Source organism: Taudactylus pleione, unplaced genomic scaffold (genome assembly GCF_031769625.1).
Source record: "Taudactylus pleione unplaced genomic scaffold, aTauple2 ptg000897l, whole genome shotgun sequence".
Lineage (NCBI taxonomy): Eukaryota > Metazoa > Chordata > Amphibia > Anura > Myobatrachidae > Taudactylus > Taudactylus pleione.
In genome coordinates, this window is record NW_028285298.1 from 2,802,099 (window position 1) to 2,874,187 (window position 72,089).

Here is a 72,089-nt window from a genome sequence, read left to right on the forward strand (position 1 = left end):
ACCCACATTGTGCTCCCCTTCCCTTATCCCACCCACACTGTGCTCCCCTTTCTTTATCTCACCAACACTCTGCACCACATCCAACATATTTCTTCCCCCCATCCTACATAAAGCTTTCCCCTCTCCCACATAGTGCATTCCCCTACCCCCCATCCCACATAATGTTTCCCCCTGCCCTCCACCCCACATAGTGCTTTCCCCTCTCCCACATAGTGCCTTTCCCCTGCCCCCCATCCCACATAGTGCATTCCCCTGCCCCCCATCCCATATAATGTTTCCCCCTGCCCTCCATCCCACATAGTGCTTTCCCCTCTCCCACATAGTACCTTTCCCCTGCCCCCCATCCCACATAGTGCCTTCCCCACCCCAACATCCCACATAGTGTTTCCCCTCTCCCACATAGTGCTTTCCCCTGTCCCCATTCCACAAAGTACTTTCCCTAACCCCCCATCCAACATATTGCTTTTCCCATCAAACAAGTTGTTTTCCCCATCCCATATAGTGCTTTTACCTCCCAACATTCCACATAGAGTGTCCCCTTATCCTACAAAGTGCTTTCCCCTGCCTGTACTCCCACACCCCAGGATCCTCCCAGGCAGGCTAAACTTACCTATAACACTGGCAGGAACTGATAGGCATCACCCAGACCGGAGCTGTCTTCTGGCTGTTACGTCCTGTCTCTTCATGTCGCTGTTGGGGACTGCACACAGTGCACAGGCTGAGCCCTAGAGTGGGGGTGGGGCTGCCTGATGACTGAAACAGAAAGTGACTGAGAGATCCGATGAGTCATAAGGCAGCCCCGCCCTCATCCCAGTGCTCACTCCTGTCCAGTCCCCGGCAGCAGACTACTTCTGATGCTGGCTGGATCCCCAGTGAGTGCTAGCCCTGCATGTAGCTGAAGCCCCTTCCCCTTAAAGGCTAAATTGTATCGGCCCAGGCTCCGATAGCAGTGAGAACCTGCACCTGGCCCAGCCCGCCCCTTTCTGTTCACTTTCCCATCCATCCGCGGATTCCAGCGCCCTTCACAGGACGGTGCCCTACTCGCCCGCATACCCGGCGTTATGGTCGGGCCGACCCTGGTTAAGACCCTACCAACAAAAGCAGATATCCAAAACACTCTTCGACAGGAACTGGCTTCTGTTAAACAGGCTCTCTCCTTACTTTTGGACCACCTCTCGTCCCTAGAAGATAGTCGGGAACACACAGACACCACTTTGTCTAAGTTGATGACTATAGTATCTCAACAATCTATTGAACTACTCTCGCTTAAAACTAGGATGGAAGACTTGGACAATCGTGGTCCTAGAAACAACATATGCGTATGGGGTGTGCCCGAGGATGTCCTCCCTTCAAACTTAATCGATGCTTTAACAAAGATTTTCAACGAGATACTTGGCAATGACCCAAACGACAAGCTACAATTTGACTGAGCCCATCGAGCTCTGCGGCCTCTTGGCTCCTCCTCCGATCGCCCAAGAGATGTAATCTGCCGATTACACTACTTTGCCAAAAAAGAGGAAATTATGTGGATAGTCAGGCAGCTAGATGGAGTGGATTTTAATGGCGATGTCATCCACATGGATTTATCTTGGCACACTCTGCCGAGCTCTACGTCCACTGACTGAGGAATTGCATAAATGCCAGTTAAAGTACAGATGGAGTTTTCTTTTCCAGTTGCAAGTAACTTTCTCGGGCAAAACACACTCACTCCACAATCCATCCGATTTACCATCCTTCTGCTCTTCTCTGGGCCTCCGTAAAATTGAGACTCCTGACTGGAAAGAACCATTAGCACAATAGGACTTGCCCTCAACTACGCCCCGCCCCTTCATCTTGACAGACGGTCCGGAATACCCGACGTCAACTCAGGTCTTCCGCAGCTCAATCTGAAGCGCATGTTACCTGATTGTTTAACTCTTTCTTCTTCTAGGTTATTGTTAACTATAGTGCGCTACTTTATACTTAATATTACTATTATTACATTTCCCACAATGTAATGATTGCTACTTTTACTGTGTTTTGATGTTTCTGGCTATATTTTATACCTTGCTAAATGTTTGAGGTTAAAGTTGACATCACCCCCCTATGCCCCCACACTCACGTGATGTGTATTACTACTGAGACCTCGGACCATAATTTTTGTTCCGTGATCTCAGTCGCGGGTTTTCCATTATTGTCTATCTTATATATCTTGTTAATGTTTGTATTTTACTGTTTCTTTACCCCCTTTTTCTTTTTTCTACTTCCTCTCTTCCCCCCTAGGGTCTTTGATTGCTACTATTCCTCAGCCCCCCCTAATGTCTCTACCTACTAAGCTTTTAGTCTCCTCCATAAATGCCCGAGGACTAAACTCTCCCTAAAAACGAACTCAACTGTTACGTTCCCACTGGTTCAACCGGGTAGATGTAGCATTGGTTCAGGAAACTACGCTCATCTCCAGTCTCTGTGTGATAGGCATTATTCAACTGCCTTCTATAATAATAACCTTGATGGGAAATATAAAGGTGTCGCAAATCTTTTCTCACGAAAACTCCCCATTTCTGATGTAACCATACACAGATTTATTCTAGGTAGACTCCTCTTACATGCCACATATATAATCAGACATTCACATTCATCAATATGTATGCCCCCAACCAAGGCCAATATAACTTCCTTCGATCTGCCCTGGACATGTTTGATGGTATCATACTTTTGGGAGGTGATCTCAACTGGTCATTGGACCCCTCACTAGATATATCCATTAGTGCACCTAGATATCCTACCACTAAACACAAACAAATCAAGACATTGCTTCACAACTACCAGTTGGCAGACTCCTGGAGAACTTTATATCCCACAGGTCGCAACTATTCCTTTTACTCCCATCCACATAACACCTACCTATTCATCAGTCATAGACATCTCCACATGCTCTCTGAAGCTGACATTGGGCCAATAACCTGGTTGGATCATGCTCCAGTCTCCCTGACTTTGATTCTCCCACACTTTTGCTCTAAGCAATGGACATGGCGACTTAATGAGTCCCTTCTACAAGACGCACACTGTAAAGCTGAACTTGATTCCGCTATATTTTACTACATTACCCATAATGTCATCCCAGAAATTTCCCCAATTTCAGTTTGGGAAGCACATAAATGCATAATCCGAGGTAAACATTCAATTGGGCTCATATTTTAAAAAACAAAAATCTGCACAGATTGTGGCTCTCTTACCACAGATTAAGTCGCTGGAGGTGTCTCATAAGTGGACCATGTCCAAAGATGACTATCATTAGCTTTTGGAACCTCGAATACTCTTAGTAAATTACTTTCAGACAACATCCAAGCGTCTTTCAAAAAGTGTAGAAGTCGCTATTACCAATGGGGTAACAAGCCGGGAAGACTTTTGGCTAGAGCGCTGAGAGCCCAGCGAGCATCTGGATTCATGCACACACTTAAGGATAACTGGGGAACATCCCATGTTGAGACCTCCAAACTTGCATTTTATTTTCAACAATATTATTCTACCCTCTATAACCTACCTGATCTTAATCCTACCTCATCTAATCCCCTTACTTCACAAAATGTTCTAGACTATCTTGCCTCTATTTGCTTCCCTACTATCTCACCTTCAGATAAGCTTGCTTTGGAGAGTACATTTTCCATGTGAGAACTAGAGCTAGCTATAGCTTCCTCGCCTGCGGGTAAAAGCCCTGGGCCTGACTGCCTAACTGTAGGCTACTACAAGATGTTTCAAGATAAACTAGCCCCTATGATGTTAAATGCTTTCAACAATGTCTCGGTGGTATCTCAATTCTCTAAACAGTTCCTGGAGCCACACATCTCAGTCATCCCAAAAGCAGGTAAGGACCCCTCCCTGTGCTCGAGCTACAGACACATCTCGTTATTAAACGTGGACCTTAAATTATATGCCAAATTAATAGCCAATAGGCTAAATCCCCTTATTCCTCAGTTGATTCACAGTGACCGAGTTGGATTTGTTAAGGGTCGTGAGGCATGCGATAATACCACGAAAATCCTGAACCTGGTACATTTTGCTACTTCGCAATCAAAGATCCCAATTATCTTACTTTCCACCAATGCTGAAAAAACATTTGATAGAATCAGTTGGTCTTTTATGAGGTCTGTGCTTGTCCACATGGGATTGGGTCCTTTAGCCCTTCATAGGATCCTGTCCCTTTATTCCTCTCCTTCAGCGAGGGTGAGGATCAATGGTGAATTATCTGGATCTCTTTCCATACACAATGGCACGCGGCAAGGCTGCCCTCTTTCACCATTGATTTTCATCCTTTGCATGGAGAGCCAACCCCCATATTTTTGGGATTCTAGCAGGTGGGCAGGAGCACAAACTAGCCTTATTTGCTGATGACCTACTAGCTATTGTTTCACATCTGGTGACATCTTTGCCCCATTTAATGCATGAATTTGAACGTTTAGGACAGTTGTCCAACTTCAAGGTTAATTTCTCAAAATATTGGTCTTGAAATCTGTCCGCACACACATCTGTAATCTCAGGTCTACAGTCCACATTCCCTTTCCCTTGGCATCCTTCCTATATCACTTATCTAGGGGTTAAAATTACTAAAAACTTCTTGCAGCTTTTTGCCACCAATTTCTCCCCCCTCTTCCCCTCCATTCGAACGGATTACTCCCACTGGCACTTGAAACCTCTCTTGGTTGGGGAGAATTAATGTGGTAAAGATGAATACGCTTCCTAAATTGTTTTACCTCTTTCAGTCTCTACCCATTCAGATTACAGATTCTTGGTTTTGTTCACTAAATGTCTTAATACAGCAATTTATTTGGTCCAGGAATAAACCTTGGATTAAACGTAATCTTCTGTTTAGGACAAAACAATTGGGTGGTCTCCAAATTCCAGACATCAAATTATACTACCACACTATTCATCTTAATAGAATCCTTGAATGGGCCAGATATAGAGAGGTAAAGCAATGGGTCGCTCTCGAAGGGTGCTTCATGAAACTCCCCCCTGAAATTACACCATGGATACCTTCTATTCCTAAATTATACATCCCTCATCTGACAATCTCTCCTTCTCTCTCTATTTGGAAATCTTTAAGAAACCTACCCCACATTTCTTCACGCTGTGGCCCTCTTATTTCATTTCTGGCTAATCCTGACTTTCCCCCTGGTATTAATTTTACTAATTTCCCTAATTGTGTGCGGGAAGGCCTTTTTCGGACTGGCCAGCTGGTGACTACGTTAGGTGTTGAAGCATTTATTGAACTCCAGGAAAAGTGGTCAATACCTCGGTCCGACTTCTGGAAGCATCTACAGGTTCGCCACTTTTTGTCCTCCACGGGTAGACTGAAAATCTCTAGCAGAGATCTCACTGCATTTGAAAAACTTTGTATCTCACCAACTCATCCCTCCCACACAATTTCTGTGATTTACCAGATACTCCTGACTAACCCTTCCTCTTCTATACCTCCTTGGGCTAAAAAAAGGGAATTAGATTTGGGTATTTCCCTCACAGAGCAAGAGTGGCAAACTATATTTCTCAAGACACACTGTAGCTCGGCTTGCTCGAGTATCAAGGAAACCCACTATAAGGTTTTAATAAGATGGTATAGGCATCCTACTCTACTCCATGCCATGTTCCCAACAAAATCCAGCCCTTGCTGGAGATGCCTCAAAGCCCCAGGTTCATTGTGGCATATATGGTGGGATTGTCTCCGGTTATCTAAATTCTGGTCAGAGGTCATCTTCACCTCACAACAAATTTTAGGCACCCCTGTCCCTATTGATCCAGCATTCTGGCTACTTAATCACTCATATTCTTCATTGGCAGAAATCCTTGCTGCCCCATTTAAGTAATGCAGCAAGGGCCGTCATTCCAACTTTTTGGAATTCCTGTAACCCACCCACCCGTAAGGACTGGTTCCAGAGACTCGATTATTATATAGCAATGGAGGACCTTCTAATCCTTTCCACCAATAAACCTTCTACTTTCACTAATACCTGGTCCCCATGGCTAGAATACAAAACCTCGGTGGAGTATAAAAACTCCAACAGTCTCTATCCCATAATATATTTTGGCTTCCTTACATTTGGCTAAACTTACTCTTTTAATACAAAAAGACCCTCTCCTATCCCCCCTACTTGATAATCCCTCTATATATTTTTTCTTTTTTCTTTTATTTACCTATTGTTATTCAAGATAATTATTGTTTTTTATATAATTTCGTAAAACTGGTTTCCAATTTGTATACATTTTGAAACGTATATGTTGACGTTTTCATGCTTCTGTATATCTGTACGTTTTCTCTTTGGAACCTTGAATAAAAACAGATCGCACAAAAAAAAGTTTTACTAGGCACGGTGTGTGTGTTGTGTCTTTTTTTAACTATTGACAGTGGGGGTATGGGTGCCGGCCACCTGCTGGCACTTGTAGTTCCACAAGTTGCAAAGTGCAGGCATGCTGGCACCTGTAGTCCCACTGTAAAATACAATAGTTTACATCAATTTATCACATTATTACCCTCATACCCACAGTCCAGGGGTGCGGGCAAGAGCCCTGGGCTTCAGACCAAGCCTGGAGTTTTGGCAGGGCCGGCAACAGAAATCTTGGGGGCCCCAGCTTCTCACAATCACCCCAATCCCGCACATCCCTCCCCTGCATGTGTGATATGTGAAGCATGATACTGTAAACTGAATGATATACCGGCCTTTAAATAATGTAAAAATACACTATAACTTATCACACTGTCCCTCTGTCATGGACAATGCAGGCTGTAGTTCATGTCTTCCGTCTCTTGCAAGGTTCTCTTGATGACAGTGCTGTGGATGCCTCAGGGGCAGAAGGGATGGTATCTGCAGCCAGCCATCCTCAGTCATCAGCCCCTCATCACCTTCCTCAAATTCAGCCTCTCATCACCATCAGCTCAGAATCCCCCATCACCTTTCTCCATCCCCATCTTCAGTCCCCAGCCCCTATCACCTTCTGCCCTCAGCCCCCTATCATCTTCCTCCATCCCCACCCCCCATCACCTTCCTCTGCATCCAGCCCCTGTCACCTGCCCCCAGCCCCCATCACCTTCATCTGGCCCCAGCCACCTCCATCTTCATCTGCCCTATTCACCTTCATCCGTCCCCAGGCACCATCACCTTCTGCTCCTAGCCCCTGTCACCTTCTGCCCCCAGCACCTATAACCTTCATCTGCCCCTAGCCTCCTTCATCTCCTCTGCCCCCTTCACCTTGTTCTGTCCTCAGGCACCATCACCTTCTTCTGCCCCCAGCCCCCTTCTGCCCACAGCCCCTATAAACTTCATCTGCCCCCAGCCTCCTTCATCTCCTCTGCCCTTAAGGACTTACAGAAATAGTGTCCACTACTCTGAAACCTTACTATATTGCATCCCACTATCTGGATTTATCCTGCTGTTTTTGGACTTCATCTGCTCCATTCGGCTCCCGTTACTATTGGGCTTGCAATATACTCCACGGCACCTCCCAGCCATGGCTCTCTCTGTTCATTCAGTCTGACGCTGCACCATGAGCCTGGAGAGGGAAACACTGCAGCCGGGGGGCAGACAGCCACAGTGGTGACCTGGCTATCAGGAGCAGCGATCCCACTGCGGACCTGCTGATAGCTACATACCCGAGATACGGTTGGTGATATATCACTCATTTATTATTCACCATATTATTTGCCATTCATCGGAGCTCCATCTTATGGGAATCAATCTACACCGCTATATAGTGGTTTCAATCAAACATTGACCTGTGATTGACGTTTTACCCTGGATACTACAGGTTGAGTCTCCCATATCCAAAATGCTTGGGACCAGGGGTATTATGGATAACGGAATATTCCGTATTTTGGAATATTTGCATAAAATAATGAAATATCTTGGGAATGGGACCCACATTTAAACACAGAATGCATTTATGTGTTATATACATCTTATACACATAGCCTGAAGGTCATTTTATATTTATACTATATTTTTAATAATTTTGTGCATCAAAAAAAGTGTGCATAAATACATGAAATTCATTTATGTTTCATATACACCTTATAAACACAGCCTGAAGGTTATGTTATACACTATTTTTAATAATTTGTGCTTTAAACAAAGTTTGTGTACATTAAACCATCAGAAAACAAAGGTTTCACTTTCTCAGTCATGCTAAAAATATTCCGTATTTCGGAATATTGCGTATATCGGAATATTTGGATGTGGGAGACTCAACCTGTATTTATCACCAGCATTCTCTGGAGTGAGACATTTTCTCATCGAGTAGATACTGTTACAACTTTGTATCTCTACCCACCTGCATTACTTGTGGATGTTCAGTACACATTACTCCTGATTTAGACAATAGCCTTTACAGATTGCTATTACATGTTTTGTGCAATTGTCACCTATTTTATATCTTTAGTATACTTACCTACATTAAATACAATATTTTTAAAATTTTTATGATTATCAGTGTCATTTTGTGTATACAGCGCCTTTCCACCTATCTATTTGCTTTCCGGCACTTTTTGTGCTGTTTGGGAGTGGTGGCTTTACTCCCAGGTGGTGAGCAGCTATTTGCACAACTGGATATTTGCCTATTTGTCTGTTGAGGTATACTTCTTTCTGGCACTTGGTTTTTTCTCCCTTTTGTTCCTTCATCTCCTCTGCCTCCTTCACCTTTCTCCGTCCACACCATCACCTTCTTCTGCCCCCAGCCCCTGTCACCTTCATTTGCCCAAGGCCTCCTTCATCTCCTCTGCCCCTTCAGCTTTCTCTGCTTCCAGCCCTTGATACCTTCTGCCTCAGCCCCCATCATGTTCCTCTGCCCCCAGCCTCCTTCACTATCCTGTGTCCAGCCCATCACCTTCTGCACCAGCCCCTGTCACCTATCTCTGCTCCCTTCACCCTCTTCCAGCCCCAGCCCCATCCCTGACGGCAGCCTCAACTCCACTACTTACTACTTCAGCTACGTGCCTACACTACTGCAGCAGCTCAGCCTGCCTGACGGCTGCCTGGGCTGGGAACATGTGCAGCGATGTGACCTATGATGTCACGTCCCCGCGTTGCAGGGTTAAAGGTCATGCCTGGCCCAGGCTGCAGCTGAGCCACCTGGAATCGCCCAGCGATGCCCAGGCCAGGCTACAGGAGGGCTGGGGCTGGGCGGTTATATGTCCCGGCAGCTGAGACTGGAACAGTAAGTCCACCTCCCTGTTTTGTGCCCATTTGTACCTCGGGGCCCCTCTGGACCTCGGGGCCCAGTACTGTTGTCCCCTTAGTCCCCCGCTTTCACCGGGCCTGGGTTTGGTAGGTGACCCCTTCTTGGGGGGTCCCCACCTCCCCTGAGATCCCTGGCTTGTCCTGACCGGCTTGGGCTGATAATGCTTTGGCCAAGGAGTCCCGGTGAAAGGGTCTCCAGGCTGTGGCATTACAGCCCGGTCGGTCTAGGTTCAGAGCTGGTTTTAAATATAGGGGGAAGCCTACACATTTTTTTCCCCCCTGTATTTAAAACCAGGACTGGCCCTGCAGCCTGGTGTGGTTCTTAAATTACGGTGGAACCCTACTCATTTTGTTTCTCATAATTTAAGGAACCAGGACTGGCTGGCAAGTCTGCGGCTGGTTATGCTTTTGGGGGGACCCTATGTGGTTTTTAAAAAAAAAAAATGAACCCTAACAACACACTTTCCATTAAGATTTGTGTATGTTTGATGGTAACTCGAAGCTGTGGAGGTGGTGCATTGGAAATTTCTACTGACTCCCCGATTTGACAGAAAAATTGCCGAATTAAGCAAAACAAATAATGGTAAATTCCCGATTTAGGCAGAAATGAATGAAAACTACTTCCAATTTGAGCCGATGGTGAATTCATTTCTAGCGCAAAAAAAGGCCAAATTTGCTGCATTAAACTACCTAATTTCAACCCCAAAAGATGAACAAATTCTCCGAGCTTAATGATAGTAAATTCCCAATTTGAAAAAAAGTGATATTTTCACCCGGGACCAACACGATTCTTAGTAAATTTACCCCTAAATGTGCAATATTTAATTTGTATTTATTTATACAAAAATGTTGGTATATACATATTACTATAAGTTTTTCTATTTTTCCATTGGATCTTTAGAGTGCAGACTCTTTAGTTGTAAACTGCATAACTGTATCATCACATAAATATGGTTTAGTAGTGTCGGCATTTACAGCTTAATGTACAAATGGAATTATCCCTTCCTATAGTGCAGGGAGCCACCACCAATAACCTTTCATAAAAATTATTAATGCAGAGGTCACATATTACTAATACATTGTGTTACACTTTACATGATAAGGGGCCGCGAAAGTACATAACAGACAAAGTTACATTGCTGTGGTTTTAAGAGCTTTAATGCATCCGAATACTTGAATAAGTTTGAGGATAGATAAGCACCCTGTTTGATATGTAATTTTGTTAGGTAAGTTAAGGGTTAAAAGCTGGAGGGGGATGTGGTTAGTATACGTCACTTGAGAGGTATAAGCCTATGGTAGGATTTAAGGGAGGGCTTAGAGGTTCCATATAAATAGCCTGGTGAGGGGAGCCATCTTCCTCTTTCCAGTTTATTTCAACCAGGCTGGCTAAGTGACATATGTATTGTATTTTATATGTCTGTCTTTCTCTTCTTCTTTCACATTTCACACCCCATTTATTTCCCCTGGTCTATCACCCTCTCTGTCTCCTGTTAATTTTATCTTTTACTACCTTCCTATTTCTAATTTCCCCCCTGTCCTTTCCTTTCTGCACATGTTCCATACTTTTCCTCCCCCTTCCCCTGCTTGTGTTTCCATATAGTCCCTGTTACCTGCCAGTGCCCTCCCTCCCTGTCATTTCCAGATACACAGGCCCCGTGTCCCCCCCCCGCCCCTGGCTGCCAGGCCTCTCACCTCCGTGGCTGCTTCCCCAGCCAGGCGAGGGGCATGGTCCGCTCAGGCGCAAGGCTCCACCTGCCTGCACTCCCGCTGCCGGCTCTCGATTGCCGCCCCCCCACATCGACCACCCCTTCCCCGCGGCCGCCTGCTCTCAAGCAGCAGCAATATTAGCTAGACGGCCCCCACTCCCCGTCTCCCCTCACGCTAAGCGCGGCCACCCCGCTCCCTGCACCGGTGGCTAGCTCCACCCACAGGGTTGCGGCGGCCATCTTGTGCAGCCAGGCGCCGCATGGTGCTCTGCTGCACCCCTCCGACCCCCCCATGCCCCCACTACTTAAGAACAGGGGGACACCTCCCTGCACAGCCCCCCCCCTGCTCTGCCAGCACCAGAGACCCCCTTGGTGCGGTGTCCCCTAGCGCGCCACCCACCAACTTGTCCCCTTTCCCCCCCCGCACCCTGGGGTGGGGGTTACACCCCCCCTTGCATTTAGGGGCGGCTGGTGCACAGCACAATAATCCTGCCCCATTCAAGCCTACAATGACGCTCCGCCGGGCTGCCCCCCCCCCTTATTTCCCTGCCACCGGGATGCTGCACATAAGCCCAATGCATTTTTCAGCCCCTTATCATCCGCCCCGTTTATGCACTGCCAGCCACTGCCCCCCACTCTCCTCCAGTTCGCCCCCCTCCACTGCTAACGCGGCCCCCCCCTTTTTTCCCAGGGATTGGCGCCTCACTACAAGGCGCAATAGCTATGCCCATCCAGCCGCATGCTACTACAGCTGTTTTCCTGAACCCATACATGTTTCCACACCCTCCTCACACCCCTCCCCCCCAAAACCTGATCCCGTACCCCCGCTGGCTACAGCATCTCCTGCTCTTTCTTCTGCGGAGGGACTTTGTTGCGTGGGTTTCACCGGATATTTTTTCGAGCCCCCAGGTCACAGTTTTTTGAGCGTCTAGGACCATTGTAGAAGTCCAGCGGACAGATGGTGCTGATGTAGAATCAAGTCGTGGTGGGCGCACCGCGCAATGAGGGACTGTTGGCGAACACAAAGGAGCCAGTGGCTGGGCCTTCCACGTCAGGATCAAGTGAGCATGGTGTTAACCCATTTGCGCAGCACACATTCCCCTTCCACTGATGATTCTAGCGATTCTTCCAGTTCATTTGTAAATCCGCGCAAGCTTAGGCGTTACTTAGTGCAAATTTAATGGGTAGCAAGGGTGCCCTTAGAGATTTAACACAGTGTCAGCAATTGAGGTACCGGATGAAGCGCGGGTTATGGTTCACTGAGCGAATACAGCTATCCTTAAAGATTTAAAGTTTTAAAGTAGGGAGCGGTTAGTGAAGAGTAAATTTGTGGATATGTTTGTGATTACGGCTGACGCACGTAGGTTTAGTTCAGGCTAAGTCAGCAGGAGTAATGGCGGGGGCCTTCGGGTATGTTATGTTTTTTGCGGCGTGCTACCTTGAGTCCAGACACAACAGGAGGGACAGGCAGTGTTTTCAATTAGGTTTCAAGGATGTTGAGGTTTGGCTTGCTCAACCAACTGCCTAGCTTGCCTGCGGAATCCTCGGTTGGTCGGAAGCAGCCCTTTCTGGCCTGCCCAGATCTGTGGGCATCAGCCGCTGGTAGTGCTACGCGTGTAATAACACGCAGGGTCATATGGGGCAGGCTGTGGATACAGTCATATCTGCATGCTCTGTGGGAGCATTCATCCAGCCAAGGTGTGCGCGTTGGTCTGCCGCACAGGGTCAAGGAGAATATTGCAGCAGCAGCGCAGAGGTGTTCAGAAAAGCACCGTCATTGATTAATTTGGGGGGTTTTGGTGTGGGTTTGCATTTATCTTTGACACAGGAATATCCGTGCTTTCTGAGAGGTATCTGAAAGCGGAAGTCGGGTGGGGGCCCATGCGTGGCCCCTTTTGCTCCACCCACTTTTGGTAGGGTTTAGGTGCACCGCCTTCAAGGGGGTGTCGTAGAAGGAATTGGGTAAATTGGGGTTGTTACAGAGTCTCTTACATAAATGGAAAGGTTCGGCAATCACACAAAATATCTGTCAGATCACTGCGCCGTTTAACAAACGGGGGGAGGGCTCTACTAGCTAAGGCAGATATCGCATCTGCTTTTTGACTGCTGCCCATTTCACCCCGAGTCCTTTAAATATTTGGGGTTTGGAGTTGCAGGGCTCAATTACGTTACACAGAGGGAAAGCCCTTATGGCCTTGTGGCTAAGATGACTGTTTTTACATGCCGGCCGATTGGCTTTTTCATTTCGTGTACTTTAGTTGAAGGTTTTAGTTACTTTTTGCAGTAGTTGTCCATGCGGATATTGGGACATACTGTTGTGTCCCGCTACCTGGATGTTTTCATGTTATGGGGTTAGTAGATACCAGAGTGCCAGTATTCAATTAATTTCCTTAGTTTAGTCGTTATGGGAGCCCCGATGGCTCGTGACAGGTAAGAAGGTTCAGTTATGTGCATTATCTTATTTGCGGATAGAAATCGATACCTTGATAGTATTATGCCGCTTGCCTAGGGCGAAGGCGTGGCGTTTTGGGGAGTTGCTAGTAGCATTTCATTTTGGCAAAAAAAAGTTTCGCTAGTACAGTTGCAGTCGCTATTGGGCCCCCTCAGTTTGGCATTTAGAGTCATACATAGGGGTCGTTTTTTCAGTAGACGGCTAGAAGGAGCCACAGCAGGGGTTAGGAAGCCTCGTCACCTCATATGTGTCCCTCTGGAGCGGAGTGGACATGCTGCGCATTTGTTTGTTTTTTATGCGCAAATTCAACGGAGTACAGTTCTGCACACGTCACCCGTAGCCAAGTCCGAACTTAGACCGTTACGTATGCATCCTGTTCATTAAGTGGTGCATTTGAAGGGGAGTGTGGCAGGGAGCCTTGGCCGGTTTCCTGTGGGGTTCAGGGCCTAGACAGGAACATCCTTATTCTTGAGAATTTTTCAATTGTAGTGGCGGTCGAACTGCGGTCCAGCAAGCCTTGCATTAGGCAAATCCTGTTTGGTGATAACTTAGGTGTGGTATAAGAAGGCTCTAATCTAGGACGGACTTGGATCCGGCCTCGCAGTGGTTAGGCATCTATGTGTTTAAGGAATATTGAGTTTAGGGCATGGCATGTTTCGGGCGTTGCTACCAAGATAGTGGACATCTTATATCGTTCAGTAGGACATGTTTCATTCGCTCGCGCCTCCTGCTAATTTACATGGTTTCTCCTTCCCCTTCCATGCCTGGCGGATCGTCACGCCGGCATCCAGGGACTAGCACGGAAGTCATGGGCACCAAGTACTTTAAGACCTACACGCTAGTTTTGTGCGATTGGCAAGGTGTTTAGCTTCCAAGAGCGGGCGGTTTCAGATGGTTAATGATTGTATGGCAGAGTTTGTCTGTAGCTGCTATGACAGGGGTCGTTCCAAGGCGGCTTGTCTCCAGTGTTACCCAGTATAATTTTCCAAGTTGCACGTTTGGCGGATCCTGACAAATTATTTGTATCAAACAAGGCATTTAATAGGGTGGGCAAGAGAGTATTAACAAAGGTATTTAATAGGGTGGGCAAGGCAGTGTCCTAACAAAGGCGTTGCGCGGAGCCCCATCAACGCAGCCCTATTACAGGATTTGATTGGGCCAGTAAAGGAGTGGCTTCGGTCAAGTGCTAGGCGCCTTCCCCCCCCCCCCCCTTTTTGATTAGCATTTTCATTAGCTTACTTTAGGGCTTTTAGAATGGGTGAGCTAGTTGCTGCTACTAAGATTTCTGCGCTATCAGGTTTAATGTTAAAATAAGGTGGTTATCAAACCGGTATTGAGCTTGTGCTGAATAGATGGGTCTAAGACAGATTAACTGGCAGGGAGCGAAGGATTTCTATTCAGATGCATGCAGATCCAGTGATTTGGCCAGTTGCTCTTTGGGGTACTTTAATAGGGTTTGCCCTCCAGGTGGCGGGCAGTGGTTATCCATGTTAATCTAACTCCCTTTTGTCCAGGTCGTACTTTACGAGGGTGTTTCAGATTTATATTATAGCTAGGGCAGTGGAAGTCGTATTTGAAACAAGTAGCATTAAGTAGTTGCGCTCCTTGCGAGTTTGTTGGGAAACCCAGGGGCCTTATGCCTACTGCCGCTAGGGATTCTGAAAGGATTTTCAGCTTTTGCCCTCAAGGAGGTTTTGCTGTTTTTCATCTTCAGATGGGTCACCCAACTATTTGTTTCCCTTTCCTTGTGGTTAGATTATTGTTGTTATTATACATAGCAATTTCTGTTTGTATTAAATACCAATATCTGTCTGTATAAATGCCAATTCTGTCTAGGTGAACTTTCGGACAGGGTTGTCCGTGAGTGCTAACTGTCGGGTGTGGGAAAATTCCTTTATTTACTGGGCTAGCCAGCACCCTTTGGAGTTACATGCCCAATTTTGGTTGTGAGTGCGTAAGTGGCATTGCTTAGGATTACGAGAAATGCACTGTAAGTGTCTGCTAGATGCCCCATGGGCAGCAGAGGAAAAGTTTGGGGCCAGACTTGGGAGGCAATGATTTGGTCGCGTTCGTGGGTATTGAACAGATATGGCCATTGCACGCTTGTCATTTAGCGTTTGGTGGACGCGTCATACAATACCCAAGTTTATGTCACGGGGCAGAGAGCTTGCATAGGCCCGACGGGGTACATCTCACGAGCGCGCGGCTAGAGCGGTTGACCGATGACCTCTGCAGTTTTCAATTTCATTAAGAAGGTCACAGTTTTGGTGGCGGGCCTGGTTCTGCGAACCGGGCTTTGGCGGGAAGCAGTGCTCATGGGCGGCCTATTATTAGCGCTGGAGTGCCTGTGGTAGCATTCTTCCTTTGAGAGCGGCCAGTTTGTCACCGCCTAAAGGGGGGACATGGTCATTGTTCCAAGGGAGGGACCAATGCTGTGCCAATTAGGGAAGGATGGTACTGCCCCAGGTCAGTCTGTGCAGGGCGGGGATCCGCCCCTTTTTATTTGTATTGATATCCACTGGGCTGTGGCCTTGGAGCACTGCTTTCTTCTTGCCACCTATTCTAGAATTTCAATTTGATCAATAAATTCTGGCTGTGACCTCTTTGAATTCCATACATGTGTCAGTGTGTTTATTTCTAGGTTTAGGATTAAGTTAAGTTAACAAAAGGGAATAATAAAACAAATGGGTGACTTAATGCATCCGAATACTTGAATAAGTTTGAGGATAGATAAGCACCCTGTTTGATATGTAATTTTGTTAGGTAAGTTAAGGGTTAAAAGCTGGAGGGGGATGTGGTTAGTATTCGTCACTTGAGGAGTATAAGCCTATGGTAGGATTTAAGGGAGGGCTTAGAGGTTCTATATAAATAGCCTGGTGAGGGGAGCCATCTTCCTCTTTCCAGTTTATTTCAACCCCACCCACCCGTGCAAGATGGTTTGTGTAAATTTTTCTGTTGTTGGTTTGTGCATTTGTCTGTGTTTGCTTCCAACAGGTAGAGGTGCAGCCTGGCGGGAAGCAGTGCCTATGGGCGGCCTATTATTAGCACAGGAGTGCCTGTGGTAGCATTCTTCCTTTGAGAGCGGCCAGTTTGTCACCGCCTAAAGGGGGGACATGGTCATTGTTCCAAGGGAGGGACCAATGCTGTGCCAATTAGGGAAGGATGGTACTGCCCCAGGTCAGTCTGTGCAGGGCGGGGATCCGCCCCTTTTTATTTGTATTGATATCCACTGGGCTGTGGCCTCGGAGCACTGCTTTCTTCTTGCCACCTATTCTAGAATTTCAATTTGATCAATAAATTCTGGCTGTGACCTCTTTGAATTCCATACATGTGTCAGTGTGTTTATTTCTAGGTTTAGGATTAAGTTAAGTTAACAAAAGGGAATAATAAAACAAATGGGTGACTTAATTAAATCACTGGTTAAATCTTACAATGAGGACAAAAATATACTGACAATTAATAAGCATAAATGTAATTTAATAATGCCAAATACAATCATAAACTATTTATACCGTGTATCATGGCGTGGGGTCCTTATATCTGAGTCACAGGACAAGTTTCACCCCTTATCTACAGTTTAGTTTTCTAAACTTTTCTCAGGATTGTGGTCGAATTTTCATTTCTGAAACTTTGTACGAATAATTTAGCCCTCGGCCGGAGCTCCAGATAATTCCCTGGCTATTGCTGCTGTTATTGCCCCTCAGGTAGGGGCCATTTAGGTGAGACCAATAACAGGATTTATACCACCACGCTCCTTTGTAATATTCGGCACAGTTAGTTGTGGATTCATCATTGTCTCGGTCTTTGGTGGAAAATTGGGAATTTTTGTGCTGGGAAAGTGAGTCACCTGGAACAGACAGGAGACATAATGACGTTCCAAATATTACTGCTCAAACAGAGTATAAAGTACCCCCTTATCAACTGCCTGGACATCCAGATAAAGAACAATAAATAAGTTTTGTATTGCTAATTATTATATATATATTTCTTGGCTGCTGCAGTCTCCAGAATACAGTAAGGTTACAGCTCAGTAAGGGTCCTTTAATCTTGGCACTGGAAACCTTTGTTGAGTACGGTAGAAGTTTAAGGTACTACTAATCCCTGGCCAATAAGGTGCGGCCTTCACAGCGTCAGTCTCACTGATACACAGAGGCCTGCGTCTGTGTGTGTTCCTCTCATCATAGCAGCATCATTAGATGTAATTAATCAGTGTCATTTTATTTTCCATGGTACATTAAAATTATGCATGGAAATGAGTCGCACATAACTGTAAGTAAAGTAAGAACGACATTGTGCCTGGTCTCAGTAACATAGAAATAACAGGAGCTTTGATAAGTTGATGCAATATCTTCACTACACAATTCCCAAATATCAAATACTTAGCAGCAGTTAGGACAGAGATACATTTAGAAATGTATTAGACTCCAATGCATTAGATATATACTTGCCAACTCTCCCTGATTATCAGGGAGACTCCCTGAAATAGCAGCAATCTCCCTGACTCCCTGAAGAGTCTAGTAATCTCCCTGATTGCACTTTACCCCTATTATGTAACTATTATATACCTGGGGAAAACAAGGGAAATCAGAGATATATACATTCAATGGTGTAATCAGTACCATTTCCCTACATTGGTTATAAGGCACAATGATCCCTATGGCTACATGCATTTTCATATAAGGTTTATCTTGGTCACTTATATGGAACCCCTTGTAAAACAATAAAGTCATGGCCAACATTTTTGAGAATGACACTAGTATTGGTTTTCACAAAGTCTGCTGCTTCAGTTTTTATGATGGCAATTTGCATATACTCCAGAATGTCATGAATAGCGATTAGATGAATTGCAATTAATTGCAAAGTCCCTCATTGCCATGCCAATGAACTTAATCCCAAAAATAAAATTTCCACTGCATTTCAGCCCTGCCACAAAAGGACCAGCTGACATGTCAGTGAGTCTCTCGTTAACACAGGTGAGAGTGTTGACGAGGACAAGGCTGGAGATCACTCTGTCATGCTGATTGAGTTAGAATAACAAACTGGATGCTTTAAATTCAGGGTGGAACTTGAAATCATTGTTCTTACTCTATTAACCATGGTTACCTGTAAGGAAACACGTGCAGTCATCATTGCTTTGCACAAAAAGGGCTTCACAGGCAAGGATATTGCTGATAGCAAGATTGCACCTAAATCAACCATTTATCGGATCATCAAGAACTTCAAGGAGAGAGATTCAATAGTTGTGAAGAAGGCTTCAGGGTGCCCAAGAACATCCAGCAAGCGTCTCCTAAAGTTGACTGAGCTGTGGGATCGGGGCACCACCAATGCAGAGCTTGCTCAGGAATGTTAGCAGGCAGGTGTGAGTGCATCTTCACGCACAGTGAGGCGAAGACTTTTGGAGGATGGCCTGGTGTCAAGAAGGGCAGCAAAGAAGCCACCTCTCTCCAGGAAAAACATCAGGGACAGACTGATTTTCTGCAAAAGGTACAGGGATTGGACTGCTGAGGACAGGGGTAAAGTTATTTTCTCTGATGAATCCCCTTTCAGGTTGTTTGGGGCATCTGGAAAAATGCTTGTCCGTAGAAGGAAAGGTGAGCGCCACCATCAGTCCTGTGTCATGCCAACAGTAAAGCATCCTGAGACCATTCATGTGTGGGGTTGCTTCTCAGCCAAGGGAGTGGGCTCACTCACAATTTTGCCTAAGAACACAGCCATGAATAAAGAATGGTACCAAAACATCCTCCAAGAGCAACTTCTCCCAACCAGCCAAGAACAGTTTGGTGACGAACAATGCCTTTTCCAGAATGGCTCGGGGAGCAAAACATCGAAATTTTGGGTCCTTGGCCAGGAAACTCCCCAGTACCGTTTGAGGGTTGTGACGGGGGGTGGTCGGGGAATGCAGGTGTATACCAGTGCATTTCAACAGCTTACATAAATTATCCACTGCGTGGCCACACGCAGCCTGAGGTCTCATAGCGTGCGTGGCTGTCAGCAATTTCTGAGTAAGGTCAGGGATTATTTTGCTATATTCCTAAAGTATACGGATGTGAGTAAAGGGAAGTGGGCGTCCTTATGCCTGGCTGCGGTCGCATATCACCGCTGATATTAGCAACTGCATTGCTTGCGTATTAGCAGAATAGCGATCTTTGCTGAATCAGACCCTGAGATAAGAACATCTGACATCACTCAAAACAAGGTAACTATTGGTTGAGACCATTTACACAACAATACATAAGATACTTAGGGCTGGATGTACCAAAGGTAGAAATGAGGCCAAAACTCCAAAAATGCAATTCCCCTTATGTACCAAGCTCCAGAATGTATATTGGACCCGGTGGGCAATGCCATCTTTCATCTGTTTGTAATCATACAAATACGCAGCCTCCATCGCTGATCATTCGATTATCCAGCATCTGTATAACCCTATAACAGGTATGCAGTCGGGAAACCGGCTGACGTTATCCCGACAGCCGGCTTACCGATTGCTTTATCCCGTCATGGGATAAATGACCGGCGTCTATATCTAGACGCCTGTCATTTTCCCGACGCCGGGAGACAGGCGCCCGGCATCCTGATCGAGCTGATGCCGGGCGCCGCGAACGGACAGCCGCAGAGGGGAGGGTTAGGTTTAGGGCTCCCGGGGGGGACTTCGGGTTAGACACCCCCCCGGGAGGGTTAGGCGAGGGGGAGGGAGGGTTAGGGTTAGGCACCCCCCCGGAGGACTTAGGTTTAGGCAGCGGGGAAGGGGGGGTTACGGTTAGGCACTTAGAGGGGGGGATTAGGGTTAGGCACTTAGGGGGGAGGTTAGGGTTAGGCACCATAAAGGAGGGTTAGGGTTAGGGGGGTAGGTTAGGTTAGTTTTTACTTATCTTTAGGACGATCAGGATTTCCAGCACTGTCGGGCTTCCGCTGCCGAGCTCTGCTGATCTGTCGGGCTGCCGCTGCATGTCCGGCAGTATTTCATACTGATTCCCTATAACATACATGCCTACTCTCCCGATTTGGCCGGGAACCTCCTGAAAATCGTGTGCCACTCCTGGCCCCCCAGAAATGTATGCAGGCCTCCCGACCCCTCCAGTCCCCTCGGCAATGTAGCTCCAAAACCCCGCAGCGGCTGATGATGCGATTCGTGTTGAATTGCACCATCATGACCCCGCCCCCTGCATCGCAATGCCACAAATATCGGCATTGAGTAGCGGGGACGAAGCCTAAATGATGCGATCGCGTGGCTCCGTCCCCAGTCCTGCCCCTAAACGGCTTGTAATGTATTCAGCCACGCCCCTCTATGTCGGCCCCGCCCTCCTGCTATGCTGACCTGGCTGCTCCCTCCTGGAGGAAGCAGCCAGGATGTAGGCAAGTATGCCCTATAGCCATGCAGAATGGCCGTCTGAACTGAGATTTGGGAACCACTCTATCTGTGTACGGGATTGCAGGCGCAGGCTACAACGCCCCAAAAATGGCAGGGATACATCTAGGTATCTTGCCACCATTACGAGCGGCATCACAAAGGTACCTTGGTGTATTCGCAGTGTGACCGCGGCACATGCGCAGTCTACCAATAATCGCTCAACAGAAAATATATTGGAATAGCGTACATCTGTGAATCAGGCCCAGCGATAGATAGATTGATGGTATGCAGTCGGGAAGCCGACAGACCTAATCCCGACAGCCGGCTTCCCGACTGCTTAATCCCAGCGAGGGTTAAATGACAGGCGTCTAAATCTAGACGCCTGTCATTTTACCGACACCAGGAGACCGGCTGAGGGCGGATAGCCGCACAGGGGGGGGGGGGGAAGGTTAGGTTTAGGGTTCCTGGGGGGACTTAGGGTTAGGCACCACCCAGGAGGTTAGGGTTAGGCAGCGGGGAAGGGGGGGTTAGGCACTTAGAGGGGGGATTAGGGTTAGGCACTGGGGGGGAAGGTTAGGGTTAGGCACCCCAAAGGGAGAGTTAGGGGGGGGGAATTAGGTTAGAGAATACTTACCTTGGACGATTGGGATTTCCTCCTCTGCCGGGCTGCTGGTGTCGGGATTTCAGATAGATAGGTAGATAGATAGGAGTTAGATAGATGAGTTAGATAGATACAGTAGATAGATAGATAGATAGATAGATAGATAGATAGATAGATAGATAGATAGATAGATAGATAGATAGATATGAGACAGACAGATATATATATATATATATATATATATATATACATATGAGATAGATTAGATAGATAGATAGATAGATAGATAGATAGATAGATAGATAGATAGATAGATAGATAGATAGATATGAGATGGATAGATAGATAGATATGACATTGATAGATATATAGATGGATATGAGATAGATAGATAAATAGATATGAGATAGATAGATAAATAGATATTAGATAGATAGATAGATAGATAGATAGATAGATAGATAGATAGATAGATAGATATGGGACAGATACGAGATAGATAAATAAATAGATAGATAGATATGAGATAGATAGATATGAGATGGATAGATAGATAAATATATAGATAGATAGATAGATAGATAGATAGATAGATAAGTGATAGATATGGCACAGATATGAGTAGATAGATTGATAGATATTAGATAGTTAGATATAAATAGATAGATATGAGATAGATAGATATGAGATAGATAGATAGATATGACATATATAGATAGATAAATAGATGAGATAGATAGATAGATATGAGCAATGGCGTAACTATCGCAGGGCGAGCGGGGTACGTGCCTCGGGCGCCACGGTCCGGCCCGCCCTAGTTAGCCAGTGTAGCGCCGACCGCAATGAATGCGGTCAGCGCTACACATTTACACAGGACCGGCGCTAGGCTTCTAACGCCGGTCCTGTGCTGCACAGCCAAGCCCCTTCCCTCCCCCTGAGCGCTTGCCCAATAGCGCCAGGAGGAGGGTGGGAGGCGGACTCAGGCTGTGCATAACTCACACATCGCTGCTAGCCCTGGCGGCAATGTGTGTGTTAAACAGCAGCCAATGGGAGTCAGACAGACTCTCATTGGTTGCTGCTGCTGCACGCACAACACCGCCGAGCGGCGGCGATGTGTACGTGAATCAGCAGCCAATGAGAGTCAGATGGACTCTCACTTACTGCTGCACGCCCACTGCAAGAGCCGGTTCCCTGCCGGCTCCTGCAATGGGTAATGGGAGAGACGTCATGACGTCTCTCCCATAATGCAGAGCGCGCCAGCCCGGGAAGACTGACATGCAGACGGCGACGGGAGCAGGAGCGTGGATTCAGGTAAGTACTTTTATTTTATTTATTGTTTCATTTAAGTATGTGTTTGTCGGGGGGGGGGACACTTATACTGGGGGCACTGCATCCGGGGCGTGACTATTACTAAGGAGGGGACTTCTACTGCGGACTACTACTGGGGGGGGATACTACTGGGGGCACTGCATTGGGGGGGCACTGCATTAGTAGGTGAGGGGCGGGGGGGCTCCATTTTAAAATTTGCCCTGTGCTCCAAATACCCTAGTTACACCACTGGATATGAGATAGATAGATATGAGATAGATAAATAGATAGATATGATATAGATAGATAGATATGAGATATATAGAGAGATAAATAGATATGAGATAGATAGATAGATAGATAGATAGATATGAGATAGAAAGATAGATAGATATGAGATAGATTGAAAGATATGAGATAGATAGATACTGTAGATAGATATGAGATAGATAGATAGATATGAGATAGATAGATAAGTAGATAGATATAAGATAGATAGATATGAGATAGATAAATAGATATGAGATTGATAGATAGATAGATAGATAGATAGATAGATAGATAGATAGATAGATAGATAGATAGATAGATAGATATGAGAGATAGATAATTATGAGAGATAGATAGATATGAGAGATAGATAGAAATGGGATAGATAGATAGATAGATATGAGATAGATAGATAGATAGATAGATAGATATGAGATAGATAGATATGAGATAGACAGATATGGCACAGATATGAGATAGATAGATTGATAGATATGAGATATATAGCTAGATAAATAGATATGAGATAGATAGATTGATAGATATGAGATAGATAGATAGATAGATAGATAGATAGATAGATAGATAGATAGATAGATAGATAGATATTGAATGCATATGAGATAGATCAATTTGGAAGTATGTGTAACCGGGATGATTTATTGTAATCGCAATATAACATTTACCATGGTATTGTAAGTAATGTACTTTTAGGCAACGCACACAATGATATCACAGAGCCTGTTCCCATCTTAACACATTAGTTACCCCTCTTTAGTTACTTCAGGTTTGCAGCCCCAGCACAAAGCTTAGTACCTGTGCAACATTTCCCCTTGTACATCTGCCTTGATCTAGTCTGTCCATCTGGTGACGTGTGGGCACCCTGGCTTTTTAGTGACTTACCCAGTACAACCTCCATAGCTTCCATTACTATTACTATCTTATATTTGTAAAATGCTGTCATATTACGCAGCACTGTACAATGAGGGAATGGTGACACCAGCCCCCAATGACGATGCAGCCATTTATTCTAAACAGGGGGGACAGATTAATGCAGAGACATGAAACATGAGCCATGAACCAGCCCCTGAAGGAAATCTTAAAACAGTGATCTGATATCCTCCCAACGATAACTGTCCTTCACAACGTAGCCCAGCAGAGCCTCCTTCCTCTTCTGGGTCCAGAATATATGAAGTCGTCCTTTAAAAGCACTCACCACAAGCACATAGGTACAGTGTCATTGGGGGCCACATAATGTAAGGACCAAGGCCGTACTAGTCTGCACCAAACAAATGTTGCACTGTGAAGTGTTTACAAAGATACATGTATGATGGGCATCAGTCACCAATTTTCTGGGCTTAATGGTTAAGGAGGAGTTTTCGAGAATTTGCTAACTTTTCCTCCATATAGTTCTTGCCTTATTGGGAGGATTGCACAGTAATACCTGCATTTCCTTTCACATAGTTGATGCCAGTCATTGTGTAGTTCTCTCTCTCCCCTGCAATGCGGAAATTGTTGTATAAGGCGTAAGTGCGGTTGTCTGCAAAATCGGTGAGATCGATGCGTAACTGGAACTTTCCTGATAATGACAACAGAGAAGGCTTAGGGATCAGCAATGAGAAATGAGATCAGGAAGCAACTAAGCCACACACATGATGACATCACAGCCAGTACCGGGGGATTTCCCAGTATCAAAGTGACAGCATTTCCCTAGGGTAATACAATCGAGTTGATCATTATTGGACTTGGCTATAAATGGGACCAGCTGATGACCACTAAGGACTGGTGTAGTTGGTCATCTTTCAGTTGCGCTAATGGGCCCCAGTTGTCCATGAAGTTCTCAATCAAGTCTTGTCTAGTTTGGTCAATAACGTGTGTGGCCAAATTGGACATTAACCCTGTGAGGACCGGGCTTTGCAGAGATGCAGGGGTGTTACTGTGTCACTGCTTTGTATCTCTTTTCTTTCTCTTTATACTAATGATTCCTTTTTAACATTTAAAAAAAAAAAACATTATCCATCTTCTTCATTTTGGATGAATCGTTTGTATGTGTTAATTTCACATGGGTGGAACCCGGTGATACATGCAACAATGGATGACCACAGCGCAGTGGGAGGGCGATATGGTACAAAGCTGAAAAGCATTCCTAGGAGGCAGTAACCAGGATAAGCCGGCCGGTGTGTGTTGCTGCAAGCACAGTAATAATACACCATTGTGTACACTGGGAGGAAACGTCCTGTATGGCTTCTGTTTACTTTGATCAGGATGTCTAGTGTGCTGAGGTACCGTGAGACACTTTTCCCAGAGGCAGAGTAGAGGTGACGGGGAGTGGCGTTTTTGGGGTGAGTCATAGCCTGCGCCTGCGATCCCGGACGCAGATAGAGTTCCTCCCACATCTCAGTTCAGATGGGGTCTGACGCCTGACGCCCGGCATACCGAACTAAGCTTTACTTACCTCCGCTGTCGGGATTTCCACAACGTTCAGAACCGCCGATCCCCGTTAAGTGGGCAGAATGCGGGAGAAGTGCCTACCCTTCCGGGGCTGCAGAGGGTTATCCAAAAAATCAGGAGCTTCCCGCAAAAAAAACCCGGGAGGGTAGACATGTATGCCGCAAGGCCGCCGATCACAATCCTGACGCCAGAATCCTGGCTAGGGATTTGTGACAGGCGTCGAGATAACGATGCCTGTCATAATCCCGACGCCGGAATCCAGGACGACGCGGGACCGAACAAGGTAAGTCCGGGCGCCCATCCTCTTAGCTGCGGGAAGGGGGGGGAGGGGTAGGTTAGGGGGCTCCCGGGATACCTTAGGGTTTAGGCAAGCACCACGGGGAGGTTAGGGTTAGGCACCCCCCTGGGAGGGTTAGGTTTAGGGAGCGGGGAGGGGGGTTAGGTTTATGGCACCCCTGGAGGAGGTAAGGGTTAGGCACTAGGGGAGGAGGTTAGGGTTAGGGGGGAAGAGGGGAGGGTTAGCTTTACTTACCTCCGCTGTCGGGATTTCCTCCTTGCGGCCTCACGTCGTCGGGATTTGAACCGGCTTTACAATCCTATTCCATACAGAACATGTGACTGATAAATAGTGTGTACGCTCCAAACCCACGGCTCAGAATAGGCTGCAACTCTGACAACACGCCGACAGGCTGCTTCTGTTATGTGTGAGTGTTCCTTTGTTATACCCGAAAAATCAGGTGCCTCCCGCAACTTCAGGGAGAGGAAGGTAAAGTAAGTCTGTGCCACGTGCGCAGTTTGCGAAAACCATGCAAGATGTGGCCACATTTATACAGTACTTGCATATGACTCCTAATCAAGCACACAGAGGCCACCTGGAATTATAATACATTTTGCCGACTAACTTAGATGCATTCACTGGCGTAACTATCATAGGTGCAGGGGTTGCGCTGCTATGAGGCCCGGTCCATCTGGGGGCCCGGCCCTCCCCATGCATCTGCTGCCAGGCGAGCCATCTGTCCTCCCGGTCACCTCTGTCTCTCCTCTCTGACTGATACTGGGAGGAGGCGTGGCCGTGATCCGGGGTTGTCCCAGCAGGCTCAGCAAGGCCACTCCTCCTCCCAGTATCAGCTAGGAAAGGAGATGTGCCCGCCCTGCGCAGCACATGCTGAAAGAAGACGACCATGGAAGAGAGGTAAGTTGTGGAGGGGGAGGGGGCGGATGAGGGCAGGGGACCTAGGGGGGGCCCATAAAAATGTTGCTATGGGGCCCCCCTAAGTCTAGTTATGCCCCTGAATGCATTGTTGAAATTTTATGAATTCTCAACATTTACACAGTTGGCCATATATTATATTTATTTTTTAAAGCCACCCTTCCTATTCAAGTCTTAACTGTTCATATTTTTCTGTAGTATACCTTGAATAGCTAAAAATGAATCATCTATACAATAGTATAAAATAAAGTCCCTGGTAGGCGTCTGTCTGTGTGTTTCGGCGAATCTCCAGAACCACTGGACGGATTTTGATGCAGTTGTCACTATTGTATAGAGTATGTGTGGAGAAGGTTTAGGTGTACGACACATTAATGTATGACAACAGGGAGCCGGGTAACGATTTTAGTGAGGAAAGTCTATGAAAAAACGGACGTCCGAGCGCTTTCTTGGCTTTTGCTGCCTAAACTACTATATATATATAACGATGGACTTTATTTTATACCATGTAGAGCAGGGGTTCCCAACCCCGGTCCTCAAGGCACACTAACAGTCCAGGTTTTAGGGATAGCCATACTTGAGCACAATTGACTTAATTAGTACCTCAATTATATTGATTTAACCATCTGTGCACAATCATGGCTATCACTAAAATCAGGACTGTTAGTGTGCCTTGAGGACCGAGGTTGGGAATCACTGATGTAGAGACTGATATGTATTATCCGGTTTCTCCAGAAACATTGATGTAAGCTCTGTTTACTGATACAAAATGTCAGGTTTTCCCTTTTATTACTGTTCCTATTTAATTTATGTGAAAAACGATCTTTAATTTCAAACGAGTCCAAATATAGCACAGGGACAGACACGTAACGTGGCTGGAGTTGACATAAGTGGAGACTGTTTTGCTCATTGACAACATTACGTGGCTCTTTTGCGTGTCACGTCAAAACTAAATCTTTCCGTGTTGATGTCAGGAGAAAAAATTACTAATGTCATCTACAAGGCAATCTTATAAGACCTTGGCTAAAAAAAGACCATCGCCGTAAATTCTAAATTGCTCCCGTGCGAAGTTGTGGCGGGTCGCTAGTTAAGAATAAAAGACAACACAAAAGGCCACAAAAGTCAAGCACAATAGTTGACCCCAAATTATGTTTTCTACAGTGTGGGTCTCAAAATGTTTAAACTGTACCTTGATACCATGGCTTCAGGAGACGCAAATGTTTCACCTCCTAACCGGCACATCTAGTGGTTTTGAGTAGGCTGCACCTCCATGTGGCATGTATACTAGCTTTCCCGCTAGGCTGTTTTAGCGGGTGCCGTGCCTTGCCTGATTTCAAAATGGCAGAATGGTCCCTGCCCTTTTGGTGGCACCTCACTAAAACAACAAGCCGGGTGGAAAAAATAGCGGTTAAGCGCTTACCGCTGGTTAATTGATGTGCTCGGCATCTATTCACAGAGAGAAGAGAGCTTGGGGGCAGACGGCATCTCCAGAGGTGCCAGGCACGCCCCCAAGAATGATAAAAATGAGGAGTGTCTTAAAGGCACGCCACCTTTCTTGAAGCCACATCTCCTTTTCGGGTGCACATGCGTTTGTGGCACGCGCTAAAGTGTCCTCTCTACGGTCCGGCACCCTGCCCCACGCCGGACCTAGTGTGAACGCTATATACCCTTACTGTAAGCAGCCTGTGTGTCTCTTCCTCACCTTAGGGTGCCACAAGTGTATGACCCACTAAGTTCAAAATGACACTTTATTGCACAAGCGTAGTACAACTAAATGCATTTGTGAGAGCTGGAGTTTACTTCTATCCAAAACAAAAGCTGGCCCATAACTAGTATTATATAAGGGAAGATGATATTACTCTTAATTTAGAAGTGTAATGGAGGCAGATTTGCACACAGCTCTATGCACTGAACTATAATTAAATATTTACGAAGTGCAACCAAACCTGAAGACGTGAGACGGTGAATGTTATCGTTCCCCAGCCAGAATTCGCTGCCTTGATTCCCAAATCCATTCTTGTAGTTGTTCCAGTCTCTATAGAAATCCACAGAACCATCCACCCGCCTCTGGAACACCTGGGAAAGGAGGAATGACGTCCATATATCATATTGTAACAATATTGTGCCCACTGAAGTGCTAGCTGCTGGGCGAGCCTACAATACTCACAGGGGAGATTCCATATTGTGTAATTGTGCATAACTACAGTCTCCAGCAAACACTATGGGCCAGATTCAGAATTAGGAGCAAATAAAAAAAAAAAGGAGCAAACAAGGAGCAATTTGCTGCCTCCTGGAACAGACCATGCTGTAATGCAGGGGTGCGAATGCATTTATGTTATTGCCTGCAGGGAAAATACCGGCTGCTTTTGCATTTAGAGAACAAATAATGGGCAGCTTTGTTTTTAAACTGAAATTTAGAATAAAGCAGGGATACTGCCCTTCCCATCTATACATCTCTCTGCTCATTTTAAACCTACCCCACCTGCAGTGCAATGCGTATATTTACCAAGGTGTAAATTGATTTTTTTTTTTCCATTAGTTATTATTTGCTGTCAACTCTGAATAATAGTTCCTGTCTGTCTGGCTGCTCCTTCCGGGGAGGGGTCACCACGGCGGCACAGCAGGGGGCGTGGCATTGTGGCCCCACCCCTGCTTTACAATGCCGAATTCAACGTCATTGTACATTTGGTGGCATGGCTGGACCTCCCTCTTTGCTCAAAAAGTGGGTGGTGCTGGGCGGTCGCTACAGCCCCTGGGAGACTTAAATGCTCTATTAGGCAGACCGGGAGAAGCACCTCAGATTCGGGAGCTACCCGGCCATTCCGAGAGAGTAGGCAAGTGTGCTCTAAATCAGACCCTGTATATACTGTGTGTTCTGCCTATTGGCTGAGCATGCTGGGTACTTGTAGTTCCGCTTCAGTTGAAGATCCACATCTAGTCGGCCCGCCAAGAGCAGCGCCGGGCCCCGGCAAAAAGGGGCGTGGCCTAATCGCGGTAGGCGTGGTCATGCCCCCTTAGGTTACAAACCAAAAAGTTTTGCAGTGCGCTGGCGAGGGAGGCGCAGTGAGCCCCCTCAGCCCAGCGCATAGCAAGTAGGGGGCACGATCAGCTTGATCGCTCCCCCCACAGGCATAGGAGACTGCTGTGGCTGCTTCTTAGCAGCTGCGAGCAGTCTCCCAGTGCAGCCCAGCACCACAGCATCGTGTGCTGGGCTGCTGTGATATAAGAGGGGGAGAGGAGCGGTGCCGGACCTCCAGCAAGCCCGGGCCCGGGTAATTAGTACCCCTCCCTCTCGGTGCCCCTGGTCAGAGGAGATCAGTTCTGCACATGTGTAGAATGGATTTCCTTTTCAAAAACACAGCGGGGTGGTATGGTCGCCCCTTGTCAGCAGAAACACAATTGGCTGCGTTTGCCTCCCATGCAACCATGTCAGTTAAAAGCAGCAGGGCCACGCCCCTTTATTTTAAGCCACGCCTCCTTTTCGTGCACAGGGATAGTCAGGGTACACACTGGAGTGTCAGCAGACCTGGTGACGCCTCTGTTTAAGTGGTTAGGTGATCCAGTAGCTGTTACATCATCAACTTGAATGACATCTTTCAATAAACATTAACCAATCAGACACTCAGCACCTACCAGCCATCCTCCTCCATCACTTTCCATGTCACACATCACTAGGAGAGGAGCGCCACCCAGTGGGTAAATTGTGTACCAGCCAGTAAATCTCAGTCCCTGTTCTAGAAGTTGCTTGCAGTTCTGGGCGGCTAAATAAAGGTGTTAATTTAATACTTAACATTTAATTTAAATCCAATATGTGAAGCATCTGTCACCTACACCCAACTGGACACACTAAACACAATATTTGACAATATACAGTATAACTAGGTAAACTGGCCCTGATTCATTACGGACCGCAACAGCCTACGCAGATCGGCTGAAGGTGCGTACTGCGCATTCGTATATACTGTAGTGCGCAGCGACTGAATTGCAATCGCATTGCTATCACGCAGAACACAGGAACCCATCGCAGAGTGAGTGACAGGCTGTGAGCGTTTGGGGAGTGTTGACGGGGGGAGTGGGTTGAGAAACACAGGCGTGCCTGTCCGCTTGAATGCCGTTACATGGGCGTGTATAAATTAGCCACTGTGACGGCATACGCAGCTTGTGTACTCACTGCGTGCGACGAGGTTAGCAATTTCTGAATAAGGTCAGAGCTGCTGTAATTCTGTGCCAGGGGCCGATGTTACTCGTTATTACTGATGTATATGCAGCACTGAGGGGTATTACGGATGTGAAATAGTGGAAGTGGGCTTCTCTATGGTGGCTGTGCGATGGCTTTACGATTGCAGACCTGCGTGCGTGATCACAGCCGCGATCGCTATAGTGATCCGTGTTGAATCAGGCCCAGTATGGGATATGTGGATTGCAGAAGCGATTTTTCAGGAATCGCAATTGCAAAAATATGCTGAAGCTGTAGCCGCTGGGATATGAATTTATTCACCAATCGGGTCCATCGCAAATCCAAACAGCTGAGTGCAATACGCAGCCGACATCGCAGATCATTCAATAATCGGTCATTTAGGTAACTCTATGGTTACACAGAATGGCCACCTGAACTGAGCCAATCGGAACTACATTATTTTTGATTGCAGACGCAGCCTACGGCAAGCCCCAGAAACGTCCGGGATGCACCTGCATTTTTTGCCACCACTCGTTACCGTCCCCAAATGGACCCTTCCTGTCAATTACTTTCCAAGTGATTCCTCAATGCAAGCAGCATTGCCAGGAACGGACTGGGGCTGCTAAGCCGCCCTGGCAGTCTGCCTCTGCGTGTGCCATAGGCAAAAGGGGCGTGTTCTCACCACAAAGGCCTCACGGGGGCATTCCGCATCTTTCAGTATCCCGTATGAGCAGAGGGCCGGGAGGCCCTTCTGGCATATGGCTGAAGTGCCAGATGGGCAATCCGGCCCTGAGCATCACTGAGGAACCTTGGCGCATGCGCAGTCATACGAAAATTAACTGCAGAAATATCGCATTGCGTGTACATCTCAATCAGGACCTATATACATAGTTACCAATGTTTTAAAAAAAATTCTATCATACACATTACTGTACATATGGAGCTCTGTGCCCTTTAACTCCCATTGTGACTTGTTGTGGACGTTATTATAATAATATTAATACTTTGTAATATTGCCATATTACACACTACTGAATAGCGTGATCGCCAGAGCTCAGGTCAGTCATCTTTTGGAATTCAGTTTAATGGAGCGTACACACGGTCAGATTTGTCAGACTTGTCAGATTTGTCAGATGAACGATTGAACGATTAAACGATTTGAACGATTTGAACGTTTTTTCCAAAGTTTTGAACGATTGAACGATTTTTGACTGCATTAAAATGAATGGAATCGTCCAAGTCTGACTGCAAACACATCAGATATCAGAAATCGTTATCTGACCATCGGGAACGCGCATCGTTGATCGTCCATCGTTCAGGCATGTCAGATATGAACGATTTTCCTTCAGATATGAACGACTGAACGATTTTTAAATCGTTATCGTGCATATCTGAAGGAAAAATCTGATCGTGTGTATGCACCATAACTTGTGTGAAATTATTCTTTAAATCATAAAGATAACAACTAACAGTAATAGACAGTGAGATTGACATCCTGTATACAGGATAAGAGGGATTGTACTATGCAGTTGGGCAGCGGTATAAAATAGGGAGAGAATGACATCCTGTATACAGGATAAGAGGGATTGTACTGTGCAGTTGGGAAGCGGTATAAAATAGGGAGAGAATGACATCCTGTATACAGAATAAGAGGGATTGTACTGTGCAGTTGGGCAGCGGTATAAAATAGGGAGAGAATGACATCCTGTATACAGGATAAGAGGGATTGTACTGTGCAGTTGGGAAGCGGTATAAAATAGGGAGATAATGACATCCTGTATACAGGATAAGAGGGACTGTACTGTGCAGTTGGGAAGCGGTATAAAATAGGGAGAGAATGATATCCTGTATACAGAATAAGAGGGATTGTACTGTGCAGTTGGGAAGCGGTATAAAATAGGGAGAGAATGATATCCTGTATACAGAATTAGAGGGATTGTACTGTGCAGTTGGGAAGCGGTATAAAATAGGGAGAGAATGATATCCTGTATACAGAATAAGAGGGATTGTACTGTGCAGTTGGGAAGCGGTATAAAATAGGGAGAGAATGACATCCCGTATACAGAATAAGAGGGACTGTACTGTGCAGTTGGGCAGCGGTATAAAATAGGGAGAGAATGACATCCTGTATAAAGAATAAGAGGGATTGTACTGTGCAGTTGGGCAGCGGTATAAAATAGGGAGAGAATGACATCCTGTATACAGAATAAGAGGGATTGTACTGTGCAGTTGGGAAGCGGTATAAAATAGGGAGAGAATGACATCCTGTATACAGAATAAGAGGGATTGTACTGTGCAGTTGGGAAGCGGTATAAAATAGGGAGAGAATGACATCCTGTATACAGAATAAGAGGGATTGTACTGTGCAGTTGGGCAGCGGTATAAAATAGGGACATTCCAAGAGTAAAAGAATTCCAGGGCCAAATTAAAACCTGGGACTCCTGGGAGAGTAGGTGGTCTGAGGGATTAATGACGTGATTTGCTGCAAATTGCATAATTGTGAAATCGCAGCGCCCCCGTCCATCCTTTCTCACGTGTATTCCCATCTCTATGAGGGTGTGATGGAGGGTATTATGTAAGTTACTACATACTTACCCGGAAGAGCATTCAAGTCTCCCGGACCTGCACCACGTCCGCCTGCACTGCTGATGACGCAAATCGTGCTAAATCGCATCACCGTAGTCACGCTCCCTGCTTTATAATGCCGGCAATCTTAGGATTCTATAGTGGGGCCACGCCCTATGCTACTCCATGCCCCCTGACTGCCTTGCCACACCATCGCCTGCCCCCCACTGTGCCAACCTGGCTGCCCCCTCTCATAGGAAGAAGCCAAATATGAGTTACTAGGGTGTATTAATGTAGTGTACTGAGAGTATTATTACAGTGTAGGGGCTGTTAGTGTAATGTAGAATCTTGTGTGTGCGCAGATAGGTGATCATTGAATACTCTGCTACACCTTCCTATCTAGTAACTAGTGCGCCTGGTTACTAGATAGTGTAACTAGTGCACCTGCGTGACCTACAGGTCACGCATGCGCCCAAGAGCCCCAGCGTCTGGCAGAAGGAGCCAGACATGGGCGAAGGAATCCGAAAGTATCTCCCTTCATGACCTGAGACTCCTTCCCATAGGGAAGGAGCGGGTTGTGCAGTGAAGCTCTAAAAATATTGTATTTTCGGAGCTTGATGAATTCCTGTCCCCATACTAGTGTATGGGGACAGTGAGCCATTCCGCAAGAGGAAGGTAAGCAGGAGATATCTGTGATACTAGTGCATGGGGACAGCGGGCCATTCCGCCAGAGGAAGGTAAGTAGGAGATATCTGTGATACTAGTGTATGGGGACAGCGGCCATTCCGTCAGAGGAAGGTAAGTAGGAGATATCTGTGATACTAGTGTATGGGGACAGCGGGCCATTCCGGGAGAGAAGAAGGTAAGCAGGAGATATCTGTGATACTAGTGTATGGGGACAGCGGGCCATTCCGCCAGAGAAAAGAAAGCAGGAGATATCTGTGATACTAGTGTATGGGGACAGCGGCCATTCCGCAAGAGGAAGGTAAGCAGGAGATATCTGTGATACTAGTGTATGAGGACAGCAGCCATTCCGGGAGAGGAAGGTAAGTAGGAGATATCTGTGATACTAGTGTATGGGGACAGCAGCCATTCCGGGAGAGGAAGGTAAGTAGGAGATATCTGTGATACTAGTGTATGGGGACAGCGGGTCATTCCGGGAGAAGAAGGTAAGTAAGAGATATCAGTGATACTAGTGTATGGGGACAGCGGGCCATTCCGGGAGAGGAAGGTAAGCAGGAGATATCTGTGATACTAGTCTATGAGGACAGCGGGCCATTCCGGGAGAGAAGAAGGTAAGCAGGAGATATCTGTGATACTAGTGTATGGGGACAGCGGGCCATTCCGCCAGAGAAAAGTAAGCATGAGATATCTGTGATACTAGTGTATGGGGACAGCGGGCCATTCCGTCAGAGGAAGGTAAGTAGGAGATATATGTGATACTAGTGAATGGGGACAGCGAGCCATTCCGCCAGAGAAAAGTAAGCAGGAGATATCTGTGATACTAATGTATGGGGACAGTGGGCCATTCTGCGAGAGGAAGGTAAGCAGGAGATATCTGTGATACTAGTGTATTGGGACAGCGGGCCATTCCGCCAGAGGAAGGTAAGTAGGAGATATCTGTGATACTAGTGTATGGGGACAGCGAGCCATTCTGCCAGAGAAAATTAAGCAGGAGATATCTGTGATACTAGTGTATTGGGACAGCGGGCCATTCCGTCAGAGGAAGGTAAGTAGGAGATATATGTGATACTAGTGTATAGGGACAGCGGCCATTCTGCCAGAGGAAGGTAAGCAGGAGATATCTGTGATACTAGTGTATTGGGACAGAGGGCCATTCCGGGAGAGGAAGGTAAGCAGGAGATATCTGTGATACTAGTGTATGGGGACAGCGGCCATTCCGCAAGAGAAAGGTAAGCAGGAGATATCTGTGATACTAGTGTATGGGGACAGCGGGCCATTCCGGGAGAAGAAGGTAAGTAGGAGATATCTGTGATACTAGTGTATGGGGACAGCGGGCCATTCCGTCAGAGGAAGGTAAGTAGGAGATATATGTGATACTAGTGTATAGGGACAGCGAGCCATTCCGCCAGAGAAAAGTAAGCAGGAGATATCTGTGATACTAGTGTATGGGGACAGAGGGCCATTCCGGGAGAGGAAGGTAAGCAGGAGATATCTGTGATGCTAGTGTATGGGGGCAGCGGCCATTCCGCAAGAGGAAGGTAAGCAGGAGATATCTGTGATACTAGTGCATGGGGACAGCGGGCCATTCTGCCAGAGGAAGGTAAGTAGGAGATATCTGTGATACTAGTGTATTGGGACAGCGGGCCATTCCGCCAGAGGAAGGTAAGTAGGAGATATCTGTGATACTAGTGTATAGGGACAGCGAGCCATTCCGCCAGAGAAAAGTAAGCAGGAGATATCTGTGATACTAGTGTATGGGGACAGAGGGCCATTCCGGGAGAGGAAGGTAAGCAGGAGATATCTGTGATACTAGTGTATGGGGACAGCGGCCATTCCGCAAGAGGAAGGTAAGCAGGAGATATATGTGATACTAGTGAATGGGGACAGCGGCCATTCCGCCAGAGAAAAGTAAGCAGGAGATATCTGTGATACTAATGTATGGGGACAGTGGGCCATTCTGCGAGAGGAAGGTAAGCAGGAGATATCTGTGATACTAGTGTATTGGGACAGCGGGCCATTCCGCCAGAGGAAGGTAAGTAGGAGATATCTGTGATACTAGTGTATGGGGACAGCGAGCCATTCTGCCAGAGAAAAGTAAGCAGGAGATATCTGTGATACTAGTGTATTGGGACAGCGGGCCATTCCGTCAGAGGAAGGTAAGTAGGAGATATATGTGATACTAGTGTATAGGGACAGCGGCCATTCTGCCAGAGGAAGGTAAGCAGGAGATATCTGTGATACTAGTGTATTGGGACAGAGGGCCATTCCGGGAGAGGAAGGTAAGCAGGAGATATCTGTGATACTAGTGTATGGGGACAGCGGCCATTCCGCAAGAGAAAGGTAAGCAGGAGATATCTGTGATACTAGTGTATGGGGACAGCGGGCCATTCCGGGAGAAGAAGGTAAGTAGGAGATATCTGTGATACTAGTGTATGGGGACAGCGGGCCATTCCGTCAGAGGAAGGTAAGTAGGAGATATATGTGATACTAGTGTATAAGGACAGCGAGCCATTCCGCCAGAGAAAAGTAAGCAGGAGATATCTGTGATACTAGTGTATGGGGACAGAGGGCCATTCCGGGAGAGGAAGGTAAGCAGGAGATATCTGTGATACTAGTGTATGGGGACAGCGGCCATTCCGCAAGAGGAAGGTAAGCAGGAGATATCTGTGATACTAGTGCATGGGGACAGCGGGCCATTCCGCCAGAGGAAGGTAAGTAGGAGATATCTGTGATACTAGTGTATGGGGACAGCAGGCCATTCCGTCAGAGGAAGGTAAGTAGGAGATATCTGTGATACTAGTGTATGGGGACAGTGGGCCATTCCGTGAGAGGAAGGTAAGTAGGAGATATCTGTGATACTAGTGTATGGGGACAGCGGCCATTTCGCAAGAGAAAGGTAAGCAGGAGATATCTGTGATACTAGTGTATGGGGACAGCGGCCATTCCGGGAGAGGAAGGTAAGCAGGAGATATCTGTGATACTAGTGTATGGGGACAGAGGGCCATTCCGGGAGAGGAAGGTAAGCAGGAGATATCTGTGATACTAGTGTATGGGGACAGCGGCCATTCCGCAAGAGAAAGGTAAGCAGGAGATATCTGTGATACTAGTGTATGGGGACAGCTGGCCATTCCGTGAGAGGAAGGTAAGCAGGAGATATCTGTGATACTAGTGTATGGGGACAGCGGCCATTCCGCAAGAGAAAGGTAAGCAGGAGATATCTGTGATACTAGTGTATGGGGACAGCGGGCCATTACGGGAGAAGAAGGCAAGCAGGAGATATCTGTGATACTAGTGTATGGGGACAGCGGGCCATTCCGTGAGAGGAAGGTAAGTAGGAGATATCTGTGATACTAGTGTATGGGGACAGCGGCCATTCCGGGAGAGAAAGGTAAGTAGGAGATATCTGTAATATCTCCGTTTTTTCCTTTTTGATGAATGGCCCGAAAACTTAATTTCTATACGCAAGTGAGAATGTTCATTTTCATCTGCTTTTGTAGAAATTAAGTTATGATGAATAGACGCCATTGTCCCTTCAAGAGGAGAGAGTGTTTGGGGTATTTTGTGTGAAAAAGACAGGCAGGGACAAAAATGTGACTAAGCACCGGCAGAAAGGTGCAATGCGGTAAGGCCACCTGAGCTTTGATACTTTGTCTTACATACTGTACATTAGGTCAGTGTGCCAGATAATGCACTTTTGACATGTAGGGGCTAATAATACAAAGTGGATTCTCTGCGCAACTATCTGAAGTAAGTGGAAAGGTGTTGGAGAGCACAGGCTAGGCTGGCCCCCATGCATAATGGTCATACCCAGTATGGTGGCATGGCATAGAAATCCTGTGTCTGCCCCAAAACTCTAAATGGCTTCTGTTGACTATGAACATAAAGTGGACATAGGTAGAGGACTAGGGGCCCCATTTACAAACGAAGGGATATACCAGCGGGAATTTTCGTTTAGTATCACTGTGATGCAAACGAAAATTCCACTGGTATTTAGTAATACCCCTCCAGCGAGGTCCCGCGAAGTCCAGCGGAATCCTCGTCCTTGACGAGGTCCTCTGCTGGGCTGCTGGCAGCCTAACGCTGCCAGCGACGGGGCTCCAGGGTCATGCGCATGAGCGACGGTCCATCTGCCCATGTGCATGACAGGGAGACCCGGCAGTGCCTGGAAGGCTTCGCTGAAGCCGGAAAGGCACTGCCGGGTCTCCATTGCCAGCAATGGGGCCCGCATCGCTCTCGCCATCTTTTAGATGGCGAGAGCGATGCTGTACAAACTAAATACAGCAAGATGGTATAACCCCTTTAGCGATTGCTAAAGCGGTTATATTTCGTTCGTAAATGGGGCCCTAGATCTGGATTTAAGAACGTATTTAGCATATTTCTTATGTTAATGGTCCATAAATTACAAGGATCATTATTTAAAAGTACTTATATTACCTAGTGATTTCCGGTCTCCATGTAATTACACTTCAATTCAGTATAATACACTCAAAACATTAAAGAAATGTGATTTATGCCATTTATAGAACAGTAAAAAAAACCCAGTATTTATTATATATTTTATAATAAGACAAATCCATTCTCCATAACATTTTTCCTCATTTGTATACTACTCACCTCCCTGGGTGGGATCTCCTGGGACTCCTTTATCACCTAGACAGAGAAAGTATAATTATTATTACAGATGGTGGCAATGTACATATGGTAAACCTGTCGCCTGAGCCAGTGCTTCTCAAATCCAGGCCTCGGGACACACTAGCAGTGCATGTTTTCCATATCTCCTTGCTGGAGCATAGGTGTATTCATTACTACAAATAAAAAATATAGCGGTCGCTAACATCAGCTTAATGATATTGCACAGGTGCTTGTAAAGGGCGGGGTTTACTCTGAACCACAAACGAAAAGGATATTCCCTCCAGCACACTGCAACAATATCAGGAAAAAATACTTGAACCCTACATGATAATAGAAATTCAGAGGTATTAGTTGCATACATTTGCAAATATATGATTAAGCGCCGGGCCAGCATCAAGGCTCCTCTATACCGGCATCCCTAACATTCAGGGGTTCACATCTGAGGTGCAGGGCACCCCAAAAGAATCCAGCCAAGGACTATTCCCAGGGTCCTCAGTAGTGCAACAGGATGAGAGCGATATTTGTGTAGCTGATGCCGGCGCTAATGAGGATGTTGTTGTGTAAGTCAGGCACCAGTGGAAGCAGTTCTTGACCATGATAAGAAGAAAACCATTGTCAAGCCTGGGTAAGACCAAAAATCCACCTCTTAAGTGTGGAATTATTTTTATCCAAATCCTGACAACAATTGTCTAGCCATCTGTAACATTTGTAATGCCAAAGTAAGTAGAGGTAACTTGTCCCTGCTATAGCATTTGCAAAAAGTTCATGCAAAGTTTTTGGCAAAATCTGAAAATTATGCTAAAGTACTATGATAACAACAAGCAGTCCAGCATCAGCTATGTGCTTTCTCTCAGCTAGATCCCAGCACCTGCAATCTCCACCACCAACAGCTTCATCATCAATCTCCTCGTTAATGATCGGAGGTAGTCCTACATCCAAATTGCTCAGGCTAACTGACTTTTCCCCTATCCAGGATTACTCAGAAGAGTCCTTGAAAGGCTGCTACTGCTGGGGGTGAATCTTCATCCCAGAAGGAAATCAAGTAGACTACTAGAAGTTTCAAAAAACTATTGACTGTGAAACAATCCTTTGCAAGAGGAAGCAAGAATGACAGCTGCTATCCAGTTGCACAACAGATCAATGAAGCCATTATGGCTATGCTAGTATAAGATCTGTGTCCAATATCTGCCATTAATACATATGGTATTAGACAGTTAATTGAGGTCCTGTGTCCCACCTACCAATTCCATTTAGGTTCCATTTTACCAGAAAAGCAATTCTTCGCCTGTACCAGGACAATAAAAAACTAATACTTGGCCTATAAAATGCCATTGGGCCCACTATCCACTTAACCACAGATATGTGGACAAGCAGTAGTGGTCAAACTAAAGATTACAAGAACATGACAGTCCACTGGGTGGGTAAATTGCCTTCAGCAGCAGTAGGTAACACAAAATTCCAAATCATTTACAGAGAAACTACTCTCTGTATCTCCGGCTTCACTAAGAAGCATACTAAAGTCAAGCTGTTAGAAAAGCTAAGGGATGTCATAGCAAAATGGCTTACCCCACTAGGACACTCCTCAGGATTTGTCATTTCTAAAAATGCAACAAATATTGTTAGAGCATTACAACTGTTTGAATTTGAACATGTCTCATGTTTTACGTAGACACAATCAGCTGGGTGGTACAGAATTTGTAAAGTGTGTCAAAATTACAGGTGTGTGTAGGAGATGCTGTCTGTTGGTAGAAAACTGCTGGACATTTTTGGCATTCAGCAACAGTTAATAGAAGATTGCAGAAGCTGCAAGGACAGTTTAACTTGCCATGTCACCAACTGAAGCAAGAAGTAGTAACAAGGTGGAATTCCACCCTTTATATACTTCAGTGAATGGAGGAACAGCAACAAGCTGTCCAAACCTAAACAAAAAGCTATGAAGCCATGACATAGGAAGAGGAGGGGGAATGTACCTTAGTCCAGCACAGTGGAAAATACTTTCTGTGTTATGCAAGGTACTGAAACCATTCAAAGTAGTAACCTAGTAAGTTCAGGCACTGCCAGCTTGAGGCAGGTGATTCCCTTAATTAGACTAATGTAAAACCAGCTCGAGAAACAGAAGCAGGAGATTAAACTAAGAAATTCCCCTAAGTATGTTGGACTTGTAGGTCAACTTCTTCACCAGGAACAAAGGGTTGTTAACATCTTGAAATTGGATCACTACATTTTGGTGACCATACTTGATCCTAGGTTTAAGTTGTACATGCAGTAAAGTAATGTCTTTCTTTTCAACTGACACAGATCTTAAGAAATGCATAGAGCTCATTATGAGCAAGTTGGCAGCTCAAGTGGCATATGACACGACAATGTCTCCTCCTTGAGTTTCTTGTGCAATTGCTGCTGCCAGGAAAAAAACTGGGCTTTCCAAAGAGACCCATTGGTGATGAGGATGAATCAAATGAGCACACCAGAGTGACACAGCATTTTGACATCTGCTCAGGTCTAAATGAATTGCCCAAAATGAATGACACCTCTACCATCACTCAATCTGATACAGTAACCATCCATAGAATGGTGGAGAATTATTTTGGTGTCTGTGTACAAATTAGCATATCAGACAGTCTCTTTGAATATAGCAAAAATTGTAGTGTGCTGTGGCACACAGAAATAATAAACCATAATCAAATAGAAATAAATACATTTATTAAAAAATAATAATAATTTTGCAAGCTATATTATTTGCACATACATAACAGATAAATAATGTACAATAATAAAATAATTCTTGATCTAAATCAAGCCAGGGAGAATAGAATTGCAATATAATATTCCTATAGCAGGTAAATCCCACTTAAATGTAACAATGCTTTTCCAGTAATAAAAAATTGCAAAATAATGTTTCTGTAACAAGTAAAGCACATTTTATAAGGAAATGTAGCAATGTTCTCCAATGGCAATCAAAAGCACAAGCTCTTAAATATTCAGTCTTTAGTTAGTCCTCCATAATAGATGAAGAAATATATTATCTGATGTTTTTAAAGGCATAAATATATAATAGTCCAGTTTGTTAGAACTTTATATAGGGGATATCAGCCAATGTGATATTGAATACTCCCAGGAGTTTTATAGCTTGCAGAATTATTATTATTATTATTATTATTATTATTATTTATTTTTATTTTTTAATAAATGTATTTATTTATATTTGATTATGGTTTATTGTTTCTGAGTGCCAGAGCACACTACAATTTTGCTATATTTTCTATGTGTGGAGATTGGCATTCTCCAAGTGCTGTTGCTGGTTTGCTGCTGGAAAAATATATATTTTATTTAATGCAGGTGACTCGGCAGGTGCTTGGTTAAATTGTTTTAGTCTCTTTGAATACTAGGAGGAAAAAAGGCAATTTGGTGCCCCTTGTACTAACTTGCTATGTTTTACTTAAGCTGCCCACTTTCCAGTGTGTACTCGGAAAGAGTGATTAGCACAGTCAGGAACTTTGTGAGTGATCAGCGTAAGAGGCTAAGATGATGTTCATAAAAATGAACTACAAATTCCATGTGGAAGACCTATTGCGCCAATTACAGAAAACTACAGAGACTTCTGCAATGGTGGATTCCAGTGGGGATGAGTTAATATTGCATTGTGTGATGATGATGATGTTAACACTGATTAGGAAGAGGATAATAATGACACCATCTTGCCACTGTAGAGATCATTAACAATACTGTTAGCTGCCTTAAACCCATTGGTAGCTTATTTTGTGGGGGACCAAACAATCCAAGCACTTCAGCTGCAAAAGTGGCAGTCCCTGTTGCTGAACTGCTTTGTTTGTTAAACTGTGCATGTCCTTTTTAATATACAACATAAGGGTGAATGGGAGGGCCCAAGGACAATTCCATCTTGCATCACTATTCTTTTCATTATGGGCTATATTTTTTGGGGGTATTGCGGATGGTCTTTTTTGCATAGACGAACATTTTAATTGGTTATTGCTCTAATACATTACTAATTTGCAACATATTTTTATCCAGAAAAGAATACAATGTTAATAGCCAAGGATTCCTGACAAGGGTTGAAACAGGAAGTCAAATAAATTAATAGTTGCACTGCAGAGCTGAAAACTCCATATCAGCCTATCTAACATAAACAAATATTAGGAGGCCGACCTGTTGGCCATACTACCCCCTCCTCCCTCCCTCCTTCCTAATTGGGTAACAAATCTCTGTATTACATTTATGAGGTGTACTAGAGAATCTGAGTATGAAATTTAGTCCACAAGCAGAAATATTTTCTGCTTATCCATGATCTACAAGCTTGCAAGCATTTCTGTTGACTGCTGTACATAATTTCTGCAGTGCATATTACTGAATAATACCAAATAGACGCCATAACTATAATTTTTTGTATTCTCTGTCTTTTTTATCTTAATTTTTCTTTGGCAATCATAATTAAATTAACTAACTAATAAATCCTTTCTTCCTTAACCTACCTTCAACTACATACATTCTCCACCTCCATTTCCCCGTACTGCCCTTGGACCTTTGATCTAGTTCTTGATTATTGAAAACATTTTTAGTTTCTATGGGGTCATGTAGTTTATTAAACTGCCATCCTGTCTGCCACTGCTATGTGGGAATGTTTCATAGATGTACTATAGACTTTTAAACTGCCGTGTGTTTGTGCCGCTGCTCTGTTATTTATTTTAGCCAGCCAGCCCTTGGACAATATTGGTGAACAATATTGTGAGCAGTGAAGTGGTCAGAATTGACTGGAAATGACTGGAAAATAATGTTATGGAGGTTAATAATACTGTAGGAACAACAACAGGCCCAATTTACATGATTTTAGTTGTTTTTATACATTTTTTACCAAAATTCAGATCCAAACACATGAGGGTGGTTATTCCAAAGCCAAAACATGATGATAAATTAGAACCAAAACATGGGGGTTGGCTCAAATCTCTAGTTTTTACTCACTGGGATGGCTACTATCATACAACAATATTATAAACACTTACATAAATCTCACTAATAATATAGGAATTGCCACTCACAGAAGCTCCATTATTACCATTAGAGAAACCTAGGTGGTTCCCCGTATCACTAATGATTAGAAGTTAACTTCTTAATGTATTTATTTTAAAATAACTCCTGAAATGTATATAATGCATTATGTTGTATATGTTCTGGCTATTGCAATCTATTTACCTTTCACTCCTGCAGGACCTTCCTTCCCAGGAGTTCCCGGTAAGCCCTTATCTCCGCCTTCTCCTGGAAATATGAGATATAAACATTTAGAAAGGTGTCGGTTTGTTCCGTGTTGTTACAATCTTTTGTGGCCCAAGAACAGTTAAATTTACATGGCAATGTGCAGGTAGAATTATTACCTTATGGTCCAGTGGGCCACCCTTTATACTTCAGCGAATGGAAGAACAGCAACAAGCCACCCAAACTTACACAACAAGCCATCAAGCCATGACATAGGGAGAGGAGTGGGAATATACCTTAGTCAAGTGCAGTGAAGAATACTTTCTGTTTTATGCAAGGTACTGAAACCATTGTATGTAGTACTAGTAACCTATGAAGTGAGTTTAGATATTGCCAACTTCAGTCAGGTGATTACCTTAATTAGACTAATGGAAAAACAGCTAGACGAACTGAAAGGTGAAGATGAAACTAAGCAATTTCTCTAAGTATGTTGGTAGATCAACTTCTTCACCAGGACCAATGAGTTGTCAACATCTTGAAATTGGATCACTACATTTAGGTGACCATACTTGATCCTACAGTAATGTCTTTCTTTCCAACTGACACAGATCCAAAACCAAAACACATGAGGGTGGTTTTGCCAAAACCAAAACACAATGATGAATTAGAACCAAAACCAAAACACGGGCAGCTCACAACTGTAGTTTTTACACACTGAGACACACTGAGATGGCTGTTATCATACAACAATATTAAAAGCACTTACATAAATCTCACTAATAATATAGGAATTGGCACTCACAAAAGCACCATCACCATTAGGGAACCTAGGTAATTCCCTGTATCACTAATGGTTAGAAGTAGGGGTGAGCGGGTTCGGATTTCTGAAATCCGAACCCCCCTGAGCCCCCCCGATCCGAGGCCGATCCGAGTCAGGCTCGACTTTTCCCGCCTGACTCGGATCTGAAATCGAGGCAAAAGGTCATCATTGCGCCTTCCGAGTCTCGCGGGTTTTGGAACCTATATAAGGTACCCGCGTCGGCGCCATTTTCTCACTCGGCTGTGGACAGTGAAGAGGGAGGGTGGGAGTTAGGGCTGGCTGGGCTGTGTAGTGTAGTGTAGTGCAGAGTAGTGTTGTGCTGTGCTGTGCTGTGCTGCGCTGTGCTGCTGTTGTCCACTACTTCAAAGTCCATAGGGGCTGGCTGTGTTGTGCTGTGCTGCTGTTGTTAATAGGGGCTGTGTCCACTACTTCAAAGTCCATAGGGGCTGGCTGGACTGTGTTGTGCAGTCAGTTCTCCATAGGGGCTGTGTCCACTCCAAAGTCCTGTGCAGTGTCCCAGTCCTAAAGGGGTGCTGTAGTGTTGTCCAGGGGGTGATCTGTCCATTAGGGGTGCTCCCCCCAAGTGCTAAAAAAATAATATTTTTTGTGTGTTTGTGAATTGTGTGCGCAGTAGCCACACGTGCATCAACAAAGTAGTGCCAAGCGTGTGCCTGTAAAGGGCCGGCTGGCTTGACCGTTAAAGGGTGCTGTAACCCCCAAAGTACACTCCAGTCCAAACCAAAAAAAAATTATTTTCTGTGTTTGTGAATTGTGTGCGCAGTAGCCGCACGTGCATCAACAAAGTAGTGCCAAGCGTGCGCCTGTGTCATAAGTAAAGGGCCGGCTGGCTTGACCGTTAAAGGGTGCTGTAACCCCCAAAGTACACTCCAGTCCAAACCAAAAAAAAAATTATTTTCTGTGTTTGTGAATTGTCTGCGCAGTAGCCGCACGTGCATCAACAAAGTAGTGCCAAGCGTGCGCCTGTGTCATAAGTAAAGGTCCAGCTGGCTTGACCGTTAAAGGGTGCTGTAACCCCCAAAATACACTCCAGTCCAAACCAAAAAAAAAATTATTTTCTGTGTTTGTGAATTGTCTGCGCAGTAGCCGCACGTGCATCAACAAAGTAGTGCCAAGCGTGCGCCTGTGTCATAAGTAAAGGGCCAGCTGGCTTGACCGTTAAAGGGTGCTGTAACCCCCAAAGTACACTCCAGTCCAAACCAAAAAAAAATATATTTTCTGTGTTTGTGAATTGTGTGCGCAGTAGCCGCACGTGCATCAACAAAGTAGTGCCAAGCGTGCGCCTGTGTCATAAGTAAAGGGCCGGCTGGCTTGACCGTTAAAGGGTGCTGTAACCCCCAAAGTACACTCCAGTCCAAACCAAAAAAAAAAATATTTTCTGTGTTTGTGAATTGTCTGCGCAGTAGCCGCACGTGCATCAACAAAGTAGTGCCAAGCGTGCGCCTGTGTCATAAGTAAAGGGCCGGCTGGCTTGACCGTTAAAGGGTGCTGTAACCCCCAAAGTACACTCCAGTCCAAACCAAAAAAATATATATTTTCTGTGTTTGTGAATTGTGTGCGCAGTAGCCGCACGTGCATCAACAAAGTAGTGCCAAGCGTGCGCCTGTGTCATAAGTAAAGGGCCGGCTGGCTTGACCGTTAAAGGGTGCTGTAACCCCCAAAGTACACTCCAGTCCAAACCAAAAAAATATATATTTTCTGTGTTTGTGAATTGTGTGCGCAGTAGCCGCACGTGCATCAACAAAGTAGTGCCAAGCGTGCGCCTGTGTCATAAGTAAAGGGCCGGCTGGCTTGACCGTTAAAGGGTGCTGTAACCCCCAAAGTACACTCCAGTCCAAACCAAAAAAAAATTATTTTCTGTGTTTGTGAATTGTGTGCGCAGTAGCCGCACGTGCATCAACAAAGTAGTGCCAAGCGTGCGCCTGTGTCATAAGTAAAGGGCCGGCTGGCTTGACCGTTAAAGGGTGCTGTAACCCCCAAAGTACACTCCAGTCCAAACCAAAAAAATAATTAATTTCTGTGTTTGTGAATTGTGTGCGCAGTAGCCGCACGTGCATCAACAAAGGAGCAGCGCCAAGCGTGCGCCTGTGTCCCATAAGTAAAGAGCCGGCTGGCTCATTTCTTAAAGGCTGGTGTAACCCACAAAGTGCACTACTCTCCAGCAAAAATAAAAAAATATTTTCTGTGTTTAGCAGCACGTATATATCAAATCGATATAACATAAATGGAGGACCAAACTTTCTCCGATAAAAATAAAATAGAGAAAGATCATCAACCACTTCCTCCTAGTGCTGAAGCTGCTGCCACTAGTCATGACATAGACGATAACATGCCATCAACGTCGTCTGCCAAGGCCGATGCCCAATGTCATAATAGAGGGCACATACAATCCCAAATGACAAAGTTCAGGAAAATGACCTTGAAAAAAACATTTAAATCAGCTGAAGAGAAACGTAAACTTGCCAATATGCCATTTACGACACGGAGTGGCAAGGAACGGCTAAGGTCGATCCCTAGTATGTTCATGACTAGTGGTTCAGCTTCACATGACGATGGAAGCTCTCCTCCCACTAAAAAAATCAAAAGAGTTAAGCTGGCAAAAGCACAGCGAAGAACTGTGCTTTCTAAGAAGATATCACAAATCCCCAAGGAGAGTCCAAGTGTGGTGGTGGTTGCGATGCCTGACCTTCCCAGCACTGGACGGGAAGAGGTGGCTCTTTCCACCATTTGCACGCCCCCTGCAAGTGCTGAAAGGAGCACCCACAGTCCACTTGCTGATATGCAAATTGAAGATGTCACTGTTGAAGTACAACAGGATGAGGATACTGGTGTAGCTGGCACTGAGGAGGAAGTTGGCGAGGAGGATTCTGATGGTGATGTGGTTTGTTTAAATCAGGCTCCGGGGGAGACAGTTGTTGTCCGTGGGATGAAAAAGCCCATCACGGTCATGCCTGGGCAGAAGACCAAACATTCCACCTCTTTGGTCTGGCAATATTTCTATCCAAATCCGGACAACAACTGTCTTGCCATATGTACCATATGTAAAGGTGAAATAAGTAGGGGTAGGGACGTCAACCACCTAGGAACATCCTCCCTTATACGGCACCTGCAGCGCATTCATAAAAAGTTACTGTCAAGTTCAGAAACTTTGGCTAAGACCGTAAGCAGTCCAGGGGCACCTAAATCCCGTTGTCTTGTTGTATCCAAGAGCCTGCAAACCACACCGTCAACTCCCTCCTCGTCAATTTCCTCCTTAGTCAGGACCGGAAGTAGTCCTGCAGGCCATGTCACTGGCATGACTGACTCTCCTATCCGGGATTCCTCCGGAGGATCCTGCATTGCTACGCCTACTGCTGCCGCTGCTGCTGTTGCTGCTGCTGGGAGTCGTTCAACATCCCAGAGAGGAAATAGGAACACCACTACTTTTACTAAACAATTGACCCTCCAACAGTCCTTAGCGAGGAGGATGAAGTACGACAGCAGTCATCCTGAAGCAAAATGTATAACTGAGGCCTTGACTGCTATGTTGGTGTTAGATTTGCGTCCGGTATCCGCCATTAGTGCAGTGGGATTTAGACAATTGATGGAGGTAGTGTGTCCCCGGTTCCAAATCCCGTCTAGATTCCACTTCACTAGGCAGGCGATACCGAGACTGTACAGAAACGTCAGAAAAAGTGTCCTCAGTGTCCTGAAAAATGCCGTTGTACACAATGTCCACTTAACCACGGACATGTGGACAAGTGGAACAGGGCAGACTAAGGACTATATGACTGTGACAGCCCACTGGGTAGATGTATCACCTTACGCAGCAACAGCAGCAGCGTTACCAGTAGCAGCATCTCAGAAACGCCAGCTCGTTCCAAGGCAGGCTACACTGTGTATCACCGGTTTCAGTAAGAGGCACACCGAAGACAACCTCTTAGAGAAACTGAGGGAAATCATCGCCCAGTGGCTTACCCCACTTAGACTCTCCTGGGGATTTGTGATATCTGACAACACCACCAATATTGAGCGGGCATTACATCTGGGCAAATTCCAGCACGTCCCATGTTTTGCTCACACAATAAACTTGGTGGTGCAGAATTTTCTGAAAAGCGACAGGGGCGTGCAGGAGACGCTTTGGGTGGCCCGAAAAATTTCTGGCCACTTTCGCCATTCAGCGACTGCGTGCCGAAGACTGGAGCGCCAGCAAACACTCTTGAACCTGCCCCGCCATCACCTGAAGCAAGAGGTTGTGACGCGGTGGAACTCAACCCTCTATATGCTTCAGAGGATGGAGGAGCAGCAAAAGGCCATACAAGCCTATACATCCACCTATGACATAGGCAAAGGAGGGGGTATGCACCTGACTCAAGCGCAGTGGAGAATGATTTCCGTGTTGTGCAAGGTTCTCCAGCCCTTCGAACTTGCCACACGTGAAGTCAGTTCAGACACTGCCAGCTTGAGTCAGGTCATTCCCCTCATCAGGCTTTTGCAGAAGCAGCTGGAGAAAGTGAAGGAGGAGCTAAGACGGAGCGATTCCGCTCGGCATGTGGGACTTGTGGATGAAGCCCTTCATTCGCTTTGCCAGGATTCCAGGGTGGTCAATCTGTTGAAATCAGACCACTACATTTTGGCCACCGTGCTCGATCCTAGGTTTAAAGCCTATGTGGTGTCTCTCTTTCCGGCTGACACAAGCCTGCAGAGGTGCAAAGACCTGCTGGTGAACACACTGTCAGCTGAAGCGGAACGTGACACGTCAACAGCTCCTTCTTCATTTTCTCCCGCAACTGGGGCTGCCAGGAAAAAACTTAGGTATCCTAACCAACCCGCTGGCGGTGATGCAGGGCAGGCAGGACCAAGTTTGGACATTTGGTCCGGACTGAAGGACCTGGCAACAATTTCTGACATGTCTACTGTCACTGCATATGATACTGTCACCATTGACAGAATGGTGGAGGATTACATCGGTGACAGCATCCAAGTAGGCATGTCAGACAGTCCATACCTGTACTGGCAGGAAAAAGAGGCAATTTGGAGGCCCCTGTACAAACTGGCTCTATTTTACCTGAGTTGCCCCCCCTCCAGTGTGTACTCCGAAAGAGTGTTTAGTGCAGCCGGGAACCTTGTCAGTGAAAGGTGTAGGAGGTTGCTTCCACAGAATGTGGAGAAGATGATGTTCATCAAAATGAATTATCAGCTCTTCCAGGGAGACCAGCCTCCAGAACGTACAGAGGGACCTGTGGTGGTGGATTCAAGTGGGAACGAGTTAATACTTTGTGAGGATGAGGATGTACACACTGAAGAGGGTGAGGAATCGGTGGATGAGGAGGATGAGGATGACATCTTGCCTCCGTAGAGCCAGTTTGTGCAGGGACACATTAATTGCCAGCTTGTTTTGTGGGGGCCCAAACGAACCAATCATTTCAGCCACAGTTGTGTGGCAGACCCTGGCGCTGAAATGATTGGTTTGTTAAAGTGTGCATGTCCTGTTTATACAACATAAGGGTGGGTGGGAGGTCCCAAGGACAATTCCATCTTGCACCTCTTTTTTTTCTTTGCATTATGTACAGTTTGGGGCCTAGTTTTTCAAACTGCCATCCTGTCTGCCACTGCAGTATCACGCCTAGATGGGTCACGTGTTTGTGCCGCCCACTCGTGTCGCTTAGCATAGTCATCCAGCTACCTCGGTGCAACCTTTTGGACATAAAAACACTATTGTGAGGTGTGAGGTGTTCAGAATAGACTGGAAATGAGTGGAAATTAAGGTTATTGAGGTTAATAATAGCATAGGAGCAGAAAAACCTACAAATTCTGTGATTTTAGCTGTTTTTATGCTTTTTTCAAAAAAATACAGATCCAAAACCCAAAACCCAGAACCCAAAACACGGAAGGGTGGTTTTGGCAAAACCAATCCAGATCCAAAACACGAAGAAAGATCCAGATCCAAAACCAAAACACAAAACACGAAAAGTGGCCGGTGCACACCCCTAGTTAGAAGTTAACTTCTGAATTTATTTTAAAATTACTCCAGAAATGTATATAATGAATTATTGTCTATATGTTCTGGATATTGCAATCTATTCACCTTTCACTCCTGCAGGTCCTTGCTTCCCAGGAGTTCCCGGTGAGCCCTTATCTCCACCGTCTCCTGGAAACATGAGATATAAACATTTAGAAGGGTGCGGGTCTGTTCCTTTATGTTGCAATCTGCTGTGGATCAGTAACAGTTTTGTGTGCGGGTAGAGTTATTACCTTTAGGTCCAGTGGGTCCTGTCATTCCGGGATGTCCTGGCGCACCTGGGGTCCCAGGACAACCCCTTAAAATAGCCATCTTTTCTGATCCCCCGACCCCAATGAGCTTCACATCTGTAGTGAGAAAAGAGGATGTTTACTATTGATAAATCTGTTATTAAGCTATCCACATTAGACTCCATCTTGTTACAAGATGGTGTGTGCCTTTAAGTTATTCGTAAGCTTTGAATTGCAGAATATTATAGAGAATGATTTGTGCTAGCCTTTGAGTTTCAGAGAACCTTGAAATTGGCAGATGTATCTGACTAGATAGCTTATGAATAGAATGTGTATTCTAAACTCCTATGTATGCTCACCTCGTAACAGTTCACTCCCTCATGTATAGATAATAATGTAATGAATACTAATAATGCTGTATTAAGATGTAGTGTGAAAATACTCATATGTTGCTAATGTAAGAACACTGGGCTGATCGCTCGCTCGATGTTGGCCCAGTGTGCATGCGCACGAGGGAGCAGGCTCCGTCGTGCGCATGCGCGAGACCCGGATAGCGACGGCCAAGCCGTCGCTCCGGGTCTCGCTACAAAGGGGGCATGCTGTCGATGGTGAGTGACAGCACGCCCCCTTTGGTGGGCGTGCCGGGGCTGCCCAGACGGAGGCGTTCCCATGGGAACGCCTACCATCTGGGGCCGGCCCCACTGACATCACAAATGATGTCAGTGGGAGTGCTCTCGGCTCTGATAGAGGTGAAAGCACTCCAGGGCTTGCGGCAACGAGACCCTACCACAAGGGTCTCGTCGCAAGCCCGATGGTCGCGATGGTCTTGACCATCGTGTCCATCTTTTTGGCTGCTCGCTATAGCTGTGGGTGGTCACCCACAGCTATGCAAGCGGCCAGGAGGCCATTCAAAAAAATCAGAGGGACGGCCCTGATTCAGAGCGAGCGCTCTGTCAGAGCGTCCGGCTCTGAATCAGGGCCACTGTGCTTTATATTATTGTATGACACGTAAATATAGTCAGGGGGATCTTTGAACACCATACTGGCTGTGTGTTGATTTACCTCTCCAGAGTACTCTGCAACACAAAGGTCTGACACACAATAATGAGCTTTGGCTGGTGACTAACTACAGAAAATTAATTCCGATCTATCTCTATCATGGGCTGCAATCTGTTACCCACTCTCTTCAGGCGCACTCAGGGGTCATGAGGGAACCTAGCGTCCTCAATGGCTAACTTACTTTCCAACAGTCCTGATTTCTGGCAGCCAAAATGAGCATGTCCTGCTATAAAAGGGGTATGGGCTCACCAGTAATGGACATGGAATTGGTAGGTGTGTGTGTACAAGGGGCATAGCCTAATATAATGTGTAGCAAAGTAACTATTGTATGTCAAACAGGAACAACTAGAATAATGATTATAAGGGGTACATTTACTAAAGTGAGAGTTTTTAGAAGTGAGTTTTAAAAGTAATGTTGCCCATAGCAACCAATCAGATTCTAGCTATTATCTTCTGGAAGGTGCTAGTTAAATGTTAAGTAGAATCTGATTGGTTGCTATGGGCAACATCACTTTTAAAACTCACTTCTAAAAACTCTCACTTTAGTAAATTTACCCTTTAGTATCTTAGTGGTATAAAAAAACGTGTCCCAGATTTACCTCTGGAACCCCCTCATCATTCATCCTCAAAAATCTCCAACATGCTTCCAGACAATCCACATGCCAAAAGGGAATCGGTATGAATTACCGCTGGACTCCTGGCCGGCGGTTCAAATCCCGACAGCGCCTCCCCGACAGAGGAAGAAATCCCGATCGTCCCTAGGTAAGTATTCACTAACCTAATCTACCCCCTAACCCTAACCCTCCTTTAGGGTGCCTTACCCTAACCTTCCCCCCCTGTGCCTAACCCTAATCCCCCCTCTAAGTGCCTAAACCTAACCAGCCCTTCCCCGCCGCCTAAACCTAAGTCCCCCGGGTGGCTGCCTAACCCTAACCTCCCCCCGGGGGTGCCTAACCTTAACTCTCCCTCCCCCTAGCCTAACCCTAACATCCCGGGGGGGTGACTAACCCTAAGTCCCCCCCGGGAGCCCTATACCTAACCTAGTATGGGGGTGTGGAATTTATGTTATTCATCAAATTCCGAAAAACCGGGGGGGGTGCGAAACTTAAAGCATCTGTAGGCAGTGCTGCGCATGCGCTGGTTTTACAGATGTAACAGCGCATGCGCAGCACCGTTTCCAGATGCGATAAGGTAGTGTAGGCAGGGAAAAGTATCTATTTCCCGAAAAGCTGTCATCGCAAAAATGACAGCTACCGGAATAGATACTTATGGAGAGGTGGAATGATGAATTCCACCTATAATTAGCTAGAACTCCATGCGACTTCTAAAGCTACTTATCTCCAGAGAATTTTTAGGTTTAATGAATAGGCCTCTCAATCGGCAATTGCTGAAATCCAGCACCGTTATAATAAAACCATTAATGTGTGCAGTTGGCAGATAACATTATAGCAGCGCAGCAGTCCTAGCAATCACCTACCTGGGCACGTGTCCTCCGCAGAGCAAAGGATGACGCTCAGCCAGAGCAGATAACAGATGGAGCTGCGAGTGCGTCCCCTCATGGCTGTTACCTGGAGCTGCTGACGACTATTTCCCTGAAGCACATTCTGAAGCTTTATATGTACTGCGTAAAGCATCTGCCCTACTCCTAACAAACTTCCTGACGTGTAGCAATCGGCATGTCAGCATAAAAGACCATTTGATGACATTTCTGTTCTTTCCAAGCTGACTTTGACAAGATTTAATTCCACGTACTATTACATTTTTGTTGGTGTTATTATTGTTGTCTGCAAAAGCTTTGGATTGTAGTAACCACCCCCCCCCCCTCTCATTTGTTATAATGGGACATTATATAATTACCATTCATAGTTTCAGACTGGCTATCACCTAGGGAAAGCACAGCCAGGTAAGAGGGGTCAGGTGAGCCATTGCTCAGATTCAGGGGTTTGGTTCCATCATTGCGTATCTGTAATGGGTGCAGGGTGTGTGGGGAACACAGGCCCCTGAGTCCAGGGGGGCCCCGCACCGCACATCCTGCACCCATAATATTACTTACCTCTCCGGAGTGCCACGTCAGCGCGGGGGTCCGGTGCTGTAAAACAACTGGAAAATGGCCGCGGCAGCCATTTACCTGTCGTTTGCGCATGCGCAGTACAGGGAAAATGGCCACCGCGGCCATTTTCCCGGTGACCTGTGCACACATTATAGACTCTGGGCACACTCTAGTGCCCAGAGTCTATAACTCCGGCGCTGGCCGCGCACAGCTCAGTTCGCTGCCGGCCGCCTGGCGGAGAGGAGGGGGCCCGTGACGGAGACTGCACACAGGGCCCCCTCCTCTCTAGAAACGCCCATGGACCCACCGCCATATTCAGGGCTGCCGATAGCCCTGCCAGGCCCAGGTAGTGTGAGGGAGCGTGGCCAACTTGGGAGGTGTGGCCAGACCCCCTCCTCCCCCCCCCCAAAAAAAAAATCTGTATTTAAGTTCACGGCCACGCGCATCGCAGGTGTCACAGGGTGGGGGTGCAATTGCTCCCCTCTCCTGTATATAACACAGGGAGAGAGGATTGACTGCTGCAGCAGCCTCTCTCCCTAGCAGCCTCTCTCCCTAGCCCGGCACCCAGTGTGACAACAGCGTGTGTGCTGAGCTGAGGAGAGAGGTTGCTGCAGCAGCAGTCAGTCCACTCTCCCTGCTGCCCGAACTTAACAACGGCGGCGGCGTATACGGCAGCAGGGGTTGGATTTCTGCAGGAAATAGTACCGGTTCTCCCCCTACCTGCACCAGGCTTGCCTACACTCCCGATTTAGCCAGGAGCCTCTACGAATATCAAGTGCCACTCCCGGCCCCACGGAAAAGCAGGCAAGCCTCTCGGCGGCTGCTGACCCCCCTCGCACTAAAGATAAAAAACCCTGCGGGGGGGGGGGATCGCCTCATCGTGGCCCTGTCCCCTGCTTCACAATGCCTTTAGTTTTGGCATTGTGGAGAGGGGGCGGGGCCACGATGATGCGATTGCGTGGCGCCGGACCCGCCCCCAATACAACGTCATTGTCCGGCCACCCCCCCCTCCCAGGAGGGAGGGAGCTGAATGTCGTCAAGTATGGTCTGCACCACTGTGTACAGTCTCAACATTATAAGGTGGGAGGCAGGGCCGCAATGTCATGATTCATATAGCAAGCCGCCCAGGCCATCTCTGACCATAGGGTGGCAAAGTGGTTAGCATTGCTTAGACGCTATATTAACGGCTGGGTGGGGAGCATGTGGACCACTGACCACTCTGTGCAGCAAGCCCCCTTTTATCTTCTGCCGGTGGTCATATTTCATTTGATGTCTTCTACAATGACAACAATTTTCCGAATATATCACCCAAAAGATGGCTGCCTCTTAGTCCAGGGTTTGCAGCACAGGACCCAGTGGCGTAACTACTGCCCCCGCAGCCCCTGCGGTGGCTTGGCGGCGCTGGATAGCTTGGGGGTGACGGGGGCAGTAGTTACGCCACTCAGTGGCAGAACTCCTGTAACTACGGAGGGGGCAGGGGGTGCTACAGGGGGCTCGCTACTGGGGGCAGCTACAGGGGGCTCACTATTGGGATCAACTAGGTGCAACTACAGGGGGCTCACTACAGGGTGCAACTACTGGGGGCTCACTACTGGGGGCACCTATAGGGGGCTCACTACAGGGGGCTCACTACAGGGTGCAACTACTGGGGGCTCACTACTGGGGGCAACTACATGGGGCTCACTACTGGGGGCAACTACAGGGGGCTCACTACTGGGGACAACTACAGGGGGCTCACTACTGAGGGCAACTTCAGGGGGCACTACTAAAATGGGCACAACTACAGAGGGCACTACTTGAAGGGGCACAACTACAAGGGGAACTACATATGGGCACAACTACAGGGGGCACTACTTTAATGGGCACAATTACAGGGGGCCCTGCATAATGGGTACTACTACAGAGGGCATAACATTAGGGGCACTACTACAGGGGGCATTGCATAAGGGGCACTAGTATAGGGAGCATTGCATATGGGGCACAACTACAGGGGGCACTACTTTAATGGGGCACAACTACAAGGGGAACTACATATGGGCACAACTACAGGGGGCACTACTTTAATGGGCACAGCTACAGGGGGCCCTGCATAATGGGCACTACTACAGGGGACATTGCATAAGGGGCACTATTACAGGGGGCATTGCATAAGGGGCACTAGTATAGGGGGCATTGCATTTTGGGGCACAACTACAGGGGGCACTGTATAAGGGGCACTAACTTGATACACACAGTTTACAGGTTATAAACTATGTTCCCAATAATCTGGTTCTACACGGACATAAAAACTGTGCAACCTGTCTTGAGGTTACAGACTGGCAGGAGCAGATAGGAGGGTTGGTGAAGTAGATCTGTCAGGGTGGGATGTAATGGGCATTACTGTTTGGCATAATGTGTATTTTTCATTACTGTGTGCACAATGTGCTATTAGGGGCATTACTGTGTGGCATAATGTGTAAGGGGCATTACTGTGTGGCATGATGTGTTGTATGTGGCATTACTGTGCGGCATAATGTGTTGTATGTGGCATTACAGTGTGGCATAATGTGAAATAGGGGCATTACAGCATGGCATAAATTAGTTTTAAGGGCTTTACTGTATGTCATTATGTGTTGTACATGGCATCATTGTGTGGCATGTGTAAGGGGCATTGCTGTGTGGCATAATGTGTTGTAAGGGGCATTCCGGTGCGGCATAAAGTGTTGTAAGGGGCATTTTGGTGTGGCACACTGTGTTATAAGTGGCATTACTTAGTCATAATGTGTAAGGCACGTTGCTGTATCATGTAACCACACACCTTAAACGTTGTCTCTAGGTGTGTTTGATCTTTGGGCGGGGGGGGGGCACCTGAAACTTTTTTGGCATGTTGGAGCAAAATTTATAGTTACGCCACTGACAGGACCCCTTGATCTAGGGGCCCCTGAGTACCATATACCCTGCACCCATTATAGATACACTACTGGCATTGCCTCAGCTTCAAATACTCCAGTTTAGACTGTAAGCTCCATCAGGGCAGACACTGATGTAAATGAAGATGATTGTGAGGTACCATAGCACAGTAACTAGCATTGCCAAATGTGTACAATGTAAAACCATAATCCACAAAACACTGTAGTTGTTGATGAAAATCCATTATTAAATAATGGTGGTGGTTTATTTTAGAAAATGATCTGTGCATTCAGCTACATTAAACAAAAAAACGGCCACTGAAACTATATATATTTACTTCTTCAGCTGCGCCACAGAGGAAGAAGGTTACTGCCGAATGGACACGTCCACACATGGAAGAAGAGGAAGCTGGTGAGTCCTTAAGAAAATATTTTAAACAGGAATCAATTAGCCCATGGGTCAGCAAGCCACAGCAATAGATCTATATTGTCACATAACATTAATGACATTACCATTGTGACATTTACACACATACCCATTACACAATATAATGTGGCCAAAATCAAATCAGCGATGTAATAACCAAAAAGGTAAGGAGAGGATTACATGTCCACTGATATCAAATCTACATACTTAATGCAAACTTCCCATCCACAATTTACTTTAAAAACATGATTGCATTGTGGAAAATTCAATAAATTAATGGAGTCAGTACTGAAACCACCTGTGCTCATGGATATCTAGAACACGGCAAGGCCAACATAATTATGGACAGTGCAATTAGTTTTATACAAGTATGACTACTTACCATTCATATCCATTTTTCAGGCAGTGCACAGATCAGGAGGAGATCATCCTGACACCGGTGGATCCTGTAGAGCAGGAAGATAACACAGCACCAGTGGTGATCATGGCAAGCTAACAACAGCAGCAGCCCGGCCACAGCCTACAAACATACCTCAAAGCTCCCGAACAGTAGAAGAGAAGAGCCAACCAGCTCCTGTCATTTTTCAAACACAGCCTGTGTGATAACAGTTAGGAGCTGATTGGTTGGGACTTTATCGCAGTTCGCTTTATCTCCATCCAAGGCTTAGTAAATAGATTGCAAAATCATTTTACCTCCGCTTCTCATTAAGTTGGGCCTAATGAAGAATTTGGTGAAAGCTCTGGATAAAGAAGGCCGGGCTCTCAGTTATCTGAAGGAAAAGTTTACAAAGTGCGAAGCAAAGCAATAGCTAAGAGAAGGCGTATTTGTTGGCCCACAAATAAGGAAACTACACATGGATGAAATATTTAACGCTAAATTGATGGAAATTGAGTCTGCTGATTGGTCCTCCTTCATGGCTGCTCCGCTGGATTATTAGGGAACAGAAATGAGACCACCGTGAATGACCTATTGGACATCTATGAGAATATGGGTTGTAGGATGTCACTTAAAATTCACTTTTTAAATTTCAGTTTAGACTTTTTTCCCTGACAACCTGGGTTATGTAAGTGATGAACAGGGGGAGCGATTTCACCAAGACATTCTGACAATTGAGCTTCGCTACCACAGATACTGAGACCCTGCAATGTCGGGGGCATTCGCGTACCTACCATAGGTGCAAGGGGTGCGGCTGCTATGGTGTCCAGAGCTGAGGGGGGCCCATCTTCCTTGTCAAAGTTACATGTGCTATATACATTTTTTTACCATTGGGTGGTACATAGGGGCCCTTACAAGCTTTTGCTAGGAGGCCTTCAAATACCTAGTTAGGCCACTGGATGGGGAATTACTGCAGGTTCCTTTTTAGGGAGTGTTACAAGTCGTTGTCACGCTTCAGCAGTCCATCAAACTCTCCTAACACTTTGGCTGTGTACAGCTCATAGCCTGTCATTCCAGCCTGTCTTTCTGCAGGTCTCAGGTGCTCACTAATCAATCATCTGTCTCTCTGCTGAGCTCAGGTGCACATTACCTGTGATTAGGAAAAGCTGCAGGAAATGGCATCTCTTTAGTTAAAGCCAGCCCTGCATTCAGTGCCAGTTATACTGTCTGACTACCAGTCTATGAGCTTTCTCTGAAGTCTGGACTTTGGCTGGTCTTCCTAAGTTCTGTAGTTCCAGAATCCTGAATCTATCAGTATTATCTCGTGGCATATCTATACTGCTAGCGTTTCCTATGGGTTCTTCTGGCTCTTTAGCTGTAGTTTGCCTACCGGCTTCCACGCCGCAACACTGGATCACAAGTCGCATCCCTGGCTCTCAAGCCGCACTGCAACATATTCTAAGCTGTACTCTGTCTACCAGCTTCTACGCCACACCACCAGCTCTCAAGCCCTAATGCAGCAAATCCAAGCTGAACTTTGCCTACCGGCTCACAACCCGTGTCTCCGGCTCTCAAGCCACACCACAACATATACTAAGCTGTACTCTGTCTACCGACTTCCACGCCGCACCGCAGCATACACCAAGTTGTATTCTGTCTACCGGCTCTCAAGCCGCATCTCTGGCTCTCAAGCCACACCGCAACATATACTCAGCTGTATTCCTGTCTACCAGCTTCCTAGCCGCACCTCGGCTCTCAAAGCCACACCACAGCATATAGCAAGTTGCACTCTGTCTACCGGCTCCCAAGTCGCATCTCTGGCTCTCAAGCCGCACCACAACATATACCAAGCTGTACTCTGTCTACCAGCTTCCACACCGCATCACCGGCTCTCAAGCTGCACCGCAGCATAAACTAAGCTGTACTCCTGTCTACCAGCTTCCTAGCCGCACCTCGGCTCTCAAAGCCGCACCACAGCTTATAGCAAGATGCACTCTCTCTACCGACTCACAAGACGCATCTCCGGCTCTCAAGCTGCACCCCAACATATACTAAGCTGTACTCTGTCTACCAGCTTCCACACAGCATCACCGGCTCTAGAGCTGCACCGCAGCATATACTAAGCTGTACTCCTGTCTTCCAGCTTCCTAGCCGCACCTCGGCTCCCAAAGTTGCACTGCAGCACATATTAAGCTGTATTCCTGTCTACCGGCTCTCTAGCCACACCACGGCTCCCTAAGCCACACCTCAAGTGCAAACTAGTTGTACCTTTTTCTATGGACTCTAGTCACCTCAGGGTTTTCTAGCTGCATCCCGACCTTATCTTGTCACATTTTACCACCTGGTCCTCCTTAGATAACCATGTAAGCCACTCCCATCCTGAGAGTAAATCCTGGCAGCCACCTAAGTACGGGTGAACATATCTAGTTTCTAAGGGAACAGTGGGTGGTTGTTATTGGTAGAAGAACTCATACCATCGATCCTAGTGGACTTAGGCTTTGGAGACCATAACAGAGAGACCACTGAGACACTGTACAAACAGAAAGCGTCAACAAGGGACGTATCTATAATGGATGCAGGGTGTGCGGGGAAAATGGGCCCCTGGATCCAAGGGGCCCCGCATCGCACACCCTGCACTCATAGAATTACTTACCTCTCCGGAGTCCCATGTTGGCGCAGGGTTCCGGCGTTGTAAAAACAACTGGAAAATGGCCGCCTTGGCCATTTTCCCATCGTTTGCGCATGCGCAGTACAGACTCTATAGACTCTGCACTGCTGGCCGCCGGACAGAGAGGAGGGGGCCCATGTCGGAGACTGCACACGGGCCCCCTCCTCTCTAGAAACGCCCCTGGCATCAACATCCTATTTCCCTAAAGCTAAGTGACTTTAAATTTGATATTTTATTAACAATTACATTACCGCTAATTTGGATTGTTAAGAACTTCTGAAGTTTTAGTTTCTGCAGGTTTTAGGCAGTTCTGTAGTTTCATTAGTGTTTTATAAATGAATACAATGAGAATATTTAAATTCTATAGGGATTAATATAAATTTTCACTTATTTTACTTTTTTTCAGCTATAGCTGTTACCGCTTTTGTTATTTGTTAAATGTGACGTCATAGAGAAAATGCAATTTTTCCACTCAATTCAGCATCCCAAAATAAACAAAAAATACATATTTACATGCCAGACGTACCCTACCGTTCAAACATTTGGGGTCACTTAGAAATGTCCTTATTTTTTAAAGAAAAGCACTGTTTTTTTCAATGAAGATAACATTAAATTAATCAGAAATACACTCTATCCATTGTTAATGTGGTAAATGACTATTCTAGCTGCAAACGTCTGGTTTTTAAAGGAATATCTACATAGGTGAATAGAGGCCCATTTCCAGCAACCATCACTCCAGTGTTCTAATGGTACATTGTGTTTGCTAAGCGCGTTAGTAGACTAATGGATGATTAGAAAACCCTTGTGCAATTATGTTAGCACAAGTGAAAACGGGTTTGCTCATTAGAGAAGCTATAAAACTGGTCTTCCTTTTAGCTAGTTGAGTATCTGGAGCATCACATCTGTGGTTTTGATTATACTCTCCAAATGGCCAGAAAAAGAGAACTTTCATGTGAAACTCTACAGTCTATTCTTGTTCTTAGAAATGGAGGCTATTCCATGCGAGAAATTGCCAAGAAACTGAACATTTCCTACAATGGTGTGTACTACTCCCTTCAGAGAACAGCACAAACAGGCTCTAACCAGAGTAGAAAGAGTCGTGGGAGGCCCTGGTGCACAACTGTGCAAGAAGACATTAGAGTCTCTAGTTTGAAAAATAGACGCCTCACAAGTCCTCAAATGGCAGCTTCATTAAATGGTACCCACAAAATGCCAGTGTCAACGTCTAGGGTGAAGAGGCGACTCCGGGATGCTGGCCTTCTAGGCAGAGTGGCAAAGAAAAAGCCATATCTGAGACTGGCCAATAAAAGGAAAAGATTAATATGGGCAAAAGAACACAGACATTGGACAGAGGAAGATTGAAAAAAAGTGTTATGGACAGACCAATCAAAGGTTGAGGTGTTTGGATCACACAGAAGAACATTTGTGAGACGCAGAACAAGTGAAAAGATGCTAGAAGAGTGCCTAACGCCATCTGTCAAGCATGGTGGAGGTAATGTGATGGTCTGGGGCTGCTTTTGTGCAGGTAAAGTGGGGGATTTGTACAAGGTAAAAGGGATTGTGAATAAGGAAGGCTATCACTCCATTTTGCAACGCCATGCCATAGCCTTTGGACAGCGCTTGATTGGAGCCAATTTCCACCTCCTACGGGACAATGACCCAAAGCACACCTCCAAATTATGCAAGAACTATTTAGGGAAGAAGCAGGCAGCTGGTAATCTGTCTGCAATGGAGTGGCCAGTGCAGTCACCAGACCTAAACCCCATTGAGCTGTTGTGGGAGCAGCTTGACCGTATGTTACGCAAGAAGTGCCCATAAAGCCAATCCAACTTGTGGGAGGTGCTTCAGGAAGCGTGGGGTGAAATTTCTTCAGATTACCTCAACAAATTAACAGCTAGAATGCCAAAGGTCTGCAATGCTGTAATTGCTGCAAAAGGAGCATTCTTTGACGAAAGCAAAGTTTGAAGGACAAAATGATTATTTCAAATAAAAATCATTGTTCTAACCTTGCCAATGTCTTGACTATATGTTCTATTAATTTTGCAACTCATTTGATAAATAAAAGACAGTTTTCATGTAAAACACAAAATTGTCTGGGTGACCCCAAACTTTTGAAAGTTAGTGTAGATCATTTTTTACATTTTGTTGAGTAGTGTTACCAGACCTGGTCTGTCCCCTGATTAGTGGTAAGGAGCCTTTATGCCTTGATGGAAGTTTCTGTAACACTTTAGTGTTTCTTTCTTTGCAACATTTGTAAACTGTGACTTTTCCTGTCTCCTCAGGAATTCCTCTCTCAGTTGGTGAGCGTAGACAATGAGACGTGAGAAAAAGGGAATTAGGGAAAGGGTCTTGTGAAAGAGCAATTCTAAAACAAAAAGTGGAAAGTGACATCAACAATAACTGTAACAATATTTTACCATACCGTTTAATGTTAAGGGTTATCTAACCTGTACACTATATACCCATGTGGGCATCCCCAGCCCTCCGAAGCGCTAGCTTAACCCAGACCCTTTCCCGAAAATCATTCCTTCGCTGCTCCGTGCACTGACCAGCACATCATCCAACTGTCCTGGAATCAGAACAATGATCTCTGGGGAATTCACAACAAATACTGACTATTCCACCTAACTGTAACTGGTAACTGTAGGGGGGGGGGGGTGATTTTACTAAGATAATAAATATTACTGAGGTAGTAATAATGATGATAACAACTGAATAATATATTTTTCTTTTTACAGAATACATTCAGGAGATCACAGAATCCATGGAAAAATAGATCCTCCGGGAGAAAAAGGTTTGGACAAAAACTATATTGTACTTTTCAGGGAAGGACTGGGGCAGTAATTTGGCCCCAGTATCCCTCGTTACATGCTTGGCCAAACCTCACAGGGGCATGTAGCAGGCCACAGGGGCATGGCCTTGTGGTATATGCCCCAGTCTCTCTGCATGCTGTCAGAGCAGAGCATACATCTTTGATGGCGGGGGGGACTGCACATGTGCAGGATGGGTCCTGCGAGATCGCTCACAGAGCCCCGCAGCTGCAGCCTGATTGACATGCTGTGACCATGAGGGGGCAGCAATGGGGGTCTGTCTTAGAAAACGTGGGCGTGTCGTCCCCTGTGTTGTAGGAGTGCCAAGGCCAGGGTTTGCGTTTTCCGATGCAGATTTCCTGGCCCCGGCTGAGCAGTTCTGTTGCCCAGCCCTGAGTAAGCTGAAGTGGATGCAGCACTCGGATCTGCGATGCTGGCAGGGGGCATATTTTGTTATCAGACGCCTATACCGCATTAGCATATGTTATCATCGTTGCTGAGTCCAAAGTTAGATGGATTTGAGGCACCTTGTATTGGTATCTGTTGTACATCCTACGTTAAATAATATATTTTGTATTCTCTCTTTTCTATTTTCTTGTGTACAGGTAGTAAAGGAGATCCTTACATCGCAGAAGGTAATACTGTGTGAGTTATAGCCATGATATGAGTTAGGCAAGGTGCAGAGGTCATGTGACTGTATTATTGGGGTTGGTTGAATTGTGTCTTTCAGTACCCAGAGACTGTAAATAGGTTCAGGAGTAAGGATTCTCAGTGAGTGGATTGTGCACTATATAACTTGAAGAAGGGCGTACATTGCAGACAAAGGGCTTAGGCATGATTATAACTTCAAATAAATCAATAATTTTCCAATATTAACTAAAAAGTAGAGATGAGCGGGTCAGGTTTTCCGGGAACCGGACCCACCCGAATTTCGGGGATCTGGGGGGATCCAAGACACAGCTCAGATCTCCCTGCCTGCCCCGGATCCCTAATCGAGGCAAAACCTCGCGATCCCGCTGTCGGATAGTGAGGTTTTGCCTCAAGCGGCCATTTTAGAGAGTCCCATTAAATTCAAAGGGCATAATGCTTATTTGCTGAGAGACGTCTGTCACGGCTCTCAGCCCAATCAGTGTTAAGCCCATTGAGTATGGGCACAGGAAACTGAGAAACTAGATGAAAAAAAATTAAGATTGTGAGCTGTGAGGTGGTCAAAATTGACTGGAAATGACTGGAAATAAATGGTTTTGAGGTTAATAATACTGTAGGAAGAAAACCAGACCCAAATGATGTGATTTTAGCTGTTTTTTATGATTTAAAAAAAAAAATCCAGATCCAAAAACAAAACACGCAAGGGGCGGTTTTGCAAAACCAAATCCAGATCCAAAACACGAATAGATACAGATCCAAAATCAAAACACGGGGGTCAGCGCACATCGTGAAGAAATAGAATTCTGTAATCAATAATGATGCAAGTTAAAGCTATTGTGGTGATGGCCATTTCATCACTATGCACAGTAATAGTTTCCTGTCCACTTTCCCTTTTTGTTGTATCTGCTAACATCATTTGTTGTTTTTAAGCAGTATACAATATTATAAGCTGTGGCAAAATGCATAACTTACCATGTGTGTATTGAACAATAGGCTCTGGATGCGGCTGTATGAGGTATTGTAGCCAGACAAAACATAGCAACTGCTCTGATCAACTTTACCTAGGGAAGGGAGAGGTATCAGATTCAGGGGGAGGAAGACATTGGTTTCACACCTGTCAATCAAGGTAGAACTGGGGAGGAGTATTGTCGGTAAATTATTTTGGCACTGTTGGCTAACTTCAAACGTGATGCTAATGCCGACACTGTGAAAATGCTAGTCAGCCCAGGCAGGGGATCCCTGGGCTGACTAGCATTTTTCCCCCTGTATTTCCAGAACCAGAACCGGATCAGAGCCCAGTGCTGGTTGCGCTGAATACGGGAGACCCCTACATCATTTGCCCTCCATATTTTGGCAACCAGGACTGGTTCTGAAAAGCCTGGTGCTGGTTGTGTTTCATACGGGGGACTCCTACGTCGTGTGTCCCCTGTATTTAGCACAACCAGTACTGGCTTTCCAAAGCCCGGTGCTGGTTGGTTTTTTTGGGGTGGGGCCACGACATTTATTTTTTTTTACACAGGTTTTCTTTTATTTTGTAAACACAGAAGCAGACAGGTTTCACTGATCCCATCCCCGCTTCTTTGTTTATTTATTTATACATCTTTCAGATCCGCGCCTGCACCTGTGTGCTGCTACCTCCCCCGGGTCCTGCCGCCTGCACCATTGCGCCCGCCCTGCTGCTGCTAACACCCGCTACCGTCCTTGGGTCTTGGCCACAGCTAAATTCCTTCCCCCAAGCCCACTGCCACTACCGCCCACACTGGCCAGCCGTCTTGATGCACCCAAGTAAAGCCACAGTGAGTACACCTGCTGGAGGCTCCTACTGAGGCTGCGCAACAAGTTGAAACTTCCTATCTCTAATATGGCGGATTCATAAGGTAATAGTTTAAAAACTATAACTTTCTCAATTACCTAAACCCCAAAAGCACCTACACTGGAACAATTTCTCGGGTCAGCCCTGATGACGGGCTGACCCCTGAAACGTAGGATAATAAAGGCAGTTTTATTTACTTACATTACGAGTCTCTCAGTGCCTTCAAATAGCTACATATAGTTGGGTTTCCGGCCCGTGGACGGCATGAGAGCACATACATCATCTATACTATGCAAGCAAGTGCCGGATGAATGGATATATATGAATGAAGTGAAGATGAATGAAGTGCCGGATGATGATATATATTATATTAAGGCTGAATCTAAAAAAAACGCAATTCTCCCATAGAGAACTCCCAAGGGGGGGCATAAATGTTTAAGGGGCTACAACTCAAAAGCTTTGGAAGCCCGGGATGTCGCATACATGGTTATATCTGTCTACAGGGCCCCATATTGTTCTGTCAAGTTGCTGGTTAGGCTTTTTCTACTAATAGATAATGGGTTATCTGCTCTGCTGTGGCTATTTAGGTAACAAGGGTCTGTTGAGCTGGTGTCACAGACCCTATAATGCCTGGCACATTAAAGTACAGAACTGGGATCATTTGGTTTGGAAGCATCGATTTTGGCGTGGGAGGATTACACATTTCAACTTGAAATAAGTAGATCTATTCCAATAACTAATGAAAAATGAGATTATGGGCATGATTCAGAGGTGCACGCAATTGCCACCGTGGCTCTGTATTTTTGTGAAGCTGCGTCAGCAATAATATGTAAATGCTGATTTCTGCCTACCCCTTACTAGCGTGCATCAGAATGAGCAAGCAGTGAGACTAACTTTCAGTACCTGTGCATTCTGCAACACTGGCGGTAATTCTGGACAATCCACCATCGGTGCACCATCAACAAGTGCACCAACCCTATGTCAGCTGCAGTGTTCCATCTGAACATGGCCTCTGTGGCAGCGGCTCTGCGTATATGAGAGAGCAGCCGCTTTCACTGACACTCTTGCAACACTCCCATAATATGCCGATATGACAGATTTTGTTTTGGTGTTCACGTCAGGTCACCGCCCAGGAGCAACTACGGTTTTCCCTCGCCAGTTCTGATACCAGTGATACCATAAGCGACCGCATTCGTGGGTACACTCTGTAACTCATGCACCGTAGGGGTTTTCTAGAATATTTTGTGCATGCGCAGTAGCAAATGATGACTTAATTACGTGAACATCAGCATTAAGTGCAGCTAGTATGTATCTTTGATTCAGGCCCAATGTTTCATTGCGCACTGTAGCTCATAATAATGTGTTTGTAGCTTACAAGGATGGATATGTTTGTTACCCTTCATTTTTTTATTTCCTTTTATATTCGCTATGTCAGGGATTTGAATCGCATGTGTCACGGGAAGACTGGCAATTTGTAATAATGCATACATGTTCCCATTTCGACATTTCTGCAAGACGTGTAGATGGCGCTGACCGGCATCCGGGAGGAGAGGACGCAGCAACAGCTCGCACCTCAGCGCTGGGAGGAGTGGTGGAGTCAGTCCGTGCTGAAGATAAAGGCGTTATATTCATGAAGCTTTATAGATCTCTTTGTGCCTTAATCTCTAATAAGTCCCTTGGGGACATAGTAAGAAAGATATTTCCAAACAAATCAGCTTCATAAATCGCATCAGCGGTTTAATTTTTGGAGCAAAATGTTAAATGCTGTAATCAGAGTCTGGTGCATTTATTCCTCCGATACTTTACTACAGTCTGTTGTAATTACAGAATAAAAGATACATAGGTAAGTGCTAGTACAACACACACACAAAAGAGTTGCTAACATTTCGGAACTACCCTCGGGGAGGACCAGTAGGTGTCTATGAAATTTGCGTCACTGTCTTATAATAGCATTATATGTCCCGCTCCCTGGCCTTGCCCACAGTCACATGTAAGGAAATACATTTAAATGGTTCCAATGGTGAGAAGATCAAAAGAAGGAAAACTATAACAAAATAACAGAAGAAATAAGATAGTAAATAAAGATAGTAGAGCACCAGTTATTTTGAAAAATATGAGATTATTACTAGTCACAAACAAAGAAAACAATAGATATAATGACTCAGGGGTGTACTAAATATCCTTCCCTCATACCTATTTAGGTTTCCTATTACCCCTCCTTGTGGTGAGGGGGTACACCCAGGAATTAGTTGAAAACACAAAAACAACAAAGAAAAAAAAGTATTCCTTACACGGTGCACTCACAGGATTTTATTAAGTCTCTAATGATAATCTATTTACTGATCATGATCTGGTGACCACGAATAAAGGCACCATAAAATAAAATATAGCTTTTATTTAGGGGTGAGCGGGTTCGGATTTCTGAAGTCCGAACCCCCCCGAGCCCCCCCGATCCGAGTCCGATCCGAGTCAGGCTCGACTTTTCCCGCCTGACTCGGATCTGAAATCGAGGCAAAACGTCATCATCCCGCCTTCCGGGTCTCGCGGGTTTTGGATCCTATATAAGGTACCCACGGCGGCGCCATTTTCTCACTCGGCTGTGGACAGTGAAGAGGGAGGGTGGGAGTTAGGGCTGGCTGGGCTGTGTAGTGTAGTGTAGTGTAGTGCAGTGTTGTGCTGTGCTGCTGTTGTCCATAGGGGCTGTGTCCACTCCTCCAAAGTCCATAGGGGCTGGCTGTGTTGTGCTGTGCTGCTGTTGTCCATAGGGGCTGTGTCCACTCCTCCAAAGTCCATAGGGGCTGGCTGGACTGTGTTGTGCAGTCAGTTGTCCATAGGGGCTGTGTCCACTCCAAAGTCCTGTGCAGAGTCCCAGTCCTAAAGGGGTGCTGTAGTGTTGTCCAGGGGGTGCTCTGTCCATCAGGGGTGCTCCCCCCAGGTGCAAAAAAAAAAAAATATTTTCTGTTTGTGAATTGTGTGCGCAGTAGCCGCACGTGCATCAACAAAGTAGTGCCAAGCGTGCGCCTGTGTCATAAGTAAAGGGCCGGCTGGCTTGACTGTTAAAGGGTGCTGTAACCCCCAAAGTACACTCCAAACAAAATAAAAAAATATTTTCTGTGTTTGTGAATTGTGTGCACAGTAGCTGCACGTGCATCAACAAAGTAGTGCCAAGCGTGCGCCTGTGTCATAAGTAAAGGGCCAGCTGGCTTGACCATTAAAGGGTGTTGTAACCCCCAAAGTACACTCCAAACAAAATAAAAAAATATTTTCTGTGTTTGTGAATTGTGTGCGCAGTAGCCGCATGTGCATCAACAAAGTAGTGCCAAGCGTGCGCTTGTGTCATAAGTAAAGGGCCGGCTGGCTTGTCCGTTAAAGGGTGCTGTAACCCCCAAAGTACACTCCAAACAAAATAAAAAAATATTTTCTGTGTTTGTGAATTGTGTGCGCAGTAGCCGCACGTGCATTAACAAAGTAGTGCCAAGCGTGCGGCTGTGTCATAAGTAAAGGGCCGGCTGGCTTGACCGTTAAAGGGTGTTGTAACCCCCAAAGTACACTCCAAACAAAATAAAAAAATATTTTCTGTGTTTGTGAATTGTGTGCGCAGTAGCCGCACGTGCATCAACAAAGTAGTGCCAAGCGTGCGCCTGTGTCCCATAAATAAAGGGCCGGCTGGATTGACCGCTAAAGGGTGCTGTAACCCCCAAAGGGCACTCCAAACAAAATAAAAAAAAAATGTCTGTGTTTGTGAATTGTGTGCACTGTGGCTGCACGTGCATCAACAAAGGAGCAGCGCCAAGCGTGCGCCTGTGTCCCATAAGTAAAGGGCCGGCTGGCTCATTTCTTAAAGGGTGGTGTAACCCACAAAGTGCACTACTCTCCAGCAAAAATAAAAAAATATTTTCTGTGTTTGTGTGCGCCTTAGCCGCACGTATATATCAATATAACATAAATGGAGGACCAAACTTTCTCCGATAAAAATAAAATAGGGAAAGATCAAGAACCACTTCCTCCTAGTGCTGTTGCTGCTGCTGGGAGTTGTTCATCATCCCAGAGAGGAAGTAGGAACACCACTACTTTTACTAAACAATTGACCCTCCAACAGTCCCTAGCGAGGAGGATGAAGTACGACAGCAGTCATCCTGAAGCAAAACGTATAACTGAGGCCTTGACTGCTATGTTGGTGTTAGACGTGCGTCCGGAATCCGCCATTAGTGCAGTGGGATTTAGACAATTGATGGAGGTAGTGTGTCCCCGGTTCCAAATCCCATCTAGATTCCACCTGCATCCTCAAAGCAGCAGCGACAAGCGTGCGTCTGTCTGTTAAAGGGTGGTGTAACCCTCAAAGTGCGCTCCACAAACAATAAAAAATTCTTTTTTTTCTGTCTTTGTGAATTGTGTGCACTGTAGCTGCACGTGCATCAACAAAGGAGCAGCGCCAAGCGTGCGCCTGTGTCCCATAAGTCTGTTAAAAGGTGGTGTAACCCCCAAAGTGCTCCAAAAAATAAAAAACATTTTTTTTTCTGTGTTTGTGACTTGTGTGCGATGTAGCCGCACGTGCATCAACACAGTAGCAGCGCCAAGCGTGCGCCTGTGTCTTAAGTCAAGGGCCGGTTTGGACGTCTGGTCCGGACTGAAGGACGTGCCAACAATTTCTGACAAGTCTACTGTCACTGCATATGATACTGTCCTCAAAGCAGCAGCGACAAGCGTGCGTCTGTCTGTTAAAGGGTGGTGTTACCCCCAAAGTGCGCTCCAACAAAATAAAATAATCTTCTTTTTTTCTGTGTTTGTGTGTGAAATGTATGCACAGTAGCCGCACCTGCATCCTCAAAGCAGCAGCGACAAGCGTGCGTCTGTCTGTTAAAGGGTGGTGTAACCCTCAAAGTGCGCTCCACAAAAAATAAAAAATTCTTTTTTTTTTTCTGTCTTTGTGAATTGTGTGGGCTGTAGCCGCACCAGCATCCTCAAAGCAGCAGCGACAAGCGTGCGTCTGTCTGTTAAAGGGTGGTGTTACCCCCAAAGTGCGCTCCAACAAAATAAAATAATCTTTTTTTCTGTGTTTGTGTGTGAAATGTATGCGCAGTAGCCGCACCTGCATCCTCAAAGCAGCAGCGACAAGCGTGCGTCTGTCTGTTAAAGGGTGGTGTAACCATCAAAGTGTGCTCCACAAAAATAAAAAAATAAAAATTTTCTGTCTTTGTGAATTGTGTGGGCTGTAGCCGCACCAGCATCCTCAAAGCAGCAGCGACAAGCGTGCGTCTGTCTGTTAAAGGGTGGTGTTACCCCCAAAGTGCGCTCCAACAAAATAAAATAATCTTTTTTTCTGTGTTTGTGTGTGAAATATATGCGCAGTAGCCGCACCTGCATCCTCAAAGCAGCAGCGACAAGCATGCGTCTGTCTGTTAAAGGATTACATCGGTGACAGCATCGAAGTAGGCATGTCAAACAGTCCGTACCTGTACTGGCAGGAAAAAGAGGCAATTTGGAGGTCCCTGTACAAACTGGCTCTATTTTACCTGAGTTGCCCCCCCTCCAGTGTGTACTCCGAAAGAGTGTTTAGTGCAGCCGGGAACCTTGTCAGCGAAAGGCGTAGGAGGTTGTTTCCACAAAATGTGGAGAAGATGATGTTCATAAAATTAATTATCAACTCTTCCTGGGAGACCAGCCTCCAGAGCGTACAGAGGGACCTGTGGTTGTGGATTCCAGCGGGGACGAATTAATACTCTGTGAGGATGAGGATGTACACAACACTGAAGAGGATGAGAACGACATCTTGCCTCCGTAGAGCAAGTTTGTGCAGGGACAGATTAATTGCCAGCTTGTTTTGTGGGGGCCCAAACGAACCAATCATTTCAGCCACAGTCGTGTGGCAGACCATGGCGCTGAAATGATTGGTTTGTTAAAGTGTGCATGTCCTGTTTATACAACATAAGGGTGGGTGCGAGGGCCCAAGGACAATTCCATCTTGCACCTCTTTTTTTTCTTTGCATTATGTACTGTGTGGGGCCTAGTTTTTCAAACTGCCATCCTGTCTGCCACTGCAGTGTCACTCCTAGATGGACCACGTGTTTGTGCCGCCCACTCGTATCTCTTAGCATAGTCATCCAGCTACCTCGGTGCAACCTTTTGGACATAAAAACACTATTGTGAGGTGTGAGGTGTTCAGAATAGACTGGAAATGAGTGGAAATTAAGGTTATTGAGGTTAATAATAGCATAGGAGCAGAAAAACACACAAATTCTGTGATTTTAGCTGTTTTTATGCTTTTTAAAAAAAAAATACAGATCCAAAACACAAAACCCAGAACCCAAAACACGGAAGGGTGGTTTTGGCAAAACCAATGCAGATCCAAAACACGAAGAAAGATCCAGATCCAAAACCAAAACACGAAAAGTGGCCGGTGCACACCCCTACTTTTATTTAATATGTCTTAAAAATATAAACAAGCGAAATATAAAGCAAACATTAAAATTTG

General features: G+C 45.9%; 1 protein-coding gene across 3 annotated transcripts; it reads right to left on the reverse strand.

The window, feature by feature from the left end:
* Positions 1–16,957: 16,957 nt before the first annotated feature.
* On the reverse strand, positions 16,958–53,496 carry LOC148474081 (ficolin-1-B-like). 3 transcript variants are annotated; one of them, XM_088459178.1, is made up of 9 exons: positions 53,415–53,496; positions 50,882–50,995; positions 50,715–50,777; positions 43,810–43,872; positions 38,587–38,622; positions 30,180–30,307; positions 28,493–28,622; positions 24,333–24,467; positions 16,958–17,208 (listed from the first exon to the last, which is right to left on the reverse strand). In XM_088459178.1, the coding sequence occupies exons 1-9, from the start codon at positions 53,494–53,496 to the stop codon at positions 16,958–16,960; spliced, it is 1,002 nt and encodes a 333-aa protein (XP_088315304.1). The 3 variants fall into 3 exon arrangements, with proteins under 3 accessions (XP_088315304.1, XP_088315305.1, XP_088315306.1); XM_088459179.1 differs by lacking the exon at positions 43,810–43,872; XM_088459180.1 differs by lacking the exons at positions 43,810–43,872; positions 50,715–50,777.
* Positions 53,497–72,089: the final 18,593 nt, after the last annotated feature.

Excerpts from the sequence above, each read along its gene's own strand:
- LOC148474081 (XM_088459178.1), bottom strand. The coding sequence starts at position 53,496 with ATGAGGGGACGCACTCGCAGCTCCATCTGTTATCTGCTCTGGCTGAGC. Across the intron at positions 50,996-53,414 it reads TGCGGAGGACACGTGCCCAG|ATGTGAAGCTCATTGGGGTC; the intron begins GTAGGTGATTGC and ends TTCTCACTACAG. Across the intron at positions 43,873-50,714 it reads AGGACCTGCAGGAGTGAAAG|GAGAAGGCGGAGATAAGGGC; the intron begins GTGAATAGATTG and ends TCATATTTCCAG.